Source organism: Ascaphus truei, chromosome 9 (assembly GCF_040206685.1).
Source record: "Ascaphus truei isolate aAscTru1 chromosome 9, aAscTru1.hap1, whole genome shotgun sequence".
NCBI lineage: Eukaryota > Metazoa > Chordata > Amphibia > Anura > Ascaphidae > Ascaphus > Ascaphus truei.
In genome coordinates, this window is record NC_134491.1 from 22,320,995 (window position 1) to 22,381,942 (window position 60,948).

General features: G+C 53.0%; 2 protein-coding genes across 4 annotated transcripts in view; both read left to right on the forward strand.

Moving 5' to 3' along the window:
• The window catches only part of CDK18 (cyclin dependent kinase 18), a 49,957-nt gene extending 36,171 nt beyond the window's left edge, over window positions 1-13,786 (forward strand). For all 3 annotated transcript variants that reach the window (XM_075613766.1, XM_075613767.1, XM_075613768.1), the window contains 2 exons: window positions 9,128-9,205; window positions 9,832-13,786. In XM_075613766.1, coding sequence (XP_075469881.1) covers window positions 9,128-9,205; window positions 9,832-9,866 — 113 coding nt within the window. In that variant the 3' untranslated portion in view covers window positions 9,867-13,786. The remainder of the gene's footprint in view (window positions 1-9,127; window positions 9,206-9,831) is intronic.
• Window positions 13,787-20,021: 6,235 nt separating this feature from the next.
• On the forward strand, window positions 20,022-60,180 carry SLC60A1 (solute carrier family 60 member 1). Its single transcript, XM_075613769.1, has 10 exons — window positions 20,022-20,730; window positions 28,048-28,246; window positions 29,158-29,397; window positions 29,885-30,050; window positions 50,039-50,154; window positions 50,562-50,735; window positions 54,849-54,996; window positions 55,547-55,617; window positions 56,537-56,657; window positions 58,492-60,180. Exons 1-10 carry the CDS (start codon window positions 20,501-20,503, stop codon window positions 58,545-58,547), a joined length of 1,521 nt encoding a protein of 506 aa, XP_075469884.1. The 5' UTR covers window positions 20,022-20,500; the 3' UTR covers window positions 58,548-60,180.
• Window positions 60,181-60,948: the final 768 nt, after the last annotated feature.

Below are 60,948 nucleotides of genomic sequence, written 5' to 3' on the forward strand. Positions count from 1 at the left end.
CCTAGGGGAAATCTCATTGGTCCCTTGGGCCGCCCCCACACCTCTCATTGGCCTGAGGCGGAGTGACGACACACACACACGCACACGCACACACACACACTCTGTTGCTTGGCCTCACTCTCCCCCGTCAGTTGGACCGCAGCTCACCTTCCACACCCCCCCCCCCCTCCTCTCCCGGTGCCCCTCCTCTCCCGGTGCCCCTCACTCTCTCCCCCCTCCCCACCTCACCCAAATCCCCACGCTCTGCAACATCCCTAGCCGCACCATCACCCTCACCGTGCGCCGCTCCCGGAGAGGGGAAGCGCGGCCCTCCTGCTCAGCAGCAAACTCCAGGCTCCTCCCCCCTCGCTCACAACGAGGAAAAGCGCGGCGCGGCCCGGGCCTCCTGCACTCCCCCTCACGTGCGCCGGCTCCCGGGCGGAGGGAAAGCGCGGCGCGGGCCTCCTCCTCACGTGCACCGGCTCCCAGACGGAGGCTAAGTGCGGCGCGGGCCTCCTGCCACTCTTGCCCCCCCCGCCAGCTTCCCGAACTCACCTCCTGCCCCAGCCAGATGCCACGGGGTCAAGGTAAGTCACCCACCGTCTCCCACCCACGCACTGTCACCCAGTCACCCACACACCCACCCAGTCACCCACACACCCACCCAGTCACTTTCACCCAGTCACCCACTCACCCACCCACCCACTCACCCACCCACTCAGTCACCCACCCACCCACTCACTTAGTCACCCACCCACTCACCCACCCACTCACTTAGTCACCCACTCACTCAGTCACCCACCCACTCACTCAGTCACCCACACACCCAGTCACCCACACACCCACCCAGTCACCCAGTCACTTTCACCCAGTCACGCACTCACTCAGTCACCCACCCACTCAGTCACCCACCCAGTCACCCACCAATTCAGTCAGTCACCCAGTCACCCACCCATTCAGTCACCCACCCATTCAGTCAGTCACCCAGTCACCCACCCATTCAGTCAGTCACCCAGTCACCCGGGGGAAGCCCAACCCTGTCGTCCGCCCCCCCAAAATTACATCCCGGGCAACGCCGGGTCTTTCAGCTAGTTTGAAATAAATTATCAAAATACAGATTACTTGGGTTCAACAAAGACCTTCAACTTTGGAAAGGCAGATTTTAATAAACTGAGGTCTAATCTAGTAGTAATACAGTGGGATGATGTTTTTGGAGGGAAAAATGTAGAAGATAAATGGGCAGTCTTTAAAACATTGTTAGAAAAGCACACTTATCAGTGTATACCTCTGGGTAATAAGTACAAAAGAAATAAGTCAAAACCAATGTGGCTAAACAAACAGGTAGGGGAGGAAATGGACAAGAAGAGGAAGGCGTTTAGATTCTTTAAGTCAGAAGGGACGGAGACATCGTATCAGAATTATAAGGAATGTAACAAAAATTGCAAAAGGGCAATTAAATTAGCAAAAATGGATAATGAAAAAAGGATTGCAATAGAAATTAAGATCAACTCTAAAAAATTCTTTAAGTACCTTAATAACAAAAAAATGAGAAAAGAAAATATAGGACCCTTTCAGTGTGAGATGAGTAGGCAGATTATTGGAGATAAGGAAAAAACTGAGGTATTAAATAAATTCTTTGCCTCTGTGTTTACCAGGGAAGAATCAAGTTCAAAAGTAGTGCCGCAGGAGGAAGCCACAACCTCCATATTAATGAACAATTGGTTAACTGAGGAAGAAGTTCATAAGCGGCTTGAAAAAATTAAAGTAAATAAGGCACCTGGCCCCGATGGCATACATCCAAGAGTTCTCAAGGAGTTAAGCTCAGTAATAGCAAAACCATTATATTTAATATTCAAGGACTCCATTTCCACAGGCTCAGTACCACAAGATTGGCGTAAAGCAGATGTGGTGCCTATATTTAAGAAGGGAGCTAGATCACAACCGGGAAATTACAGACCTGTAAGCCTGACTTCAATAGTAGGGAAACTACTTGAAGGTTTAATACGGGATAATATTCAGGAATACCTAATGGAAAACAAAATTATTAGTAATAGTCAGCATGGATTTATGAAGGATAGATCTTGCCAAACTAACCTTATTTGTTTCTTTGAGGAGGTAAGTAGGAATTTAGACCAGGGTAATGCAGTTGATGTGGTCTACTTAGATTTTGCAAATTTTTTTTGATACCGTTTCACACAAGAGGTTGGTGTACAAAATAAAGAAAGTTGGACTCAGTAATAATATATGCACCTGGATTGAAAACTGGTTAAAGGACAGACAACAGAGGGTTGTCATAAATGGAACTTTTTCAGCTTGGGCTAAAGTCGTGAGTGGAGTACCTCAGGGATTGGTACTGGGACCCCTGCTTTTTAACTTGTTTATTAATGACCTTGAGGTTGGGATCGAGAGCAAAGTCTCCATCTTTGCTGATGATACTAAATTGTGTAAGGTAATAGAATCAGAGAAGGATGTCATTTCTCTTCAGAAGGACTTGGAGAGACTGTAAACGTGGGCAGTTAAATGGCAGATGAGGTTTAATACAGATAAATGTAAGGTTATGCATTTGGGATACAAGAATAAAAAGGCGACTTACAAATTAAATGGAGATATATTGGGGGAATTCTTGATGGAGAAGGATTTAGGAGAGCTTGTAGACAGCAGGTTTAGCAATAGTGCCCAATGTCATGCAGTAGCTGCAAAGGCAAACAAGATCTTATCTTGCATCAAACGGGCAATGGATGGAAGGGAAGTAAACATAATTATGCCCCTTTACAAAGCATTAGTAAGACCACACCTTGAATATGGAGTACAATTTTGGGCACCAATCCTAAGAAAAGACATTGTGGAACTAGAGAGAGTGCAGAGAAGAGCCACCAAATTAATAAAGGGGATGGGCAATCTATCTTATGAGGAGAGACTAGCTATATTAGATTTATTTACATTAGAAAAGAGGCATCTAAGAGGGGATATGATAACTATATACAAATATATTCAGGGACAATACAAGGAGCTTTCAAAAGAACTATTCATCCCACGGGCAGTACGAAGGACTCGGGGCCATCCCTTAAGGTTGGAGGAAAGGAGATTTCACCAGCAACAAAGGAAAGGGTTCTTAACAGTAAGGGCAGTTCAAATGTGGAATTCATTACCCATGGAGACTGTGATGGCAGATACAATAGATTTGTTCAAAAAAAGGTTGGACATCTTTTTAGATGGGAAAGGTATACAGGGATATACCAAATAAGTATACATGGGAAGGATGTTGATCCAGGGATTAATCCGATTGCCAATTCTTGGAGTCAGGAAGGAATTAATTTTTCCCCTTAATGGGGTTTTTTGTTTGCCTTCCTCTGGATCAATAAGTATAGATATAGGATAAAGTATCTGTTGTCTAAATTAAGCATAGGTTGAACTTGATGGACAGAAGTCTTCTTTCAACCTCATCTACTATGTAACTATGTAACTATAACACACACAGCTATCTCTCACTATAACACACACAGCTATCTCTCACTATAACACACAGCTATCTCTCACTATAACACACAGCTATCTCTCACTATAACACACGGCTATCTCTCACTATAACACACGGCTATCTCTCACTATAACACACGGCTATCTCTCACTATAACACACGGCTATCTCTCACTATAACACACGGCTATCTCTCACTATAACACGCAGCTATCTCTCACTATAACACGCAGCTATCTCTCACTATAACACACAGCTATCTCTCACTATAACACACGGCTATCTCTCACTATAACACACAGCTATCTCTCACTATAACACACAGCTATCTCTCACTATAACACACAGCTATCTCTCACTATAACACACAGCTATCTCTCACTATAACACACGGCTATCTCTCACTATAACACGCAGCTATCTCTCACTATAACACGCAGCTATCTCTCACTATAACACGGCTATCTCTCACTATAACACGGCTATCTCTCACTATAACACACGGCTATCTCTCACTATAACACACGGCTATCTCTCACTATAACACACGGCTATCTCTCACTATAACACACGGCTATCTCTCACTATAACACACGGCTATCTCTCACTATAACACACGGCTATCTCTCACTATAACACGCAGCTATCTCTCACTATAACACGCAGCTATCTCTCACTATAACACGCAGATATCTCTCACTATAACACGCAGCTATCTCTCACTATAACACGCAGCTATCTCTCACTATAACACACGGCTATCTCTCACTATAACACACGGATATCTCTATAACACACGGCTATCTCTCACTATAACACACGGCTATCTCTCACTATAACACACGGCTATCTCTCACTATAACACACGGCTATCTCTCACTATAACACACAGCTATCTCTCACTATAACACGCAGCTATCTCTCACTATAACACGCAGCTATCTCTCACTATAACACACGGCTATCTCTCACTATAACACACGGCTATCTCTCACTATAACACACAGCTATCTCTCACTATAACACACAGCTATCTCTCACTATAACACACAGCTATCTCTCACTATAACACACGGCTATCTCTCACTATAACACGCAGCTATCTCTCACTATAACACACAGCTATCTCTCACTATAACACGCAGATATCTCTCACTATAACACGCAGCTATCTCTCACTATAACACGGCTATCTCTCACTATAACACGGCTATCTCTCACTATAACACACGGCTATCTCTCACTATAACACACGGCTATCTCTCACTATAACACACGGCTATCTCTCACTATAACACACGGCTATCTCTCACTATAACACGCAGCTATCTCTCACTATAACACGCAGCTATCTCTCACTATAACACGCAGATATCTCTCACTATAACACGCAGCTATCTCTCACTATAACACGCAGCTATCTCTCACTATAACACACGGCTATCTCTCACTATAACACACGGATATCTCTCACTATAACACACGGCTATCTCTCACTATAACACACGGCTATCTCTCACTATAACACACAGCTATCTCTCACTATAACACGCAGCTATCTCTCACTATAACACACAGCTATCTCTCACTATAACACACGGCTATCTCTCACTATAACACACGGCTATCTCTCACTATAACACACAGCTATCTCTCACTATAACAAACAGCTATCTCTCACTATAACACACAGCTATCTCTCACTATAACACGCAGCTATCTCTCACTATAACACGCAGCTATCTCTCACTATAACACGCAGCTATCTCTCACTATAACACGCAGCTATCTCTCACTATAACACGCAGCTATCTCTCACTATAACACGCAGCTATCTCTCACTATAACACGCAGCTATCTCTCACTATAACACACAGCTATCTCTCACTATAACACACGGCTATCTCTCACTATAACACGCGGCTATCTCACTATAACACGCGGCTATCTCTCACTATAACACACAGCTATCTCTCACTATAACACACAGCTATCTCTCACTATAACACGCAGCTATCTCTCACTATAACACACAGCTATCTCTCACTATAACACATGGCTATCTCTCACTATAACACACGGCTATCTCTCACTATAACACACAGCTATCCCTCACTCTGCTCCTCTCCCATTAAAACACACAAAGCTATCTGCCACTGTGACACACACAGCTATCTGCCACTGTGTCGGTATAACGCGCGCGTCTATCTCTGTCGGTATAAGGCACGCGGCTATCTCTGTCGGTATAACGCATGCGGCTATCTGTCGGTATAACGCACGCGGCTACCTCTACCGGTATAAGGCGCGCGGCTACCTCTGTCGGTATACCGCACGCGGCTACTCTGCCCCTATAACGCACGCGGCTATCTCTTGGTATAACGCACGCGGCTATCTCTTGGTATAAGGCACGCGGCTATCTCTGCCGGTATAAGGCACGCGGTTATCTCTGTCGGTATAAGCCACGCGGCTATCTCTGTCGGTATAAGGCACGCGGTTATCTCTGTCGGTATAAGGCACGCGGCTATCTCTGTCGGTATACCACACGCGGCTATCTCTGTCGGTATAACGCGCGCGGCTATCTCTGCCGGTATAAGGCACGCAGCTATCTCTGTCGGTATAAGGCACGCGGTTATCTCTGTCGGTATAAGGCACGCGGCTATCTCTGTCGGTATAAGGCACGCGGTTATCTCTGTCGGTATAAGGCACGCGGCTATCTCTGTCGGTATACCACACGCGGCTATCTCTGTCGGTATAACGCAAGCGGCTATCTCTGTCGGTATAACGCACGCGGCTATCTCTGTCGGTATACCGCACGCGGCTATCTGTCGGTATACCGCACGCGGCTATCTCTTTCGGTATACTGCACGCGGCTATCTCTGCCGGTATACCGCACGCGGCTATCTCTGCCGGTATACCGCACGCGGCTATCTCTGCCGGTATAACGCGCGCGGCTATCTCTGCCGGTGTAACGCGTGCGGCTATCTCTGCCGGTATAACGCGCGCGGCTAGCTCTGCCGGTATAACGCGCGCGGCTAGCTCTGCCGGTATAACGCGCGCGGCTATCTCTGCCGGTGTAACGCGCGCGGCTATCTCTGCCGGTATAACGCGCGCGGCTATCTCTGCCGGTGTAACGCGTGCGGCTATCTCTGCCGGTATAACGCGTGCGGCTATCTCTGCCGGTATAACGCGCGCGGCTAGCTCTGCCGGTATAACGCGCGCGGCTAGCTCTGCCGGTATAACGCGCGCGGCTAGCTCTGCCGGTATAACGCGCGCGGCTAGCTCTGCCGGTATAACGCGTGCGGCTAGCTCTGCCGGTATAACGCGCGCGGCTATCTCTGCCGGTGTAACGCGTGCGGCTATCTCTGCCGGTATAACGCGTGCGGCTATCTCTGCCGGTATAACGCGCGCGGCTATCTCTGCCGGTGTAATGCGTGCGGCTATCTCTGCCGGTATAACGCGCGCGGCTAGCTCTGCCGGTATAACGCACACGGCTATCTCTGCCGGTGTAACGCGTGCGGCTATCTCTGCCGGTATAACGCACACGGCTATCTCTGCCGGTATAACGCGTGCGGCTATCTCTGCCGGTATAACGCGCGCGGCTAGCTCTGCCGGTATAACACGCGCGGCTATCTCTGCCGGTGTAACGCACACGGCTATCTCTGCTGGTATAACGTGCGCGGCTATCTCTGCCGGTGTAACGCACGCGGCTAGCTCTGCCGGTATAACGCGCGCGGCTAGCTCTGCCGGTATAACGCGCGCGGCTATCTCTGCCGGTGTAACGCGTGCGGCTATCTCTGCCGGTATAACGTGCGCGGCTATCTCTGCCGGTGTAACGCGTGCGGCTATCTCTGCCGGTATAACGCGTGCGGCTATCTCTGCCGGTATAACGCGCGCGGCTAGCTCTGCCGGTATAACGCGCGCGGCTAGCTCTGCCGGTATAACGCACACGGCTATCTCTGCCGGTATAACGCGTGCGGCTATCTCTGCCGGTATAACGCACACGGCTATCTCTGCCGGTATAACGCGTGCGGCTATCTCTGCCGGTATAACGCGTGCGGCTATCTCTGCCGGTATAACGCGCGCGGCTAGCTCTGCCGGTATAACACGCGCGGCTATCTCTGCCGGTGTAACGCACACGGCTATCTCTGCTGGTATAACGTGCGCGGCTATCTCTGCCGGTGTAACGCACGCGGCTAGCTCTGCCGGTATAACGCGCGCGGCTAGCTCTGCCGGTATAACGCGCGCGGCTATCTCTGCCGGTGTAACGCGTGCGGCTATCTCTGCCGGTATAACGTGCGCGGCTATCTCTGCCGGTGTAACGCGTGCGGCTATCTCTGCCGGTATAACGCGTGCGGCTATCTCTGCCGGTATAACGCGCGCGGCTAGCTCTGCCGGTATAACGCGCGCGGCTAGCTCTGCCGGTATAACGCGCGCGGCTATCTCTGCCGGTGTAACGCGTGTGGCTATCTCTGCCGGTATAACGCGTGCGGCTATCTCTGCCGGTATAACGCGCGCGGCTATCTCTGCCGGTGTAACGCGTGCGGCTATCTCTGCCGGTATAACGCGCGCGGCTAGCTCTGCCGGTATAACGCACACGGCTATCTCTGCTGGTATAACGCGTGCGGCTATCTCTGCCGGTATAACGCACACGGCTATCTCTGCCGGTATAACGCGTGCGGCTATCTCTGCCGGTATAACGCGTGCGGCTATCTCTGCCGGTATAACACGCGCGGCTATCTCTGCCGGTGTAACGCACACGGCTATCTCTGCCGGTATAACGCGTGCGGCTATCTCTGCCGGTATAATGCGCGCGGCTATCTCTGCCGGTATAACGCGTGCGGCTAGCTCTGCCGGTATAACACGCGCGGCTATCTCTGCCGGTGTAACGCACACGGCTATCTCTGCCGGTATAACACGCGCGGCTATCTCTGCCGGTATAACGCACACGGCTAGCTCTGCCGGTATAATGCGCGCGGCTATCTCTGCCGGTGTAACGCACACGGCTATCTCTGCCGGTATAACACGCGCGGCTATCTCTGCCGGTGTAACGCACACGGCTATCTCTGCCGGTATAACACGCGCGGCTATCTCTGCCGGTGTAACGCACACGGCTATCTCTGCCGGTATAACGCGCGCGGCTAGCTCTGCCGGTATAACGCACACGGCTATCTCTGCTGGTATAACGCGTGCGGCTATCTCTGCCGGTATAACGCACACGGCTATCTCTGCCGGTATAACGCGTGCGGCTATCTCTGCCGGTATAACGCGCGCGGCTAGCTCTGCCGGTATAACACGCGCGGCTATCTCTGCCGGTGTAACGCACACGGCTATCTCTGCCGGTATAACGCGTGCGGCTATCTCTGCCGGTATAATGCGCGCGGCTATCTCTGCCGGTGTAACGCGTGCGGCTAGCTCTGCCGGTATAACACGCGCGGCTATCTCTGCCGGTGTAACGCACACGGCTAGCTCTGCCGGTATAATGCGCGCGGCTATCTCTGCCGGTGTAACGCACACGGCTATCTCTGCCGGTGTAACGCACACGGCTATCTCTGCCGGTGTAACGCGCGCGGCTATCTCTGCCGGTGTAACGCACACGGCTATCTCTGCCGGTATAACACGCGCGGCTATCTCTGCCGGTGTAACGCACACGGCTATCTCTCACTATCTGCAGACACCTCAATCTTCACTCTCAGTGAGATCCAGCTTCAGACGGATCCCGGACACCGCGGCTCCATTTTCCACCACACAGGTAAGAAACTAGGATCCCCCCAGACAGGGGGTACCCCTCTCCCCCCCAGACAGGGGGTACCCCTCTCCCCCCCAGACAGGAGGTACCCCTCTCCCCCCCAGACAGGGGGTACCCCTCTCCCCCCCAGACAAGGGGTACCCCTCTCCCCCCCAGACAAGGGGTACCCCTCTCCCCCCCAGACAGGGGGTACCCCTCTCCCCCCCAGACAGGGGGTACCCCTCTCCCCCCCAGACAGGGGGTAAATCTGGGGCCTAAATTGTTCGGGCAGGAAAACAGCATCTCATGTCTTTCATGGCTAAGAACATACTCCGCATCATTATATAGAGCAGTACATCCAATTTCACAAAGCTGGTATTGTATATAGATCCTCAACCTCGTTATATAGCTCAGCATGTTCATTATCATAGGGCTTCGAGTGCATGGATACTCAGCATCATTATACAGTGCAACATGTGTCCAAAGCAGAAGATTCTTAGGGGTTTATCCATTAAACTGAGTTAGTGCCGATGGGAGAACTATTGCACCAAAACGATCAATGTGCCCCGATCAGCACTATCTCAGATTAAGGATTAACCCCTTTAGTATCATTAGCGAAGTAACTGCATTTTCTCACCCTCTCTCCGCAGCTCGTGGGAAGACCAGGAGACAGAGTATATTTTAGAGGTGACATTGGACGTACCCCCCTACCCCTGGGGTGGGGTTACAGCCCTCTCGAGGAGTCCCCCTCCCCCCATCGTATGGCAGACTGCCCCCTGCAGTCATAGAAAGCTGGGAGTATTAATCTTACCAGACTCTCGGGAGTCTTGTGCCAAATGTACTGTTATATGGGCATCCGGGGGCAGGTTCAGGAGACGAGGCTTGTGCATAACAGTGGGGTGTCTCCCTCCGACCCCCCAAAAAAAGCCTTTTGTATGAGTAGGGTGACCACCTAACTCAAACCAACCTCCTACACCAGGCCTGGTCAACTCCAGTCCTCAAGGGACACCCACAGGCCAAGTTTTAAGAATATCCCTGCTTCAGCACAGGTGGCTCAGACTAAGCCACTGATTGAGCCACCTGTGCTGAAGCAGGGATATAAAATACCTGGCCTGTTGGTGTCCCTTGAGGACTGGAGTTGGCCACCCCTGCGCTACACGCAATGCATTGTGGGACTTGCAGGACAGCACTGTAAATGCGTTGCAGAGCACTCTACGAGCGAAGGGGATATAGCATATTACAGAAGTCACTGCCCACCACTCTTTTATGTAGTTCTCTGAAATCACTTGTTCATACGCCCAATAATATATATATACCATTGTCATCATCATCATCAGTGTTCGACAAACCTATACATTTGTACGCCCCGGGCGAGTGGATGTAACATTGTGGCGAGCTCCTATTGGCCCAAGCAGCACACATGTGGTACTAGGTGGCGAGTAGATTTTTTTGTTCGGCGAGTAGATTTTTTGGTGATTTGTCGACCACTGATCATCATCATCATCATATTCAGCCCGTGTCTCCCCACTGCTGGATGAAGCCTCCCCAATGGTCTCCCAGGTCCTGCGATTACAGCCTCTTCTCCACGCTGCTCCAACATATTTCTGAGTTCATCCTCCCATCTTACTTTTAGTTATCTTGGTCTTTTAATTTCTTTGGAATCCAGTCAAATAACATCTTTGTCCAACGATGGTCATTTATTCTAGCGATAATATATATATATATATATATATATATATATATATATATATATATATATATATATATATATATATATAGACATGTGGTAACCAGGCGGCCCTGTGTTCACAATACACACTTTTTGGATTATTACTGCGGTGTGCTGTCTTTTGTCATCAGGATCCCCCTGGTTACCACATGTCTATATGCTTCATATGAGACAAGCATCTGCTTTCTAACAAACGTGAGTGCAAACCTCCATACCAATGACTATATATATATATATATATATAATATATATATATATATATATATATATATATATATATATATATAAAAAATAGACAGGGCAGCTGGCACTCCAAATACCAAGAAAATTGCGGTGCATGTCCTATACCAATAGACAGAGAAAAAAAGCAATCCACCCCAGCAGGAGCGGACACAGGACAGCACTCAAAGGTAAGTAAGAAAACTTGTATTGCAAGTAAAACACAGCACAAACATGACCAACGTTTCGGTCCTCGTGGGACCTTTCTCAGCACCACCTACGAGGACCGAAACTTTGAGTGCTGTCCTGTGTCCGCTTCTGCTGGGGTGGATATATATATATATATATATATATACACCGAGATATCGGCACCCCATAACGGGGCCTGTATCTCGGGAAGCAGGGGGTCCCCGGACCTCAAATCAACGAGGTTCTGCTCTGGAGACCCCCTGCTACAATACACTAGTATTAAAACCCAAATAAAAAATTGAACAAATTCGTTAACGTAGCGGCTATCTGCTATGGTAATGAAGCTGCTCTAATGTAAATTGTTTATTAATAGTGTGCGGAAGCAAGGGGTCTCCTGAGATGAACCGCATTGATTTCAGCCTCCGGGACCACCTGCTTCCCGAGTTACAGGCCCTGGTATGGGGTGCCGGTATCTCCTCCAGTATTTAAATCCCACGGTCACGTGACGCGGAAGATTTAAAAATGGCGGCGATGCCGGCACCCGATGCCCCTTCCCGGGGCCTGTAACTCGGGAAGCAGGGTTAGCCACTAAGGTAAAGAAGTTGCCTGTAAATGCATTTTTATTGCATGGGATTCATGCGGGGGGTCTGCGGTGCTGATATTAATGGGTATCAGCTCCGGAGACCCCCGGCATCAATCCCATGCAGGAAAAAGGCATTATTTTATTTTTTTCGAAGTCCCATCTCGTTGCGTATCGACAGCTTCTCACCACCTTCCTGCCAATATTTCCTGGCGGGAGGATTTTGAGAGGAAATCTCTATTCTAGAGACGTGATAGGCTAATCGGGGCTACTAGAATTGCACGAGTTTGAAAACCTGCCGATAAGTGGCTTCTCGTCGCTCGTTTGGCGTTTTTTTTTCCTCAGAAATTTTTTTTTGCCGAAAAGGGCTTTTATTGCAGACTTATCGGGGCTTACTGAATCGCAGTAGGCTTTTTTTTAGCGAAAAGGCCTCAATAAAGTGGATTATCGGCACTTAGTGCATAGGCCCCATAACTTCTATCCTTCCAGAGGAGACTGTTACACTTTGCTTAGCAATACACTGCAGGCCTCTCTGGCAGCAAAGTAGTTAAATCCTTATAAATATAATCATGCTTCTCTCAGGTACTTTGTTAAGCTGCCCAGAGGCTGAACTGTCATTAAAAATGATTGACAGCACCTTGAAACCATACCCCTCCTCCCCCTCCCCCCCCCCACACACCCTCCGTCCCACACACACACACACACCCTCCGTCCCACACACACACACACCCTCCGTCCCACACCCCCTCCCTCCCCCACACAGCCCCTCCCCCCACACACCCCTCCCCCACACACACCCCTCCCCCACACACACCCCTCCCCCCCACACCACTCCCCCCACACACCCCTCCCACACACACACACCCCCTCCCCCCCACACCCCTCTCCTCCCCCCCACACCCCTCTCCTCCCCCCCACACACACCCCTCCCCCCACACACACCCCCCCCTACACACCCCTCCTCCCCCCCAACCCCCTCCTTACACCCCCCTTCAAACCCCCCACACCTCCCCTCACACCCCTCTCCTCATCTGCTATGAAACCTCAACGCCTATTGGATGTTTTGGTTTCCTTTATACTTAGGGTTAGGATGGCATGTGTCTATCCCAGGCAGTTTTTGAGCTCCCTACTTGTATTAGCCTCTACCACCCCTGCTGGGAGGTTGTTCCATGAATCCACCACCCCGTTAAGTGAAGTACTTCTACCCTCCCATCCTCCAGCTTCAGATCATGACCTCTTCTCTCTGTCTGAAACATGCTTCCCTCCAGTACCTTAATACGCACACACACACACACACACACACACACACACACACCTTTCTTTTTCTCCTGGTTTGAAATGGTTAATTCTACCTGCCGTCAGTGATATCTGATTTTCTTAAAACACAAATAGGATGTGGAAGTTTAGGAGTGAATTTTTTTTTTGAAATGGTGATACTTAGTACCGCTGACTGCGTACAAGAGTGGGGTATAGAGAAAGACTTAATTGCCCCCTCCCCAATCTGTGCCTGAAGGGTATATGTGCTGCCTAGAATGAAGTTTTAAAAAGCTTGACCGTAACTAAGTAGCAAGGTACAATTGTGAATTGTGTGTGGGGTTAAAAATATATAAAGATGTATAAATATATATATATATATTTAAAGTTTTATTATTAAAGAAATTTAATAATTTAAAAATAACGATTTTAGAATTCCGAAGTGAAAATGTTGTGTTTAAGGAAAAATCTTCTATTGAAAAGACGCGGCAGAGTGTTCTGGGAACCCTTTCGTCTAAATGTTTTCTAAAGATGTTTAGATTTTTGTGTGACATTTTGTGTGACCCTTTAACATGTTGCAGACAAATAATTTGTGTACTGTGGATGTTACAGAATAAAATTATAATAAACTTTATTGAGAATTCTTTCCAAAACGGTTTGTTTTGCTGTGTGTGTGTGTGTGTGTGTGTGTGTGTGTGTGTGTGTGTGTGTGTGTGTGTGTGTGTGTGTGTGTGTGTGTGTGTGTGTGTGTGTGTGTGTGTGTGTGTGTGTGTGTGTGTGTGTGTGTGTGTGTGTGTGTGTAACACTGACAGACAGAGGGAGCCCCTCTCCGTGTGTGTGTGTGTGTGTGTGTGAGAGAGACAATGGCACACTGAGGGAACCCCTCTCCTGTGTGTGTGTGACACTGACACACTGAGGGAGCCCCTCTCCGTGTGTGTGTGTGTGTGTGTGTGTGTGTGTGACACTGACACACTGAGGGAGCCCCTCCTGTGTGTGTGACACGGACACACTGAGGGAGCCCCTCTCCGTGTGTGTGTGTGACACTGACACACTGAGGGAGCCCCTCTCCTGTGTGTGTGACACTGACACACTGAGGGAGCCCCTCTCCTGTGGGTGTGTGTGTGTGACATTGACACACTGAAGGAGCCCCTCTCCTTTGTGTGTGTGACACTGACACACTGAGGGAGCCTCTCTCTTGTGTGTGTGACACTGACAGACTGAGGGAGCCCCTCTCCTTTGTGTGCGTGACACTGACACACTGAGGGAGCCCCTCGTGTGTGTGTGTGTGTGTGTGTGTGTGTGTGTGTGTGTGACATTGACACACTGAGGGAGCCCCTCTCCTGTGTGTGTGTGACACTGACACACTGAGGGAGTGTAGAGGGAGAGGGGGATTGGCCCGGTATTAAAGGGGTTGCACCCCATATGGCCACCCCCTGACCTCACCAGGGAGGCAAGTGGTTAACTGGACTGCGGTCCAAGAATGTGGTTTTTCCCCTTCTGCAACATCCAACTGTGCCTTCCCCTGTAATAATGTATTGTCACCATTCCAGTGTCTGCACCACACACACACTGGGATCCGTTCGGGAGGAGAAGGGTTAAAAGTTAGGAAGTGATTATAGCCCTTGGTTCCATGTTCCTGCCTTTTCAGGCTCCATTTTGCAGTTTCCCATAGGCCACCATTGCAGCTCCATTCAATCCTATGGCGAATCCGGCGGTTTGGGCCCGTTTCCATAGAAGACCAGCAGATGGTGTCCGAGAGGAGGAGCGGCGGTTCCCCATTGTAAGTCAATGGAGCCATTAATTTCAATGGGGATTCCTCGACGCCGACCTCCAGGAACGGGTCATCCAAACCGCAGAAGCGGGTACAATGTCTGAAAAAGAGCTTTTATCACACTAGTTCACGGTCAAACACAATTGGCGTGGGAACCTTAGGTTCTAGGGCACCCAGAAATAAAATAATTTTTGCCCCTAGAACCTAGGAACCCCCACATTCGACCACCACCGGGTCCGAGGATTAAGGACCCCCGTAAAGGGTCGCGCTCGCCAAGAGGGTCGCGCCATTGACTCCAATGGCGGAGGGAAGAGCAGTGCGAGAAAACGGCTAAGTCCGAAAGAGTAAAATGTGTAAGCCCATATCTCCAGTTCTGTGAGGACCAGAGGGCTGGGATTTGGGTCACATGTAGTCACTGTTCCGGCATGACTGCATGGCAATTTCCAGCCCTCTCCGACCAACCAGACGGAGTATGGGCAACTGTAAAGAATTGTGGTTTCCCTATAGACTTCAATGGCGGAGTTGCCCCATTGAAAGACTATAGCGGCGGAGCCCATTGACTTCAACGGCGGAGTTGCTCTATTAAAAGCCTGTAGCGGCAGAGTCCGTTGATTTCAATGGGAGAAGTGAAAAGCAGAGATTTATTTTTAGAGCGGAGAATCTTGCATTAAAGTAATAAGGGTTTTAAATTGTATTTGTGTATCTCCGGCCCGGAAGGTCGCAGCGAGCTGAAACTTGGCCACCATGGAAAGTCACCTCCGGCATGAGGGACTGGCAAGTTTCAGCCCGCTCGGCCCAACCGAACGAATTATTTTAATATGTGGTTGATATTAAAAACTATATTGTATTTCGAAGCGGGGATAAAAGCCCGCGAAGGTTTCTGAATCTGGTTAATGTAAATGCTCAGGGGGGCGACCCATTGTCTACAACAGACCCCCTGATCAAAGGCTCAGCCACTCTGGCTGTATACATTAGGGCGGAGAATACGCAGGGTTTGAGTGGTCTGTAAGTGCTATAATTCACACCTACAGACAAAGGGTTTCCTGACCAGATCCAGGTCTGGTAGACATGTAGGCGCCCTGACTTTTGTGTGGGGTTAAAGAAATGAGACCCCCAGGGCCAGAAGTACGCATGTGCCAACTAGTTGGGGGGCATGGGTTATCAATGTTCCCACGTTAGAGATTGGGTGCAGGTCATTGTTCTCCAATGACCTGCACTCAATGATAAGGTATAGGACTGGAATTACATATAAACCAGTGTCAGTCCTATACTCTTTGTCTTCATTTTACCAACTACTTAATGCCTGATTGCTGTTGAATTGCTAATCCTGTTTCCTGATTACCTCATCATTCCAATACCTAAGTAAGTGTTATTTCTTGTCTGTTATTTGTGCCATCCTGTGTGTTCACCTTCTTTAAGGAATAAATTATCTTTATTATATCTAAGTCGTGTTCAGTTCAACCCAGTCATTTGGTGTATATTATATCCTATCACAGGTTACCGTGACAGGGAGCCCCTCTCCTGTGTGTGTGTGTGACGCTGACACACTGAGGGAGGCCCTCTCCTGTGTGCGTGACACTGACACACTGAGGGAGCCCCTCTCCTGTGTGTGTGACACTGACACACTGAGGGAGCCCCTCTCCTGTGTGCGTGACACTGACACACTGAGGGAGCCCCTCTCCTGTGTGTGTGACACTGACACACTGAGCGAGCCCCTCTCCTGTGTGTGACACTGACACACTGAGGGAGCCCCTCTCCTGTGTGCGTGACACTGACACACTGAGGGAGCCCCTCTCCTGTGTGTGTGACACTGACACACTGAGGGAGCCCCTCTCCTATGTGTGTGACACTGACACACTGAGGGAGCCCCTCTCCTGTGTGTGTGTGACACTGACACACGACCATGACGTCGCGGAGCTGGTTCGCCCTCATTGAGCGAACCGCTCACGTGACGCGCCAGCGAGCAGCAAATCAAATTGATTTGTCTCGCCAAGCAGCTGAGCGGAGTACGCTCACTGGCACGCACGCTAATGCTGGACAAACATTGTAGCAATGTCTTTGATCGCACTGAGCGTGAGTGCGCACACCCGCTCAGCGTCGCCCTGGCCGCAACCTTATCATCACTACTGCATTCCACCGGCAGTTCATCCGATGGTGCTTAGATACCAGGTGCAGTACATGTGATCTATATTATATGGGTCAGTACGGCTCCGGTAGGATTACTGCAGTAATTTAACAGTGCAGTGCAATAGAAAAGTTATTTCCGAGTGCATGTGTCTCCATGCCCTGGTTAGACTGCACCATATACTCGGTCACTTACTCCCTTGAGGTATTGATCAGTAGTATTGGTTGGCATCAGTTGATATCAGTACTGCTCTTGCATTCTGCAATTCTCAATAGGCTATTGGCATTTTGCTTATTCCCCGTGTCCCCTTATCTATGGGGATACCAAGCTTTTTCACATGCTTGGATTATTAGGGGGGACTCGTACAGGTATCACAGCTGCGTCCTTATTGTGTTTTTTAATACCCAATATTTTAACATTCCTTGTTGACATTAAATTTGTTTTAAATCATACATTAATCACCCAGATTGTCGGGAGATGCTCCAACTGGGTTCTTTTCTTGTTCTAGTGCATATACTTACCTACCTAGCCAGCACCACCGACTGTAGCTACCAAATCAGCTGTAGCGGGGGTATTCGGTTAGTTTATACAGTTTACAGTGACCCCAAAACATTACTCATCACAAGGATTCAATGAAGAATGAATACACTGAGACTGCTGTAACTTAATAAGACAGTAACAAAGACACGGGTTATGAAGGAGGGGGAGAGAAGTTAGGGGTTTGTGTTAATAGAGATACTGTATACAGAACCCATCAGACAGTCTCTGCTCTCCCCTCACCCTGCAGCCTGTACCCTCTTCCCTCACCCTGCAGCCTGTGCCCTCTCCCCTCACCCTGTGCCCTCTCACCTCACCCTGCAGCCTGTGCCCTCTCACCTCACCCTGCAGCCTGTACCCTTTCACCTCACCCTGCAGCCTGTACCTTCTCACCTCACCCTGCAGCCTGTGCCCTCTCACCTCACCCTGCAGCCTGTGCCCTCTCCCCTCACCCTGCAGCCTTTACCCTCTCCCCTCACCCTGCAGCATGTGCCCTCTCACCTCACCCTGCAGCCTGTGCCCTCTCACCTCACCCTGTAGCCTGTGCCCTCTCACCTCACCCTTCAACCTGTGCCCTCTCCCCTCACCCTGCAGCCTGTGCCCTCTCACCTCACCCTGCAGCCTGTGCCCTCTCACCTCACCCTGCAGCCTGTGCCCTCTCACCTCACCGTTCAACCTGTGCCCTCTCACCTCACCCTGCAGCCTGTGCCCTCTCACCTCACCCTGCAGCCTGTGCCCTCTCGCCTCACCCTGCAGTCTGTGCCCTCTCACCTCACCCTGCAGCCTGTGCCCTCTCACCTCACCCTGCAGCCTGTGCCCTCTCACCTCACCCTTCAACCGGTGCCCTATCCCCTCAACCTGCAGCCTGTGCCCTCACCCTGCAGCCTATACCCTCTCCCCTCACCCTGCAGCCTGTGCCCACTCCCCTCACACTGCAGCCTGTGCTCTCACCCTGCAGCCTGTGCCCTTACCCTCACCCTGCAGCCTGTGCCCTCTCCCCTCACCCTGCAGCCCGTACCCCACTCTCCTCCCCTGCAGTCTGTGCCCTCTCCCCTCATCCTGCAGTCTGTGCCCTCTCCCCTCACCCTGTCTTCTCCCCTCACCCTGCAGCCTGTGCCCTCTCCCCTCACCCTGCAGCCTGTGCCCTCTCCCCTCACCCTGCATCCTCTCCCTCACCCTGCAGCCTGTGCCCTCTCCCCTCACCATGTGCCCTCTCCCCTCACCCTGTGCCCCCTCACCCTTCAGCCTGTGTCCTCTCCCCTCACACTGCAGCCTGTACCCTCTCCCCTCACCGTGCAGCCTGTACCCTCACCCTACAGGCTGTGCCCTCTCCCCTCACCCTGCAGCCTGTGCCCTCTTTCCTCCCCTCACCCTGCAGCCTGTGCCCTCTCCCCTCACCCTGCAGCCTGTTCCCTCTCCCCTCACCTTGCAGCCTTTGACTCTCCCCTCACCCTGAAGCCTGTGCCCTCTCCCCTCACCCTGCAGCCTGTGCCCTCTCCCCTCACCCTGCAGCCTGTGCCCTCTCCCCTCACCCTGCAGCCTTTGACTCTCCCCTCACCCTGAAGTCTGTGCCCTCTCCCCTCACTCCCCCCTCCCCCCTCACCCTGCAACCAGTCCTCTCCCCTCACCCTGCAGCCGGTACCCTCTCCCATTTTCCCTCTCCCCTCACCCTGCAGCCTGTACCCTTTCCCCTCACCCTGCGCCCTCTTTCCTCTCCCCTCACCCTGTGCCCTCTCCCCTCACCCTGCAGCCTGTGCCCTCTCCCCTTACCCTGCAGCCCGTACCCCTCTCTCCTCCCCTGCAGCCTGTGCCCTCTCCCCTCACCCTGCAGCCTGTACCCTCTCCCCTCACCCTGCAGCCTGTGCCCTCTCCCCTCACTCTGCAGCCTGTGCCCTCTCCCCTCACCCTGCACCCTCTCCCCTCACCCTGCACCCTCTCCCCTCACCCTGCAGCCTGTGCCCTCTCCCCTCACCCTGCAGCCTGTGCCCTCTCTCCTCACCCTGCAGCCTGTGCCCTCTCCCCTCACCCTGTCTTCTCCCCTCACCCGGCAGCCTGTGCCCTCTCCTCTCACCCTGCAACCAGTCCTCTCCCCTCACCTTGCAGCCTGTACCCTCTCCCCTCGCCCTGTGCCCTCCCTGCAGCCTGTACCCTCTCCCCTCGCCCTGTGCCCTCTCCCTACAGCCTGTGCCCTCTCCCTACAGCCTGTGCCCTCTCCCTACAGCCTGTCCCCTCACTTTGCAGCCTGTGCCCTCACCCTGCAGCATGTGCCCTCATCCTGCAGCATGTGCCCTCTTTCTTCTCCCCTCACCCTGCACCCTCTCCCCTCAGCCTGCACCCTCTCCCCTCACCCTGCAGGCTGTGCCCCCTCTCCTCACCCTGCGCCCTCTCCCCTGGCAGTGTTTGGGCGGGTCCTCTTCCTCTCTCACACCTCCTGTAAGTGACTGCACCTCCCACACCCTGCAGCCCGCGTCCTCTCCTCTCACCCTGCAGCAAGTAACGGAGGACTCGGGGAGAGAGGGAATGTCAGAAAGTGCAGAACAAAGTGAGAGTGAGAGAGTGAGAGAGTGAGAGAGAGAGAGTGAGAGAAGGGGGGAAAGTAACAGGGAGAGAAGGAAGAGGGGAAAATACAAGCAAGGGAGAGGAACAGGCAACACAAGAAAGGAGGGATCGAAACAAGGACAGAGAGGAGAGAAACAGCGAGACCCCCTCCCCTATCCCACACCACAGGACTCCTGCCCCCACCCAACCCATTTGACTCTCTGTATCCCGTTCTCCTCTCCTGGTGTCCTCAGTAGCCCCCACCCCTCCTGGTGTCCTCTCCCCAGTTCTGGGTGTCTCTGCTAGTCTCCCCCCTCTGCAGCCCTTGCTAGCCCCCTGGCTCCTGCCCCTGGCTGGGCTGTGGGGGGTAGATCAGGATGTGGTGGGATGAGCGGCTCCTTGGACTCTTCAGGACACACCTGCAGCCCACCCTGACCTACTGGAGTGTGTTCTTCAGCTTTGGGCTCTGCATGGCCTTCCTGGGGCCCACCCTGCTGGACCTGAGGTGCCAGACACACAGCAGTCTGCAGGACATCACCTGGGTCTTCTTCTCCCAGCAGTTCTGCCTGCTGCTGGGGAGCTCCCTGGGGGGGCTCTTCAAGAGGACGTGAGTAGTCATAGGGGCCCAACACCCCTCCCCCCCCACTTTGTGACACAAGCCCCTTCCCCCTATTCTCTCCCCCACTTTGTGACAAGAGGACCTTCAGCCACCTGTGACAAGACCCCTCTCCTGCATTTCTAGGGATGGGGAAGGGGGGGGGGGGGGGTATGAGGGATTACAGAATTAAGGGGTCAGTCGCTCCCAGGAGAAAAGTGTACTAGAGGCAGTGACATGTTTAAGGGGTCACTGTGTGTTCAGCAAGAGTTTGTACAGGCAGAGCCCCCCTCTCTTTTCCCTTATCTCCATTGGATCACTTGCTTAAGGCTGCGCTTATAGTGCCGGCGACAGTGAAGCGAAGTCGCGCCAAAACAAATGCATTGCTGCCGTCGCGTGCGCTTATAGTAAGCGCGACGGATGGGTCGCAATTGCTGGAAGTCCTCTCAATTTGATTTTTCCAGCGACGTCGCTGGCACTATAAGCGCAGCCTAACTAACACTATCCCATTCAGAGGCTCCCCAAAAAATGCAACTTGTTACATATTTATTTATTTATTTATAAAATGTTTTACTAGGAAGTAATACATTGAGAGTTACCTCTCGTTTTCATGTATGTCCTGGGCACAGAGTTATGATGACAAATACATGGTTACAAGTACATAGTTACATAAGTGAACAGGGTTATACATTATATACAAGACATTGCGCGCACAGTAAGATATAATATATTATAGGGTATGTAACAGTTACAGACCAGATTAAAATGTGAGACAGCTTTAGCTTTGAAAGAACTTAGACTGGTGGTAGCTGTGAGAGTCTCCGGCAGACTGTTCCAGTTTTGGGGGGCACGGTAAGAGAAGGAGGAGCGGTACTTTGCTGTACTTTGGGACCATGAACAGTCTTTTGCAGTCAGATGATAAGGGCTGCGTGTGGTAGGGGTGAGGAGCTTGTTCAGATAGATGGGGATAGTTCACATAGTAGATGAGGTTGAAAAAAGACTTACGTCCATCAAGTTCAACTTATGCTAAATTTAGACGACAGATACTTTATCCTATATCCGTACTTACAGTATATTGTATACTATATTGTATCTTGTAATTATTATGTTTTAAGGAACCTAGCGAGGTATTTGCTTTTAGTGCAGTTAGATTAGTTGAGGAAAGCTAATTAGATATTTACATTCTTTACCAAAGGTTATTTTCTGGCTACAGGAGACGGCACCTTAAATAAAACAGCAGCATTCCTGTGCCGAATAAATGTCCTGTAACCAGTTCTCTATGCGCCGGAGGGAGGCGCGTGAGAGGGCGTTTGTTTTTATTGCAGTAATAAGTCCTTTTTTGTAGTTCTCTTGGAAAGGGAAACATCGGCGGTGAGGAGAAGGGATGGGGCCTGACGGTGAGCTAAAGCAGGAACACCCTTAGCGCCCGCCTTTTCCTGCCTTCCACCGTGAATCCGTCTTTCCCATTGTTACACTGTACCCCTTGTTCGTTTCAAGTCGTCCCCTGCTAAGTGGTGATTTCAGCCCCATTAAATTTCCTCCGTGTCTTAAAACATTCACATGGAAAAAGTTCTTCTTTAATGCTATTTACAGTGGGACTCTTTATTTGAATTATTCACCCCCTCCCGCTGGGCCTGTCTTTCATTGCTAGGAGGAAATTGCTTTGGGGCAGGGGTTCTTAACATGGGTGATTTCACCCCCAGGGGGTGATTGAAGGGGGTTAAGCGAGTGATTGAGAAGGTGCTGGGCTTTATTTGTAACATTGTATTACTTTTATTCTGTTACAATAACACGTGGCTGATACATCGTGTGAAAGCTTCCTTATCTCCCGCCACATAAATGGGTGGGGCGATAGGGATATCCCCCCATTATTTTCCGTCTCTCTGTTTGTTACACGTACTTGCTAAAAAGAGAGGGACCTAAGCTAAACGTTTCAGTCGAGCTACTGACGCGTTTGTACCGGTACGTCATATATAAAGTGATTGGTATGGGGCGATTGGCGACCTTGTTGGTCCCTTAGGGGTGATTAAGGTACAAACGGTTAAGGGCGTTCTTAGGGCAAAAGGAAGCACAGCTCTGCAGCTACTAACCCAGGGGCGGCAATCTCCAGTCCTCAAAAGCTACCAACAGGTCAGGTTTTCAGGATATCCCTGCTTCAGCACAGGTGGCTCCAGCAGTGGCTCAGTCGAAGACTGCACCACCTGTGCTGAAGCAGGGATATCCTGAAAACCTGACCTGTTGGTAGCTCTTGAGGACTGGAGTTACCAACCCCTGTACTTACTCTTCCATTGCTGTCACCAGGTATGGATTTCAATGCTTTGCGGGCTGGAAAAGAGATTAAAAAAAGGGAGGACAAACACCTAAATGAATTGAACCTCCCGTGGTATTTGCCAGTTGGCTTTTAAACGCACATATAAAACAAACAGTATAAAGGGCAGAGGCAGCGTTGTGTGGGTGAGTGCTCTCAGCCTGCAGTGGAGTCGCTAATCCTGTCTCTCTGCTGTTCTGTGTTTGTTCCAACGCTGACGTGTTAAACACTTAGACCCAGAACCACCAACCGCCACCAAGTCACTTAACGCGGCTTTCAACTAACGCCGCGGCAAGACTACCAGCGCGTCTTCAAAGGACAATACCGCCACGTCGCGCCAGGTTTAGCGGTAACTGTAACGGGCGTTGGTGATAACGACATGCAAATGAGGTGTTATTCAAATATTGCGTCTTGGCTAAATTCCGTTAAGGTTACTTTGGGGGGTTATGTTACCGTCCAGATGCTGAAATAGGGCTTTTACAGAGTGGGTGTAACACCACAGCTAGGAATGAGTAAATAACATAGGCCCAGATTCACTAAACGATGGTAAGCTTTGGCACACCTAAGCTCCTAAGCATTTGAATGGGAGTTGTTGTGCTGAAGCTTTGCCCTTTTAGTGAGTCTGGGCCATGGCGCCCTTCCCAACGTTATTTCCCTCTCCTCTCTCAACTTGAGCTAAAGCCCTGTTTCAGGATCTGGATAGGAGAAACGCCAAGACTGCCCCCGCTCGTCTCCTGCGCTCTACCAATAACTGCCTCCACTCCACCCCTTTCACCTCTACTGCTCTCTCTCGCCTTAAACCCTTCACCCTCACTGCCCCTTACCTGTGGGACTCCCTCACAATCAGTACACGCTGAGCACCCTCTCTCCCCACCTTCAAGGGGAACCTTAAAACTCACCTCTTAAATGAAGCATCCCAATAGCCTGGACTCATGGCTACTGTCCCACACCCACAGTCACTCCTACTGCTATCAACAGCACTTATTCCCTCACCTGCTGTCTCTGCAAATCTCCCAACATACCATCTGCCTCATGCAGAGAGCAGCGCTATTTAAAATTGGAGAGGGGAATAAAAAGTAGCTTTAATGGAGAGTTTTTTTTCTCCATATGCAGAAAGGTCCGAAAACTGCATTTAGAATCCTGTCTGCATATGGAGAGTTTCAACCGGCGATATGCGCGCTGTTGAAACTTGTGGGAAAAAAATCGCGTTTTTTTTTTCTCCCCCACCGGCCGCCGAGCTCCAGCTTCTTGCCAAATTTTTTTGGAGAAGCAAAATGTTGAAAATCGCGCCATTTTTTTGCGCGAACAGCCGCTAGATGGCGATCGCGCCTCTCTGAATACGGCAGTTTTCAACACTGGAGAGATTTAGGTTCTCTCCAGCCGCGCGGCGAAATTTGCAAATAAAAAAAAAATGGCGCTTTTTTTAAAACTCGCCAGTACCTGCCTTTCTACAGGCATTTTTCTCCAAAAAATGCCGCTATTCACCTTACCGCTGCTCTCTGCATGAGGCCCCTTAGAATCTAAGAATCTTAGAATCTCAGTCATACTGAGCCACTAATTGAGCCAGCTGTGCTGCAGTAGGGATATCCTGAAAACCTGGCCTGTTTGCGGCCCTCGAGGACTGGAGTTGAGCAGGCCTGACTTCGATTGTAAGCTCTGCAGGGCAGGGATTTCCTTTCTAATTGTCTGACTTTGCTGCACTTACTGTATATTATTATTATAATTCCCTGTGCTGTCTCTTTGTACAGCGCCGAGTACACTGTGAGTGCTGTATAAATAAAGACATGCGTAAGTACATACATACATACATACACACTGGCACAACGTCACATTCCTGGAAGATAACACAACGTTGTGCTACACTAACGAGATGTCAAGCTTTAGCCTATGCTCACGAGATGTGGTTCTGATGTCGTTTTCAGGATATCCCAGGTTCAGCACAGGTGGCTCAATACGTGGCTCAATACGTGGCTCAGTCGAAGAAGCAGGGACTGATTGCAGGGACTAATTGAGCCACGGGTGTTGAAGCAGGGACTGATTGCAGGGACTAATTGAGCCACAGGTGTTGAAGCAGGGACTGATTGAGCCACCTGTGCTGAAGCAGAGATATCCTGAAAACCTGACCTGTTGGTGGCCCTTGAGGACTTGAGTTGAGCCCCCCGGGTTTAGGACACTGCGAAGTTACTAGAAACAACTTTACACAGAATGAATACACGTCACTCACAATATATCGTGTGCTCCGTCTTCCAGGGAGAACACCCGTTGGGAGAGGCACGGAGCACACCCCCTAGGGTGTCCTCTCTGTCCCTCACCCCTCTCTGCCAGCGTCCCATCTGCTCCTCCCGAGAGGGACCGGCCCTGTTCTCCTCGTTAGGGAGGATTCCCGGGGGTGCGGGGGTTAAGTGTCTCCTCTGAGAGCGACGATGACGGATATTGGGAGGGGGGTGCACTGTGCGAGAACGGAGCTGAAAGGGACATACGTTTAATAACCTCCATACCTTCGGTAATGACATCCTGGAGCCTCCCTGCGAACAAACACACACACCTGGGAAGCGGGTATGTTTTTTGTATAACAAAAGACAAAGTGTTACCGTGTTGCAGCCAATCTGACGCATTATAGTGTTATATACTTACCTGTTTTCCTTTTTATAAGGGAGGGTCATTTAGTGAAATTCTTTGGCCAACGCATTTTAAGTTTCCAAACCCCGCCACGGTACCCCCTGTTTTGCAAGTGCTAACACTAGCTGGAGAATCTCTCCTAGCCTCTCTAATGGAGGGAGAACTGTTTTAATACACAGGTCATTCACAGGTGCCTAACAAGACCTGACATTTAAATGTGGGAAGAGTGATCTTAAAACCAGAGAAGAGGGGTCACACACCTCCAAACAGATGATTACCAACACACACACACACATTCATTCTCACACATTCTCACAAACACACACATTCATTCTCACACATTCTCACAAACACATTCATTGTCACACATTCTCTCAAACACACACACACACACACACACACACACATTCATTCTCACACATTCTCACAAACACACACACACATTCATTCTCACACATTCTCACAAACACACACACACATTCATTCTCACACATTCTCACAAACACACACACATTCACATATTATATATACACACACATACACATTCTCACACATACACACACATTCATTCTCACACATTCTCACAAACACACACTCACATATTATATACACACACACACACACACACATTCCCACACATACACACACACACACATTCATTCTCACACATTCTCACAAACACACACTCACATATTATATATACACACACACACATTCCCACACATACACACACACTCGCTCACACACACATTATCAGTGGAAATTGACAGTTGAAAAGAACTTGCGGAAAGGAAATAGCGTGTCGGGTTATCACAGTGCGTGGGGGTGATAAGCAGAGGTCTTAATCTTTGACACTTGGCCAAATATATACTTTTCATACTTCGCAAATCCGCGTTACGTTTCAGAGTAGGATATTGGTCATTTTTCACAAAACCGAAAAAAGCCTTTTTTTTTTTTTGGGTGCCAAAATGTTCATTACCAGGGTGGAAAAAGCAGTGTGGTCAGTGGTATAGTGGGGGGATAACCTCTGCTTGTGTATATAATGCAATGGGCAGATACATCTCATACACAGAAATGTGTTTAGCGCACACAGGAAGGTGAAACTCACGATAAAAATGAACAGGCAGCAAAGTTATTTGGAAGGACATAGCAAGGTCAAAGATAGAAGCCCGAAATATGTATTTATTACTAGGTGATAAGGTTTACCAGCAGGACTCAACAGTCTCCCTGCTGGCTGGAGGGAGAGAAAAAGGAGAGGGGGTTATGTTTACCAGGGGTGGGCAACTTCAGTCCTCAAGGGCCACCAACAGGTCAGGTTTTTAGGATATCCATGCGTCGGCACAGGTGGCTCAGTCTTTGACTGAGCCACTGATTGAGCCACCTGTGCTGAAGCAGGGATATCCTGAAAACCTGACCTGTTGGTGGCCCTTGAGGACTGGAGTTGGCCACTCCTGGTTTAAACCCCTTAGGCAGTGAAGGGGTTAAACTCCACAGTCCGGGAGAGATCAGGCTTCTTCTTATCGCCTCCGTTACCAGCCAGTGTTTAATTAATTACGTGACGCTCGTTAGACTCACGGGTTATCAGCAGCGCCCGTGGCTGTATTTCCGAGGTGACCCTCTAATCCAAACACCAGGAGGGGGAGGAAACTTTCCCTGCAATCACATCAAAAGACATGTTGCAGTATACAGCAGTGAGGGGTATGACACAGCCCTCAAAGGGAAATTGCTGATGTCGGCTAGTGTAAGGCCAACAGACAAGGTGGCAGTCTTGGCTAGGGTTGTTGAGTCTTCTGTAATTACATTGATACTTAGTATCATTATATAATTAATCCGCGTAGGGGGGGCGTAGACGTTTCTAAGGATAGAAGCATTTTCTAGTAGCTCTCTTTTGCGTCTGCATGTTTAGTTACTCGGCACTACTGTATACTGCAGCACAAGATGCTGACCAGAATTTCGGTTTATATTTCCTGCAGAAGATGCTAAACCCATTTTCACTAGAATTGACCTGCACAGGGTGACTGTGGGAATCCGGATCCGTGGTTCTGGTTCCGTCCCACAAAATCATTCTTATTCGTTGTCCCTATAATGTTCCCAATTCCCAGTGCAAGTCAGCGAGATGGAGTATCTCAGTGGTAATGATACTGCCTCTGAAGTGGGAGCGCCTGGTTCATCTCCCAGTGTCAGGTCTTCTTATAACCTTGGGCAAGTCACTTTATCTTATGTGCCTCAGTTAGATTGTAAGCTCTGTGGGGCAGGACCTCAGTACGCCTGCAGAATTGTATGGGCTGCGCTCCAGACACTGTGAGCGCTATATGAAATAAATATTATAGTTCTATGAAATATGTCACGTGAAATTGGTCAGTTTATGCCCCAAAGATAACGCTCAGTATCGCCCCCCGCAGGGTGACGCAGTCCCTGCTCATCCTCTTCCTGTCCTCGCTGGTCATCTCCGTGGTGTTTGCCATCATCCCGTTCTGCGGTCACATTGGGATCCTGGCCTTGGTGATGGCGATAGCCGGGCTGGCCATGGGCTGCATAGAGACCGTCTCCAACATACAGCTGGTGAAGACTTACCAGCAGGACTCAGCGGTCTTCCTGCAGGTGAGAGAGGGGCCCATACACCGTGAGAGAGAGAGAGAGGCCCATACAGAGAGAGAGAGAGAGAGGCCCATACACAGAGCGAGAGAGAGAGAGGCCCATACAGAGACAGAGGCCCATACAGAGAGAGAAAGAGGCCCATACAGAGAAAGAGAGGCCGAGAGAGACCAAGAGAGAGACAGAGAGAGAGACCCATACACCCTGAGGGAGAGAGACCATACACCCTGAGAGAGAGAGAGAGAGAGAGAGAGAGAGAGGCCCATCCACTTGAGAGAGGCCCATACACCCTGAGAGAGACCCATACACTTGAGAGAGGCCCATACACCCTGAGAGAGGCCCATAGAGAGAGACAGAGAGAGAGAGAAGAGACAGAGATACACCCTGAGAGTGGAAGAGGGTATTAAAGAGAGATGAGAGAGAGGGGCTATGATAAAGATGAGAGACAGGAGAGGGACAGTCACATGTAGTGGGTTGAATAATGTTGCAGTGTAACTGGCTCCTTGGGAAGATTGCATGTCCCTAAAGTAACTGTCTGACTTATTTGCATCCGGTGACAAGTGAGTGTTTGCAGCATACAGTATCTGGTACTTCTGTCTGACTAACGGCGGCTTCATAATTACTTTGCAAACAAAGAACACAACAAAAAGAACAATTTCCCTCAAGTTTTGAGAACTGACAAACAGTCTCATCGCCAAAGCTCCCTTTTAACCTCCTGGACGCTTAATATTTCATATATCTCCTGAGCAAAGCGTTCGATTTAAAAATGAAAACAGCGTTGGGAAGGGCGAGAAGAGATCTGCTAAGTAACATAACATTGAATGTAATAGCCCCTTGGCTGCAAAGCAATGCCTTGCAGTCCCTCGGACAGCTCCCTTTGGTCCTAGGAGGGACTGAGCCTCTTTTCTTTGGTTTAGGTCCTTTACTTCTTTCTTGGTGTCGGGGCCCTGCTAAGCCCCCTCATCGCTGACCCTTTCCTCTCTGACACCAACTGCATCCAGTCCAATCTGACCCAGAACGGCAGCCAGGACCTGGAACACATCAGGAACTCCCTGATCCCCCATCACCCAGGAAACCTATCCGGCTTCGAGCTCCCCCTCCACGGCCCGGCAGTGACACGCATATCCTACGCTTTCTGGATCATCGCTGTTATCAACGTGAGTGACACGCCCCCCATCTAGGGGCGGGAGGGGGAGAGTGATAGCTCAGTTGCCTAATCCAGGGGGGCTCAACTTCAGTCTTCAAAAAACCCCAACAGGTCAGGTTTTAAGGATATCCCTGCTTCAGCACAGGTGGCTCAATTAGTGGCTCAGTCTTCATCATTGAGACTTCGGTGTCTCTCAGATCCCCTCCTCTTAGCTGCACCTTCTGTGAGACGTATTCTGCGTTCGGACAGTAGGACAGTGCTTTGGGGTAGGCATTCAAAATATTTTTGGAGCCCTCTATGAATATTTTGTAGGGTTCTCTCCTGTACTTGGGTAGTATTTTGGGGGTTGTGTGCAGGATTGGCAGCTTTCCACCTCTCAGGGTGACCCCAGGATGGGAAATGTCCTTTCAGAGACCCTTTTTTGGGGGGTGGATGGGTGTTTGCGGGTGTGGGGTGCCCCTCACATGTGACTGATTCGTGATTCTGTCTTCCACTAGCTTCCAGTGCCCATTGCTGTGTTCCTGCTGCTGTATAAGCAGGGCATGGTGCCGGGCTGTGCCAAGCAACTGGGGTCCCTGCTGTCTGCCGACGAACTGGCCATGGAGACTCAGAAAAAGGGCGAGGGAAGTGACCATAATGAGGCAGAACCGCATGAGGAGAAGGGTGAGGAGGGTAACTAGTACCTATGTAGAGAGACCCCATCCTGAGAACACTCACCACCCACCCAGGACTGACCCTGAGCACACCCAGTACCCACCCTGCACCCACTATGAGCACACCAAGTACCCACCCTGCACCCGCTATGAGCACACCAAGTACCCACCCTGCACCCACTATGAGCACACCCAGTACCCACCCTGCGCCCGCTATGAGCACACCAAGTACCCACCCTGCACCCGCTATGAGCACACCAAGTACCCACCCAGGACTGACCCTGAGCACACCAAGTACCCACCCTGCACCCACTATGAGCACACCCAGTACCCACCCTGTACCCACTATGAGCACACCCAGTACCCACCCTGCACCCACTATGAGCACACCCAGTACCCACCCTGCACCCACTATGAGCACACCACTACCCACCCTGCACCCACTATGAGCACACCCAGTATCCACCCTGCACCCACTATGAGCACACCAAGTACCCACCCTGCACCCACTATGAGCACACCCAGTACCCACCCTGCACCCACTATGAGCACACCCACTACCCACCCTGCACCCACTATGAGCACACCCAGTACCCACCCTGCACCCACTATGAGCACACCCAGTACCCACCCTGCACCCACTATGAGCACACCCACTACCCACCCTGCACCCACTATGAGCACACCCACTACCCACCCTGCACCCACTATGAGCACACCCAGTACCCACCCTGCACCCACTATGAGCACACCCAGTATCCACCCTGCACCCACTATGAGCACACCAAGTACCCACCCTGCACCCACTATGAGCACACCAAGTACCCACCCTGCACCCACTATGAGCACACTAAGCACCCACCCTGCACCCACTATGAGCACACCAAGTACCCACCCTGCACCCACTATGAGCACACCCAGTACCCACCCTGCACCCACTATGAGCACACCCAGTACCACCCTGCACCCACTATGAGCACACCCAGTACCCACCCTGCACCCACTATGAGCACACCCAGTACCCACCCTGCACCCACTATGAGCACACCAAGTACCCACCCTGCACCCACTATGAGCACACCCAGTACCCACCCTGCACCCACTATGAGCACACCCAGTACCCACCCTGCGCCCACTATGAGCACACCCAGTACCCACCCTGCGCCCACTATGAGCACACCCAGTACCCACCCTGCGCCCACTATGAGCACACCCACTACCCACCCTGCACCCACTATGAGCACACCAAGTACCACCCTGCACCCACTATGAGCACACCCAGTACCCACCCTGCACCCACTATGAGCACACTAAGTACCCACCCTGCACCCACTATGAGCACACCCAGTACCCACCCTGCACCCACTATGAGCACACCAAGCACCCACCCTGCACCCACTATGAGCACACCAAGTACCACCCTGCACCCACTATGAGCACACCAAGTACCACCCTGCACCCACTATGAGCACACCCAGTACCCACCCTACACCCACTATGAGCACACCCAGTACCCACCCTGCACCCACTATGAGCACACCCAGTACCCACCCTGCACCCACTATGAGCACACCCAGTACCCACCCTGCACCCACTATGAGCACACCCAGTACCCACCCTGCACCCGCTATGAGCACACCCAGTACCCACCCTGCACCCACTATGAGCACACCAAGTACCCACCCTGCACCCGCTATGAGCACACCCAGTACCCACCCTGCGCCCACTATGAGCACACCAAGTACCCACCCTGCACCCACTATGAGCACACCCAGTACCCACCCTGCGCCCACTATGAGCACACCAAGTACCCACCCTGCACCCATCATGAGCACACCAAGTACCCACCCTGCACCCACTATGAGCACACCAAGTACCCACCCTGCACCCACTATGAGCACACCCACTACCCACCCTGCACCCACTATGAGCACACCCAGTACCCACCCTGCACCCACTATGAGGACACCCAGTACCCACCCTGCACCCACTATGAGCACACCCAGTACCCACCCTGCACCCACTATGAGCACACCCACTACCCACCCAGCACCCACTATGAGCACACCAAGTACCACCCTGCACCCACTATGAGCACACCAAGTACCCACCCTGCACCCACTATGAGCACACCCAGTACCCACCCTGCACCCACTATGAGCACACCCACTACCCACCCAGCAGCCACTATGAGCCCACCAAGTACCACCCTGCACCCACTATGAGCACACCAAGTACCCACCCTGCACCCACTATGAGCACACCCAGTACCCACCCTGCACCCACTATGAGCACACCCAGTACCCACCCTGCACCCACTATGAGCACACCAAGTACCACCCTGCACCCACTATGAGCACACCAAGTACCCACCCTGCACCCACTATGAGCACACCCAGTACCCACCCTGCACCCACTATGAGCACACCAAGTACCCACCCTGCACCCACTATGAGCACACCCAGTACCCACCCTGCACCCACTATGAGCACACCAAGTACCACCCTGCACCCACTATGAGCACACCAAGTACCCACCCTGCACCCACTATGAGCACACCCAGTACCCACCCTGCACCCACTATGAGCACACCAAGTACCACCCTGCACCCACTATGAGCACACTAAGTACCCACCCTGCACCCACTATGAGCACACCCAGTACCCACCCTGCACCCACTATGAGCACACCAAGCACCACCCTGCACCCACTATGAGCACACCAAGTACCACCCTGCACCCACTATGAGCACACTAAGTACCCACCCTGCACCCACTATGAGCACACCCAGTACCCACCCTGCACCCACTATGAGCACACCAAGCACCACCCTGCACCCACTATGAGCACACCAAGTACCCACCCTGCACCCACTATGAGCACACCCAGTACCCACCCTGCACCCACTATGAGCACACCCAGTACCACCCTGCACCCACTATGAGCACACCAAGAACCCACCCTGCACCCACTATGAGCACACCAAGTACCCACCCTGCACCCACTATGAGCACACCCAGTACCCACCCTGCACCCACTATGAGCACACCCAGTACCACCCTGCACCCACTATGAGCACACCCAGTACCACCCTGCGCCCACTATGAGCACACCAAGTACCCACCCTGCACCCGCTATGAGCACACCCAGTACCACCCTGCGCCCACTATGAGCACACCCAGTACCACCCTGCACCCACTATGAGCACACCAAGCACCACCCTGCACCCACTATGAGCACACCCAGTACCCACCCTGCACCCACTATGAGCACACCCAGTACCACCCTGCACCCACTATGAGCACACCAAGAACCCACCCTGCACCCACTATGAGCACACCAAGTACCCACCCTGCACCCACTATGAGCACACCCAGTACCCACCCTGCACCCACTATGAGCACACCCAGTACCACCCTGCACCCACTATGAGCACACCCAGTACCACCCTGCGCCCACTATGAGCACACCAAGTACCCACCCTGCACACGCTATGAGCACACCAAGTACCCACCCTGCACCCACTATGAGCACACCCAGTACCACCCTGCACCCACTATGAGCACACCCAGTACCACCCTGCGCCCACTATGAGCACACCCAGTACCCACCCTGCACCCACTATGAGCACACCAAGTACCCACCCTGCACCCACTATGAGCACACCCAGTACCCACCCTGCACCCACTATGAGCACACCCAGTACCCACCCTGCGCCCATCATGAGCACACCAAGTACCCACCCTGCACCCACTATGAGCACACCAAGTACCCACCCTGCACCCACTATGAGCACACCCAGTACCCACCCTGCACCCACTATGAGCACACCCAGTACCACCCTGCACCCACTATGAGCACACCAAGTACCCACCCTGCACCCACTATGAGCACACCCAGTACCCACCCTGCACCCACTATGAGCACACCCAGTACCACCCTGCACCCACTATGAGCACACCCAGTACCACCCTGCACCCGCTATGAGCACACCCAGTACCCACCCTGCACCCACTATGAGCACACCAAGTACCCACCCTGCACCCGCTATGAGCACACCAAGTACCCACCCTGCACCCACTATGAGCACACCCAGTACCCACCCTGCGCCCACTATGAGCACACCAAGTACCACCCTGCACCCACTATGAGCACACCCAGTACCCACCCTGCACCCACTATGAGCACACCCAGTACCCACCCTGCACCCACTATGAGCACACCCAGTACCCACCCTGCACCCACTATGAGCACACCCAGTACCCACCCTGCACCCACTATGAGCACACCCAGTACCCACCCTGCACCCACTATGAGCACACCCACTACCCACCCTGCACCCACTATGAGCACACCAAGTACCCACCCTGCACCCATCATGAGCACACCAAGTACCCACCCTGCACCCACTATGAGCACACCCAGTACCCACCCTGCACCCACTATGAGCACACCCAGTACCCACCCTGCACCCACTATGAGCACACCAAGTACCCACCCTGCACCCACTATGAGCACACCCAGTACCCACCCTGCGCCCACTATGAGCACACCCAGTACCCACCCTGCACCCACTATGAGCACACCCACTACCCACCCTGCACCCACTATGAGCACACCAAGTACCCACCCTGCACCCATCATGAGCACACCCAGTACCCACCCTGCACCCACTATGAGCACAACTAGTGCCCACCCTGCACCCACTATGAGCACACCCAATACCCACCCTGCACCCACTATGAGCACACCAAGTACCCACCCTGCACCCACTATGAGCACACCCAGTACCCACCCTGCACCCACTATGAGCACACCCACTACCCACCCTGCGCCCACTATGAGCACACCCAGTACCCACCCTGCGCCCACTATGAGCACACCCACTACCCACCCTGCACCCACTATGAGCACACCCAGTACCCACCCTGCACCCACTATGAGCACACCCAGTACCCACCCTGCGCCCACTATGAGCACACCCAGTACCCACCCTGCGCCCACTATGAGCACACCCAGTACCCACCCTGCGCCCACTATGAGCACACCCACTACCCACCCTGCACCCACTATGAGCACACCAAGTACCACCCTGCACCCACTATGAGCACACCCAGTACCCACCCTGTACCCACTATGAGCACACTAAGTACCCACCCTGCACCCACTATGAGCACACCCAGTACCCACCCTGCACCCACTATGAGGACACCCAGTACCCACCCTGCACCCACTATGAGCACACCCAGTACCCACCCTGCACCCACTATGAGCACACCCACTACCCACCCAGCACCCACTATGAGCACACCAAGTACCACCCTGCACCCACTATGAGCACACCAAGTACCCACCCTGCACCCACTATGAGCACACCCAGTACCCACCCTGCACCCACTATGAGCACACCAAGTACCACCCTGCACCCACTATGAGCACACCAAGTACCCACCCTGCACCCACTATGAGCACACCCAGTACCCACCCTGCACCCACTATGAGCACACCAAGTACCCACCCTGCACCCACTATGAGCACACTAAGTACCCACCCTGCACCCACTATGAGCACACCCAGTACCCACCCTGCACCCACTATGAGCACACCAAGCACCACCCTGCACCCACTATGAGCACACCAAGTACCACCCTGCACCCACTATGAGCACACTAAGTACCCACCCTGCACCCACTATGAGCACACCCAGTACCCACCCTGCACCCACTATGAGCACACCAAGCACCACCCTGCACCCACTATGAGCACACCAAGTACCCACCCTGCACCCACTATGAGCACACCCAGTACCCACCCTGCACCCACTATGAGCACACCCAGTACCACCCTGCACCCACTATGAGCACACCAAGAACCCACCCTGCACCCACTATGAGCACACCAAGTACCCACCCTGCACCCACTATGAGCACACCCAGTACCCACCCTGCACCCACTATGAGCACACCCAGTACCACCCTGCACCCACTATGAGCACACCCAGTACCACCCTGCGCCCACTATGAGCACACCAAGTACCCACCCTGCACCCGCTATGAGCACACCCAGTACCACCCTGCGCCCACTATGAGCACACCCAGTACCACCCTGCACCCACTATGAGCACACCAAGCACCACCCTGCACCCACTATGAGCACACCAAGCACCACCCTGCACCCACTATGAGCACACCAAGTACCCACCCTGCACCCACTATGAGCACACCCAGTACCCACCCTGCACCCACTATGAGCACACCCAGTACCACCCTGCACCCACTATGAGCACACCAAGAACCCACCCTGCACCCACTATGAGCACACCAAGTACCCACCCTGCACCCACTATGAGCACACCCAGTACCCACCCTGCACCCACTATGAGCACACCCAGTACCACCCTGCACCCACTATGAGCACACCCAGTACCACCCTGCGCCCACTATGAGCACACCAAGTACCCACCCTGCACACGCTATGAGCACACCAAGTACCCACCCTGCACCCACTATGAGCACACCCAGTACCACCCTGCACCCACTATGAGCACACCCAGTACCACCCTGCGCCCACTATGAGCACACCCAGTACCCACCCTGCACCCACTATGAGCACACCCAGTACCCACCCTGCACCCACTATGAGCACACCCAGTACCCACCCTGCACCCACTATGAGCACACCCAGTACCCACCCTGCGCCCATCATGAGCATACCAAGTACCCACCCTGCACCCACTATGAGCACACCAAGTACCCACCCTGCACCCACTATGAGCACACCACTACCCACCCTGCACCCACTATGAGCACACCCAGTACCACCCTGCACCCACTATGAGCACACCAAGTACCCACCCTGCACCCACTATGAGCACACCCAGTACCACCCTGCACCCGCTATGAGCACACCCAGTACCCACCCTGCACCCACTATGAGCACACCAAGTACCCACCCTGCACCCGCTATGAGCACACCAAGTACCCACCCTGCACCCACTATGAGCACACCCAGTACCCACCCTGCGCCCACTATGAGCACACCAAGTACCACCCTGCACCCACTATGAGCACACCCAGTACCCACCCTGCACCCACTATGAGCACACCCAGTACCCACCCTGCACCCACTATGAGCACACCCAGTACCCACCCTGCACCCACTATGAGCACACCCACTACCCACCCTGCACCCACTATGAGCACACCAAGTACCCACCCTGCACCCATCATGAGCACACCAAGTACCCACCCTGCACCCACTATGAGCACACCCAGTACCCACCCTGCACCCACTATGAGCACACCCAGTACCCACCCTGCACCCACTATGAGCACACCAAGTACCCACCCTGCACCCACTATGAGCACACCCAGTACCCACCCTGCGCCCACTATGAGCACACCCAGTACCCACCCTGCACCCACTATGAGCACACCCACTACCCACCCTGCACCCACTATGAGCACACCAAGTACCCACCCTGCACCCATCATGAGCACACCCAGTACCCACCCTGCACCCACTATGAGCACAACTAGTGCCCACCCTGCACCCACTATGAGCACACCCAATACCCACCCTGCACCCACTATGAGCACACCAAGTACCCACCCTGCACCCACTATGAGCACACCCAGTACCCACCCTGCACCCACTATGAGCACACCCAGTACCCACCCTGCACCCACTATGAGCACACCCAGTACCCACCCTGCACCCACTATGAGCACACCAAGTACCCACCCTGCACCCACTATGAGCACACCCAGTACCCACCCTGCGCCCACTATGAGCACACCCAGTACCCACCCTGCACCCACTATGAGCACACCCACTACCCACCCTGCACCCACTATGAGCACACCAAATACCCACCCTGCACCCATCATGAGCACACCCAGTACCCACCCTGCACCCACTATGAGCACAACTAGTGCCCACCCTGCACCCACTATGAGCACACCCAATACCCACCCTGCACCCACTATGAGCACACCAAGTACCCACCCTGCACCCACTATGAGCACACCCAGTACCCACCCTGCACCCACTATGAGCACACCCACTACCCACCCTGCACCCACTATGAGCACACCAAGTACCCACCCTGCACCCATCATGAGCACACCAAGTACCCACCCTGCACCCACTATGAGCACACCCAGTACCCACCCTGCACCCACTATGAGCACACCCAGTACCCACCCTGCACCCACTATGAGCACACCAAGTACCCACCCTGCACCCACTATGAGCACACCCAGTACCCACCCTGCGCCCACTATGAGCACACCCAGTACCCACCCTGCACCCACTATGAGCACACCCACTACCCACCCTGCACCCACTATGAGCACACCAAGTACCCACCCTGCACCCATCATGAGCACACCCAGTACCCACCCTGCATCCACTATGAGCACAACTAGTGCCCACCCTGCACCCACTATGAGCACACCCAATACCCACCCTGCACCCACTATGAGCACACCAAGTACCCACCCTGCACCCACTATGAGCACACCCAGTACCCACCCTACACCCACTATGAGCACACCCAGTACCCACCCTGCACCCACTATGAGCACACCCAGTACCACCCTGCACCCACTATGAGCACAACCAGTACCACCCTGCGCCCACTATGAGCACACCAAGTACCCACCCTGCACCCGCTATGAGCACACCCAGTACCACCCTGCGCCCACTATGAGCACACCCAGTACCACCCTGCACCCACTATGAGCACACCAAGCACCACCCTGCACCCACTATGAGCACACCAAGCACCACCCTGCACCCACTATGAGCACACCAAGTACCCACCCTGCACCCACTATGAGCACACCCAGTACCCACCCTGCACTCACTATAAGCACACCCAGTACCACCCTGCACCCACTATGAGCACACCAAGAACCCACCCTGCACCCACTATGAGCACACCAAGTACCCACCCTGCACACGCTATGAGCACACCAAGTACCCACCCTGCACCCACTATGAGCACACCCAGTACCACCCTGCACCCACTATGAGCACACCCAGTACCACCCTGCGCCCACTATGAGCACACCCAGTACCCACCCTGCACACGCTATGAGCACACCAAGTACCCACCCTGCACCCACTATGAGCACACCCAGTACCCACCCTGCACCCACTATGAGCACACCCAGTACCACCCTGCGCCCACTATGAGCACACCCAGTACCCACCCTGCACCCACTATGAGCACACCAAGTACCCACCCTGCACCCACTATGAGCACACCAAGTACCCACCCTGCACCCACTATGAGCACACCACTACCCACCCTGCACCCACTATGAGCACACCCAGTACCCACCCTGCGCCCATCATGAGCACCCCAAGTACCCACCCTGCACCCACTATGAGCACACCAAGTACCCACCCTGCACCCACTATGAGCACACCACTACCCACCCTGCACCCACTATGAGCACACCCAGTACCACCCTGCACCCACTATGAGCACACCAAGTACCCACCCTGCACCCACTATGAGCACACCCAGTACCACCCTGCACCCGCTATGAGCACACCCAGTACCCACCCTGCACCCACTATGAGCACACCAAGTACCCACCCTGCACCCGCTATGAGCACACCAAGTACCCACCCTGCACCCACTATGAGCACACCCAGTACCCACCCTGCGCCCACTATGAGCACACCAAGTACCACCCTGCACCCACTATGAGCACACCCAGTACCCACCCTGCACCCACTATGAGCACACCCAGTACCCACCCTGCACCCATCATGAGCACACCAAGTACCCACCCTGCACCCACTATGAGCACACCCAGTACCCACCCTGCGCCCACTATGAGCACACCAAGTACCACCCTGCACCCACTATGAGCACACCCAGTACCCACCCTGCACCCACTATGAGCACACCCAGTACCCACCCTGCACCCACTATGAGCACACCCAGTACCCACCCTGCACCCACTATGAGCACACCCAGTACCCACCCTGCACCCACTATGAGCACACCCACTACCCACCCTGCACCCACTATGAGCACACCAAGTACCCACCCTGCACCCATCATGAGCACACCAAGTACCCACCCTGCACCCACTATGAGCACACCCAGTACCCACCCTGCACCCACTATGAGCACACCCAGTACCCACCCTGCACCCACTATGAGCACACCAAGTACCCACCCTGCACCCACTATGAGCACACCCAGTACCCACCCTGCGCCCACTATGAGCACACCCAGTACCCACCCTGCACCCACTATGAGCACACCCACTACCCACCCTGCACCCACTATGAGCACACCAAGTACCCACCCTGCACCCATCATGAGCACACCCAGTACCCACCCTGCACCCACTATGAGCACAACTAGTGCCCACCCTGCACCCACTATGAGCACACCCAATACCCACCCTGCACCCACTATGAGCACACCAAGTACCCACCCTGCACCCACTATGAGCACACCCAGTACCCACCCTGCACCCACTATGAGCACACCCACTACCCACCCTGCGCCCACTATGAGCACACCCAGTACCCACCCTGCGCCCACTATGAGCACACCCACTACCCACCCTGCACCCACTATGAGCACACCCAGTACCCACCCTGCACCCACTATGAGCACACCCAGTACCCACCCTGCGCCCACTATGAGCACACCCAGTACCCACCCTGCGCCCACTATGAGCACACCCAGTACCCACCCTGCGCCCACTATGAGCACACCCACTACCCACCCTGCACCCACTATGAGCACACCAAGTACCACCCTGCACCCACTATGAGCACACCCAGTACCCACCCTGCACCCACTATGAGCACACTAAGTACCCACCCTGCACCCACTATGAGCACACCCAGTACCCACCCTGCACCCACTATGAGGACACCCAGTACCCACCCTGCACCCACTATGAGCACACCCAGTACCCACCCTGCACCCACTATGAGCACACCCACTACCCACCCAGCACCCACTATGAGCACACCAAGTACCACCCTGCACCCACTATGAGCACACCAAGTACCCACCCTGCACCCACTATGAGCACACCCAGTACCCACCCTGCACCCACTATGAGCACACCAAGTACCACCCTGCACCCACTATGAGCACACCAAGTACCCACCCTGCACCCACTATGAGCACACCCAGTACCCACCCTGCACCCACTATGAGCACACCAAGTACCCACCCTGCACCCACTATGAGCACACTAAGTACCCACCCTGCACCCACTATGAGCACACCCAGTACCCACCCTGCACCCACTATGAGCACACCAAGCACCACCCTGCACCCACTATGAGCACACCAAGTACCACCCTGCACCCACTATGAGCACACTAAGTACCCACCCTGCACCCACTATGAGCACACCCAGTACCCACCCTGCACCCACTATGAGCACACCAAGCACCACCCTGCACCCACTATGAGCACACCAAGTACCCACCCTGCACCCACTATGAGCACACCCAGTACCCACCCTGCACCCACTATGAGCACACCCAGTACCACCCTGCACCCACTATGAGCACACCAAGAACCCACCCTGCACCCACTATGAGCACACCAAGTACCCACCCTGCACCCACTATGAGCACACCCAGTACCCACCCTGCACCCACTATGAGCACACCAAGCACCACCCTGCACCCACTATGAGCACACCAAGTACCCACCCTGCACCCACTATGAGCACACCCAGTACCCACCCTGCACCCACTATGAGCACACCAAGCACCACCCTGCACCCACTATGAGCACACCAAGTACCCACCCTGCACCCACTATGAGCACACCAAGTACCCACCCTGCACCCGCTATGAGCACACCCAGTACCACCCTGCGCCCACTATGAGCACACCCAGTACCACCCTGCGCCCACTATGAGCACACCCAGTACCACCCTGCACCCACTATGAGCACACCAAGTACCCACCCTGCACCCACTATGAGCACACCCAGTACCACCCTGCACCCACTATGAGCACACCAAGCACTACCCTGCACCCACTATGAGCACACCAAGCACCACCCTGCACCCACTATGAGCACACCAAGTACCCACCCTGCACCCACTATGAGCACACCCAGTACCCACCCTGCACCCACTATGAGCACACCCAGTACCACCCTGCACCCACTATGAGCACACCAAGAACCCACCCTGCACCCACTATGAGCACACCCAGTACCCACCCTGCACCCACTATGAGCACACCCAGTACCACCCTGCACCCACTATGAGCACACCCAGTACCACCCTGCGCCCACTATGAGCACACCAAGTACCCACCCTGCACACGCTATGAGCACACCAAGTACCCACCCTGCACCCACTATGAGCACACCCAGTACCACCCTGCACCCACTATGAGCACACCCAGTACCACCCTGCGCCCACTATGAGCACACCCAGTACCCACCCTGCACCCACTATGAGCACACCAAGTACCCACCCTGCACCCACTATGAGCACACCCAGTACCCACCCTGCACCCACTATGAGCACACCCAGTACCCACCCTGCGCCCATCATGAGCACACCCAGTACCCACCCTGCACACGCTATGAGCACACCCAGTACCCACCCTGCACCCACTATGAGCACACCAAGTACCCACCCTGCACCCACTATGAGCACACCACTACCCACCCTGCACCCACTATGAGCACACCCAGTACCCACCCTGCACACGCTATGAGCACACCAAGTACCCACCCTGCACCCACTATGAGCACACCCAGTACCCACCCTGCACACGCTATGAGCACACCCAGTACCCACCCTGCACCCACTATGAGCACACCAAGTACCCACCCTGCACCCACTATGAGCACACCACTACCCACCCTGCACCCACTATGAGCACACCCAGTACCACCCTGCACCCACTATGAGCACACCAAGTACCCACCCTGCACCCACTATGAGCACACCCAGTACCACCCTGCACCCGCTATGAGCACACCCACTACCCACCCTGCACCCACTATGAGCACACCAAGTACCCACCCTGCACCCGCTATGAGCACACCAAGTACCCACCCTGCACCCGCTATGAGCACACCCACTACCCACCCTGCACCCACTATGAGCACACCCAGTACCCACCCTGCACCCACTATGAGCACACCAAGTACCCACCCTGCACCCGCTATGAGCACACCAAGTACCCACCCTGCACCCACTATGAGCACACCCAGTACCCACCCTGCGCCCACTATGAGCACACCAAGTACCACCCTGCACCCACTATGAGCACACCCACTACCCACCCTGCACCCATCATGAGCACACCAAGTACCCACCCTGCACCTCTATGAGCACACCCAGTACCCACCCTGCACCCACTATGAGCACACCCAGTACCCACCCTGCACCCACTATGAGCACACCAAGTACCCACCCTGCACCCACTATGAGCACACCCAGTACCCACGCTGCGCCCACTATGAGCACACCCAGTACCCACCCTGCACCCACTATGAGCACACCCACTACCCACCCTGCACCCACTATGAGCACACCAAGTACCCACCCTGCACCCATCATGAGCACACCCAGTACCCACCCTGCACCCACTATGAGCACAACTAGTGCCCACCCTGCACCCACTATGAGCACACCCAATACCCACCCTGCACCCACTATGAGCACACCAAGTACCCACCCTGCACCCACTATGAGCACACCCAGTACCCACCCTGCACCCACTATGAGCACACCCAGTACCCACCCTGCACCCACTATGAGCACACCCAGTACCCACCCTGCACCCACTATGAGCACACCAAGTACCCACCCTGCACCCACTATGAGCACACCCAGTACCCACCCTGCGCCCACTATGAGCACACCCAGTACCCACCCTGCACCCACTATGAGCACACCCACTACCCACCCTGCACCCACTATGAGCACACCAAGTACCCACCCTGCACCCATCATGAGCACACCCAGTACCCACCCTGCACCCACTATGAGCACAACTAGTGCCCACCCTGCACCCACTATGAGCACACCCAATACCCACCCTGCACCCACTATGAGCACACCAAGTACCCACCCTGCACCCATCATGAGCACACCCAGTACCCACCCTGCACCCACTATGAGCACAACTAGTGCCCACCCTGCACCCACTATGAGCACACCCAATACCCACCCTGCACCCACTATGAGCACACCCAGTACCCACCCTGCACCCACTATGAGCACACCAAGTACCCACCCTGCACCCACTATGAGCACACCCAGTACCCACCCTGCGCCCACTATGAGCACACCCAGTACCCACCCTGCACCCACTATGAGTACACCCACTACCCACCCTGCACCCACTATGAGCACACCAAGTACCCACCCTGCACCCATCATGAGCACACCCAGTACCCACCCTGCACCCACTATGAGCACAACTAGTGCCCACCCTGCACCCACTATGAGCACACCCAGTACCCACCCTGCACCCACTATGAGCACAACTAGTGCACACCCTGCACCCACTATGAGCACACCCAATACCCACCCTGCACCCACTATGAGCACACCCAGTACCCACCCTGCACCCACTATGAGCACACCAAGTACCCACCCTGCACCCACTATGAGCACACCAAGTACCACCCTGCACCCACTATGAGCACACCCAGTACCCACCCTGCACCCACTATGAGCACACCAAGTACCACCCTGCACCCACTATGAGCACACCAAGTACCCACCCTGCACCCACTATGAGCACACCCAGTACCCACCCTGCACCCACTATGAGCACACCAAGTACCCACCCTGCACCCACTATGAGCACACTAAGTACCCACCCTGCACCCACTATGAGCACACCCAGTACCCACCCTGCACCCACTATGAGCACACCAAGCACCACCCTGCACCCACTATGAGCACACCAAGTACCACCCTGCACCCACTATGAGCACACTAAGTACCCACCCTGCACCCACTATGAGCACACCCAGTACCCACCCTGCACCCACTATGAGCACACCAAGCACCACCCTGCACCCACTATGAGCACACCAAGTACCCACCCTGCACCCACTATGAGCACACCCAGTACCCACCCTGCACCCACTATGAGCACACCCACTACCCACCCTGCGCCCACTATGAGCACACCCAGTACCCACCCTGCGCCCACTATGAGCACACCCACTACCCACCCTGCACCCACTATGAGCACACCCAGTACCCACCCTGCACCCACTATGAGCACACCCAGTACCCACCCTGCGCCCACTATGAGCACACCCAGTACCCACCCTGCGCCCACTATGAGCACACCCAGTACCCACCCTGCGCCCACTATGAGCACACCCACTACCCACCCTGCACCCACTATGAGCACACCAAGTACCACCCTGCACCCACTATGAGCACACCCAGTACCCACCCTGCACCCACTATGAGCACACTAAGTACCCACCCTGCACCCACTATGAGCACACCCAGTACCCACCCTGCACCCACTATGAGGACACCCAGTACCCACCCTGCACCCACTATGAGCACACCCAGTACCCACCCTGCACCCACTATGAGCACACCCACTACCCACCCAGCACCCACTATGAGCACACCAAGTACCACCCTGCACCCACTATGAGCACACCAAGTACCCACCCTGCACCCACTATGAGCACACCCAGTACCCACCCTGCACCCACTATGAGCACACCAAGTACCACCCTGCACCCACTATGAGCACACCAAGTACCCACCCTGCACCCACTATGAGCACACCCAGTACCCACCCTGCACCCACTATGAGCACACCAAGTACCCACCCTGCACCCACTATGAGCACACTAAGTACCCACCCTGCACCCACTATGAGCACACCCAGTACCCACCCTGCACCCACTATGAGCACACCAAGCACCACCCTGCACCCACTATGAGCACACCAAGTACCACCCTGCACCCACTATGAGCACACTAAGTACCCACCCTGCACCCACTATGAGCACACCCAGTACCCACCCTGCACCCACTATGAGCACACCAAGCACCACCCTGCACCCACTATGAGCACACCAAGTACCCACCCTGCACCCACTATGAGCACACCCAGTACCCACCCTGCACCCACTATGAGCACACCCAGTACCACCCTGCACCCACTATGAGCACACCAAGAACCCACCCTGCACCCACTATGAGCACACCAAGTACCCACCCTGCACCCACTATGAGCACACCCAGTACCCACCCTGCACCCACTATGAGCACACCCAGTACCACCCTGCGCCCACTATGAGCACACCAAGTACCCACCCTGCACCCGCTATGAGCACACCCAGTACCACCCTGCGCCCACTATGAGCACACCCAGTACCACCCTGCGCCCACTATGAGCACACCCAGTACCACCCTGCACCCACTATGAGCACACCAAGTACCCACCCTGCACCCACTATGAGCACACCCAGTACCACCCTGCACCCACTATGAGCACACCAAGCACCACCCTGCACCCACTATGAGCACACCAAGCACCACCCTGCACCCACTATGAGCACACCAAGTACCCACCCTGCACCCACTATGAGCACACCCAGTACCCACCCTGCACCCACTATGAGCACACCCAGTACCACCCTGCACCCACTATGAGCACACCAAGAACCCACCCTGCACCCACTATGAGCACACCCAGTACCCACCCTGCACCCACTATGAGCACACCCAGTACCACCCTGCACCCACTATGAGCACACCCAGTACCACCCTGCGCCCACTATGAGCACACCAAGTACCCACCCTGCACACGCTATGAGCACACCAAGTACCCACCCTGCACCCACTATGAGCACACCCAGTACCACCCTGCACCCACTATGAGCACACCCAGTACCACCCTGCGCCCACTATGAGCACACCCAGTACCCACCCTGCACCCACTATGAGCACACCAAGTACCCACCCTGCACCCACTATGAGCACACCCAGTACCCACCCTGCACCCACTATGAGCACACCCAGTACCCACCCTGCGCCCATCATGAGCACACCCAGTACCCACCCTGCACACGCTATGAGCACACCCAGTACCCACCCTGCACCCACTATGAGCACACCAAGTACCCACCCTGCACCCACTATGAGCACACCACTACCCACCCTGCACCCACTATGAGCACACCCAGTACCCACCCTGCACACGCTATGAGCACACCAAGTACCCACCCTGCACCCACTATGAGCACACCCAGTACCCACCCTGCACACGCTATGAGCACACCCAGTACCCACCCTGCACCCACTATGAGCACACCAAGTACCCACCCTGCACCCACTATGAGCACACCACTACCCACCCTGCACCCACTATGAGCACACCCAGTACCACCCTGCACCCACTATGAGCACACCAAGTACCCACCCTGCACCCACTATGAGCACACCCAGTACCACCCTGCACCCGCTATGAGCACACCCACTACCCACCCTGCACCCACTATGAGCACACCAAGTACCCACCCTGCACCCGCTATGAGCACACCAAGTACCCACCCTGCACCCGCTATGAGCACACCCACTACCCACCCTGCACCCACTATGAGCACACCCAGTACCCACCCTGCACCCACTATGAGCACACCAAGTACCCACCCTGCACCCGCTATGAGCACACCAAGTACCCACCCTGCACCCACTATGAGCACACCCAGTACCCACCCTGCGCCCACTATGAGCACACCAAGTACCACCCTGCACCCACTATGAGCACACCCACTACCCACCCTGCACCCATCATGAGCACACCAAGTACCCACCCTGCACCTCTATGAGCACACCCAGTACCCACCCTGCACCCACTATGAGCACACCCAGTACCCACCCTGCACCCACTATGAGCACACCAAGTACCCACCCTGCACCCACTATGAGCACACCCAGTACCCACCCTGCGCCCACTATGAGCACACCCAGTACCCACCCTGCACCCACTATGAGCACACCCACTACCCACCCTGCACCCACTATGAGCACACCAAGTACCCACCCTGCACCCATCATGAGCACACCCAGTACCCACCCTGCACCCACTATGAGCACAACTAGTGCCCACCCTGCACCCACTATGAGCACACCCAATACCCACCCTGCACCCACTATGAGCACACCAAGTACCCACCCTGCACCCACTATGAGCACACCCAGTACCCACCCTGCACCCACTATGAGCACACCCAGTACCCACCCTGCACCCACTATGAGCACACCCAGTACCCACCCTGCACCCACTATGAGCACACCAAGTACCCACCCTGCACCCACTATGAGCACACCCAGTACCCACCCTGCGCCCACTATGAGCACACCCAGTACCCACCCTGCACCCACTATGAGCACACCCACTACCCACCCTGCACCCACTATGAGCACACCAAGTACCCACCCTGCACCCATCATGAGCACACCCAGTACCCACCCTGCACCCACTATGAGCACAACTAGTGCCCACCCTGCACCCACTATGAGCACACCCAATACCCACCCTGCACCCACTATGAGCACACCAAGTACCCACCCTGCACCCATCATGAGCACACCCAGTACCCACCCTGCACCCACTATGAGCACAACTAGTGCCCACCCTGCACCCACTATGAGCACACCCAATACCCACCCTGCACCCACTATGAGCACACCCAGTACCCACCCTGCACCCACTATGAGCACACCAAGTACCCACCCTGCACCCACTATGAGCACACCCAGTACCCACCCTGCGCCCACTATGAGCACACCCAGTACCCACCCTGCACCCACTATGAGTACACCCACTACCCACCCTGCACCCACTATGAGCACACCAAGTACCCACCCTGCACCCATCATGAGCACACCCAGTACCCACCCTGCACCCACTATGAGCACAACTAGTGCCCACTCTGCACCCACTATGAGCACACCCAGTACCCACCCTGCACCCACTATGAGCACAACTAGTGCACACCCTGCGCACTGTCATATCTCACCAAGCACGACCCTGAGCAGGCCCAGTGCCCACCCTGAGCAGAACCAGTGCCCACCCTGAGCAGAACCAGTGCCCACCCTGAGCAGAACCAGTGCCCACCCTGAGCAGGCCCAGTGCCCACCCTGAGCAGAACCAGTGCCCACCCTGAGCAGGCCCAGTGCCCACCCTGAGCAGAACCAGTGCCCACCCTGAGCAGAACCAGTGCCCACCCTGAGCAGAACCAGTGCCCACCCTGAGCAGAACCAGTGCCCACCCTGAGCAGGCCCAGTGCCCACCCTGAGCAGAACCAGTGCCCACCCTGAGCAGAACCAGTGCCCACCCTGAGCAGAACCAGTGCCCACCCTGAGCAGGCCCAGTGCCCACCCTGAGCAGAACCAGTGCCCACCCTGAGCAGGCCCAGAGCCCACCCTGAGCAGAACCAGTGCCCACCCTGAGCAGAACCAGTGCCCACCCTGAGCAGGCCCAGAGCCCACCCTGAGCAGAACCAGTGCCCACCCTGAGCAGGCCCAGTGCCCACCCTGAGCAGGCCCAGAGCCCACCCTGAGCAGAACCAGTGCCCACCCTGAGCAGAACCAGTGCCCACCCTGAGCAGGCCCAGAGCCCACCCTGAGCAGGCCCAGAGCCCACCCTGCACTCAGCAAATAAAACCTTATGGGAAGAAATTGGATTCATTTTTTTGACAAATCTGGCCCTGCTTTCTTCCCCGTGGGGAACTTGAATAAGTCCTGCAGCAATTCTATACAAATAATAATAATAATAATATATATATATATATATACACATATATACACACTGTATATATATTCTTGAATTAGCGTAATTGCTGTATACAGCGCAATACATTATAAAGCAGATCAGGTGATGCCAGATTCAGCTCACAATTGGCGCTGGCATTTAAAACCTCCCACTTTAAAGACTAGCACCTTTACCTCCAAGGCTCTCCCTATATTTCAGGTCATGGGGTACCTGTGATCTGCTGCCAGAGTAAGAATTTCCGTGGGGCCTCCTTCCCGTTCTTCGCCATTCACGCCTGTGCCGCTGTGACCCTGTTCATGAGCGATGGGATAGTGGTGAGTTGTATTAACCCTTTATGTGCCCCCTGGCCCTGGGGTATGTGGTGGGTGAGGGGCGAGAGGCGGGCAGGGAGAGGGAGGGGGGGGGGGGTGGAAGAGTTACAGGGGGGAGGGAGGTGGCTGTGATATGTACAGAAGAGATAGTGGGGCATCGGACAGATAGAGAGCTGGCAGAGAGGAACGAGAGATCGCGGTGTCAGCTGTCAGAATGATAAGATAACAGTGCTGAGTGAGAGATAGCTGTGTGAGATCACGGTGAGAGATAGCTGTGTGAGATCACGGTGAGAGATAGCTGTGTGTGAAGCAGCAGAGTGAGCGATAGCGGTGTGTAAAGCAGCAGAGTGAGAGATAGCTGTGTGTGAAGGTCACCCCTTGACGGTGTGTAATGAGGGTATCTCCCGCAGGGGGAATACTCTGGCTTCGTATACAGCTATGCGGTGGAGCAGCCCCTGTCTCTTGCCCATAAGACCGCCGGGTACCTGCCCAGCCTCTTCTGGGGCTTCATCACCCTAGGAAGACTCATCTCTATCCCTGTGTCCTACAAAGTGACCCCTCGCTCCATGCTCCTCATCAACCTGGTAAGACAGCCTCACGCCGGGGGGCTTGGAGAAGCTACCCGAGGCTGAAACGTAGTGAGAGAAAGAGGGGAGGCCAGGGAGAAGCAGGAGGGACCCCCGTCAGTGCCAGGGCCCCTAGAACAGGGGTGGGCAACGCCAGTCCTCTGGGGCCACCAACAGATCAGGTTGTAAGGATATCCCTGCTTCAGCACAGGTGGCTCAATCAGTGGCTCGGTCGAAGAATTAGCTGATTGAGCCACCTGTGCTGAAGCAGGGATATCCTGTAAAAATTGACCTGTTGGTGGCCCTAGAGGACTGGAGTTGGCCACTTCTGTCCTAGAACATCTCTTGCCCCTAGACTGGGTTAAGATGTATACAACGCTTTGCTTAGACTTGTTCTGCGCCCTTCCGGTCCCAAACCTCCTCCTCTTTGCATTAGGGAGACGGTCTTAGCAATGGTAACTTCCTGCCGGAACCAAAACATGCTCGTTCGTGGATGTGCAGTAAATGTCACTTGGACACAACTTCACTGCCCACCCTGAGAAGAGCCAGCAAACGCCACGAGCACCCAGCGTCCTCCCAGTAACCCACCTTTAAGACCCACCTTAAAACACACCTCTTTAACGAAGCACATGGGTAGCTCCGTGGCTGATACTATACACCTCATACAATCGACCTTGGCCCCCTGCAGACGCACTTACCAGAACACCCTCCTACTGTCTCTGTACATTCTTCCTACTTACCTTATTAGATTGTAAGCTCTTTGGGGCAGGGACTCCTTTTCCTAGTGTTACTTTTATGTCTTAAAGCGCTTGTTCCCACTGTGTGTTATATTATTATGTTGTGTATTACTGCTGTGATGCGCTGTGTACATGGATGGGGTGATATAAATAAAGATATACATACAGTACATACACACACCCATTGGTGACCTAGCACCCACAGCTTCGGTGCGAGAGTGACTTTGCTTTAACACTTAACCTGGACCTGGGTTCAGTATGTCCTGATGGACATAATCCGGTTTCTCAATCCGTGTGACTGATCCCTTCAAGTTTCACGATTCACACGCAGGTGCAGGTCACACCTATGGCAACGTATTCACTGCTAAGTGTGTTGGGAGTCTCGGAATCACTTTATGGTGCAACGCGTTCATTTTCAGGTATCTAGAACAGCGCAGGAAAACCGTTCTATCTATGGCGCTTGGCCAATATGGAATATAAAAGAAAAATATTTTATACAAGCAGATAAGAGGTGGTATCCACTCGAACTCTCCTCGTGAAGACTATAAATCATGTAAAAGAAATAAAAGCAAACATAGTGTAATACAATCACTAAACAAACACACAACACTACTCACAAATAATAGACAAACAGTAGCTGAGACAATACGAATGACTGATATATAAAAATAACATTTAATACAATAGCTAATTAAAAATAAATAATATCACTACAACAAAGGGTCACAAGTGCACTCCAACCGTGGTTAGACTGGCCGCTTACCAGACACTAAAGAGTAGGACAGAATATGTAATTTACATGTTGATCTGTGGTTGTCAAAGGAAATATGTGGGCCTCACGACACGTATGTTCAAAATGAGACTATTAGAACATATGCGAAATATTCTTAATAAAGATCAGACACACCCTGTATCAAAACACTTTAGTATATGCCAAGATGGGTCTCTCAGTAATTTCAAATGTGTAGCTATTGAACATATTTCGATACACTATAGAGGCGGTGACAGAACCAATACCGCAGAGAGGCCCACTGGATTTTTACACTTGATACATTAATTCCAAAAGGGTTGAACACGGAGTGGGACCTTAAATACTTCCTTTGAGACAATGTTAAATAAACCACAGTCAGATTGCAGAATTGAAATTAAATTAACTATATGGTTGAAGTCTGTTCTATTGTATTTATCTTTTGAACATTCCATACTAATACCATTATGTTTATTATGATTTTAGAACACTACACTACTGTTATTTTAATAGAGACAATAATGAACCTGAATATTACTCTAGCTTATGTTCTCTATGTCATTGGTTAAATATGCTGATCTTTGGTTATGATTTTCTAGTCGGTATACAGATATAGGTTTTATTATGTCATGCGCCCCCCCCCCCCTTTTCAAATCTGTTTTAAACCATTATAGTTGGGAAAATGACTATGCCACTATATGGTTAAAGTTTCGTCAATCAATGTAATGATTATCTGTTTCAGCTGTATGTTAATTGCATAGAAGGGGCTATATATTTGAGATCTGTTCTCAGTCCCCATTATCCCCCTTGAGAAAGGGCTCTCAGGAGCCTGAAACGCGTAGGGTGTTGCATGTATTAGTTTTTTGTTTGTCCTTTTTTTCTTTTTTATGTAGTCCAAATAAACTCTTTTAAGCCCTTGCAGTTGGTGAGCTGATGGTGCATTTTTTTGGATTCAGCGATTCGTTTTTCCAGTCTTTCTCACCTTACTAAAGAGTAGAAGGCAGTGGCTAAATCTGAGAGTATCCCCTCTCGTGGTGGTGAAAATCAGTGTCCAAGCGTCTCAGACGATCAGCAGGAGCTTCAGAGGGGAACCCTCCCTGCCTTCCACCCCACAGACCTCCGCAGGGCAGACGCACAGGGCCGCGTGTCGCAGGAGAAGGCGTCGTCACGTGCGCCACAAGAGCGCAAGATCCAGGCAGACAGCAGCAGCCCAGCGGTGTCATCAATGTCCTGTTCGGTGCAGCGGCCGCCGTAGACAGGAACAATGGCCGGGATAAGTCCATGGATGGGTATAGCAAGTGTGGAAACGCGTAGGGTGGTCTATGCGCGCACAGCTGATACTACAACATCTACCACACTTGCTATACCCATCCACGGACTTATCCCGGCCATTGTTCCTGTCTACGGCGGCCGCTGCACCGAACAGGACATTGATGACACCGCTGGGCTGCTGCTGTCGGCGTGGATCTTGCGCTCTTGTGGCGCACGTGACGACGCCTTCTCCTGCGACACGCGGTCCTGTGCGTCTGCCCTGCGGAGGTCTGTGGGGTGGAAGGCAGGGAGGGTTCCCCTCCGAAGCTCCTGCTGATCGTCTGAGACGCTTGGACATTGATTTTCACCACCACGAGAGGGGATACTCTCAGATTTAGCCACTGCCTTCAATTCTATAGTGTCTGGTAAGCGGCCAGTCCAACCCCGGTTGGAGTGCACATGTGACCCTTTGTTGTAGTGATATTATTTATTTTTAATTAGCTATTGTATTAAATGTTATTTTTATATATCAGTCATTCGTTTTGTCTCAGCTACTGTTTGTCTATTATTTGTGAATAGTGTTGTGTGTTTGTTTAGTGATTGTATTACACTATGTTTGCTTTTATTTCTTTTACATGATTTATCGTCTTCACGAGGAGAGTTCGAGTGGATATCACCTCTTATCTGCTTGTATAAAATATTTTTCTTTTATATTCCATATTGGCCAAGCGCCATAGATAGAACGTTTTTTCTTCTATCTATATGTGACCTGGGGGGTCAGAGTTATATCCCAAGCTGCTGGCCAGTTTTTCATTAGCACTGCCTTTTTCTTTTTTGTTTAGAACAGTGCAGGGATACTTCACATCATTATACAGCTCAGCATGTTCCTTGAGTTGTACTTGAATATAGAGAGAATATTTATCTTGATGTAGTGCAGCATGTTCCAGAGAGATTGAAATATCGCAGAGATACTCAGCATCATTGCAGAGTGCAGCATGTTCCAGAGAGATTGAAATATCGCAGAGATACTCAGCATCATTGCAGAGTGCAGCATGTTCCAGAGAGATTGAAATAGCACAGAGATACTCAACATCATTGCAGAGTGCAGCATGTTCGAGATTGAAATAGTACAGAGATACTCAGCATCATTAAAGAGTGCAGCATGTTCCAGAGAGATTGAAATAGCACAGAGATACTCTGCATCATTACAGAGTGCAGCATGTTCCAGAGAGATTGAAATAGCACAGAGATACTCAGCATCATTACAGAGTGCAGCATGTTCCATTTTCAGGGAGTCTGCAATTGTGGAGTGATCCTTGGTATGTTCTTACATAGAGGTAACGTATAGTTATACAGAGTACAGGCACAGTTCCGCGATGTCCCCTCTCCCCACAGATCGGAGTGGAAGTGACCTTCCTGTTCCTGCTGCTGTCACAATACAGCACACCCGGTCTCTTCGTTGGGACGGCTTTTCTTGGCCTCTTCCTCAGCAGCGTCTTTCCCAGCATGGTGGCCTACACAGAGGACATCCTAAACTACAAGGGTGCGGGCAGACTTCCCATCCAAAACCTTATAGGAGCAGAGAACAACAGAATATCTTTGCTGTAGTCTGTCATACCTTTTAACAAGAAAGTTCTTCGTAGATGTAACAGTGTGTACAGCACGTTCCAAACCTCACAGGTCTCTCCTTTACGTGTACAGAGCTTTCCAAACCTCACAGGTCTCTGCTTCACGTGTACAGAGCTTTCCAAATCTCACAGGTCCCTTCTTCACATGTACAGCGCTTTCCAAACCTCACAGGTCTCTTCTTCACATGGCATAAACAGACGCCTGTGAGTTTTGGAAAGCTTTGTATTAACTTGTTGGCCTATTAAAATGTATCACAGCTTAAAACAAATGTCCACTTCTCCAGGCCTAATATGACCATTACGTCTCTGTTATAGAGCCACCTGTTTTCCAGGGATTTTACCCTTGTATTTACTCCCTCAACTAATGGAGAATAAGACAGGGCCCAGTTCCCGCTTCCTAGCTCCATGCACATTGGTGAGCACGTAATGTGCTGCTCTCTGTACTCATTCCTATGTCCCCCTCAGGGTGTGCCACCACGGTGCTCGTTACAGGAGCTGCGATGGGCGAGATGATCCTACAGATTCTGGTGGGAATGGTAAGAAAGAGTAACACCCCTAAAATAGCTCTGAAATATATCAGCCCCGCCCAGTGCCTTAGGGGTCAGTGAGGTTCCAGGTGCTCTGTCACCGTCCCCTTCCCTGTGTGCCGTCTCCGTCACCGTCCCCTTCCCTGTGTGCCGCGTCCCTGTCACCGTCCCCTTCCCTGTGTGCCGTCTCCCTGTCACTGTCCCCTTCCCTGTGTGCCGTGTCCCTGTCACTGTCCCCTTCTCTGTGTGCCGTGTCCCTGTCACTGTCCCCTTCCCTTTGTGCCGTGTCCCTATCACCGTCCCCTTCCCCGTGTGCCGAGTCCCTGTCACCATTCCCTTCCCTGTGTGTCGTCTCCCTGTCACCGTCCCCTTCCCTGTGTGCCGTGTCCGTCACCGTCCCCTTCCCTGTGTGCCGTGTCCCTGTCCCCTTCCCTGTGTGCCGTCTCCCTGTTACCATCCCCTTCCCCGTGTGCTGTGTCCCTGTCACCGTCCCCTTCCCTGTGTGCCGTCACCCTGTCCCCTTCCCTGTGTGCCGTCTCCGTCACCGTCCCCTTCCCTGTGTGCCGCGTCCCTGTCACCGTCCCCTTCCCTGTGTGCCGTCTCCCTGTCACCGTCCCCTTCCCTGTGTGCTGTGTCCCTGTCACCGTCCCCTTCTGTGTGCCGTGTCCGTCACCGTCCCCTTCCCTTTGTGCCGTGTCCCTATCACCGTCCCCTTCCCTGTGTGCCGTCACCCTGTCCCCTTCCCTGTGTGCCGTCTCCCTGTCACCATCCCCTTCCCTGTGTGCCGTGTCCCTGTCACGTCCCCTTCCCTGTGTGCCATCACCCTGTCCCCTTCCCTGTGTCCCTGTCACCGTCCCCTTCCCTGTGTCCCTGTCACCGTCCCCTTCTAGCTCCTCCATACACTGTTGTATTTTGCCTTATACCGCAGGTCATTCAGACTCAGGGCAGTTACAGTTTCCTGGTGTGTGGGGTCAGTCTCGCCTCTCTGGCTCTCACACTGTACCTTGCGCTCATGGTATTCGATAACATACACTCCAGGGCGGTGGAAGGTAAGGGAGACTCCTTCCTAAATCTCCTTGTTGCCCTAATTTCCCCCACTGCCCATGGGTTGGGAAACTGTAGTCATGCTGAGTACTGCTTTATGTTGCAGAATGTCCATTGTTGGGGCTGGTAGAGAACCCATCTCAGACATGTTATACTAACATGAAAAGCCGAGTTCTGCGGTAACATTACTGAAGTGGGTGAACCCAGTTTGAGTCCCCAATGTCAGCGCTCTGCGTGACCTTGCACACGTGCTCCCCTGTGCCTCAGACACCGCAGTTAGAGTGTAAGCTCTTCACACGGATAAATGGAACATTCTAAAGAGCTGGTTCTACATGCAAGCGACAGGCACTCAGTGTATTTGCTGGCCTCTGAAGTGGAAGTCGCCAGTTCCCATTCAGTATGTCCTCAGGGAAGTCAGCATCTCTCCACACCTTGGAGACGGTTAAAGACTTGTTTGCAACTTTAGCGGCGTAGCACTGCACATGTGCACCGTGCGCCCGGGAAGTCATATGGAAGATTCATCCATTACGGTTAATGAAGGGTTAAGCACGGGCAGTGCTGGAGGAGAGTTCAGCTCCATTCAAACGAGTGGAAATAAAACATTCTCTATTCATCAACGGCCTGTTTCAGGGTCAGTTTGGGAAAGGGCGAGGGTAAGGGAAAAATAAGGCGGAGGTAAAGAGAAAATGCCCCCAGCCCAGCAGGTTACAATATTTACAAACATTTTCATGATAAACAAAAAAACACACAAACAATTTTTTAATATATATATATACACACACACACACACACACACACACACACACACACACACACACACACACACACACACACACACACACACACACACACACACACACACACACACACACACACACACCTCAACAAATTGGAAAATATGTCACTCGCTCCCCTCCTCCAAACGTAACCCTCCTCCCGCTGTTGAGTGCTTACCGGAGGCGGGGTGTGGTGGGGCGTCACCCAAAATTCTCCTGCCACGTCCGTGTCTCCCCCTCCGACTCCAGTGAAAATGGATTTGACGCCGCGTTGCCGTGACATACGCCTATCAATCACTTCGTTTTAATCTATTAAGCACATCCCTGACATCGTTATCATTAAGCACACGGAACCTGGAACCGCTAGATCTCCCCCCAGTCTGTACTCGCGCTTGTAGGCAGAAGTAGTCGGCAGTAGTGCAGGGGTTAAAGACCCGTTTTTTTCAGGAGGAATACAAGGAAATGCCACTGTGCTGCCTTTCGCTTCCTTTCCTGCGTACAGCTCACGCCTGCGGCTAATGCGTCCATAGAAGCACCGACAGCGCTCCTCCTACCTGACGCTGAGGCTCGCCTGCTCAATCAGGAGCGATTGTATGGACTTGCAGACGAGCCAGCGTGCGCGATCGGGGGGCGGAGCACTGACGTCATGGGGCCAATAGCCAGCGAAGCGCCGTCAAGGCGGCGACGTCGTGACGCTGCTTCGCTCCGATTGGGTGTTTCAGCCGACAGCGCGCTCACATACAATCTCTTATGGTGGCTGAAAATCACTGCGCCACAGCACGCCTGCGGACGCTCGCGTGAGCCTCCTCTCAAGCCATCCTCATTGAGGCTTACGGGGCTCATCGCAGAGCGTCCGCACGGCTCAGCGCTGTCGGTCCTTCTATGGACTCATCCTTAATACAGAGCCTGCGGTTTGTAAAGGCTCTGCCGAGAGCAGAACCATCCCCCAGAAATCAATCACTCCGATCCCCCCTCCCCCATCTCTCTCACTTAATGCTGCATGAAAGATGCCCACATGCGCCATCATTTTACTAAACGCTGCGCACAATTCTTCTCTCCGCAGAACCTTCCTGCAGGACCCCACCACTCGGAAGAGAAGCTGATCCGTATCAGAGGTAGAGAAGGATGAAGCCGATGGGGAAGGAGCGTCTGCATTTGTGATTCGCCCGCCTTAACCCGGTCACTGCCTGACAGCGAAAGGGTTAATAAAAACCCACAGAGAGACGGCAACATCGCGTGCCAGTTTTTCAGATGCCTGTCCTGTGCCGTGAAGAACGTGTGCCGGCTTGGCACACCGGCTTCCAGAAGTTTTGACCAATCTCCCAAGATTTTGCTGCCTTTGTAGACGTTTGGAGACCAATTTAGAACCCCATCTGCCTGGAGGTAGCCCATCTCCTGCGGTGCATCCCAGCTGGGGTGAAAAAGAGTTTTGGGGCATGATGGAGCAGAAACGGTCTTGTTTAGAAGGAATTCGTAAAACGTGCAGTCGGAAGGGATTTTAAGGAAATGTTGTGTTTGACCTTTAAGATGCATAAAAGTGGGGTCAGGCTATTTACAGCCGCTATGGGGAGGCTGGGAGCTTGGATGTAATAAATTGCAGAATCCGTAGCCTTGCGGGCAAATGCTTTAAAACTGTGATTCCCAACAGGGGGTGCAGGAACCCCTAGGGGTTCATGATGTCTCCAAGAGGTTCGTAACCAAAAAAAATGTGAATGGCGGCTGCCAGGCAGTATGGCGGGTTCCTGAGCCCGTATGGGGACTGCGCGCTTAGTCCTCAAAGTGCATCTTAGCGTGGGTACTTCGAGAGAGCTTCCAAAGTTGCTGCCCACAATGCTTTGCATCCACAGCTGCAGGGTATTGTGGGACGTAACTTTGGAAGCTCCCGCAGTGAGAGGTGACAGCTATACCCCCCCCCCCCACCCATGCTGGCTGCACACACTGTGGGGCAGTTTGGGGTGTTATGAAGCACAGGTCACTATACTGCCTGGATTCAGTCACACAGGTTTGTTAACGATAATCTCATGAGTAGGTAATAAAATGCATTAATTAGTGGTTCCTGGAACAAATATTTCTAGCATGGGGAGCACAGGGTAAAAAAGGTTAGGAGCGGCTGCTTTTAAATAGAATTTGCAGAATCTCACAGGCATAAGGAGGTGAAATCCTGCAAAATTGGGGATTTTACTCTATCAAAATGCATTGAAGAGCTACCTAAACCATAATGCACAGCACTACGTCACTTGGCTCTCCAATTAAGTTTTGTCACCTAATTAAGCTATCATTTGTACCCTGAATGTGTTCATTTAGATTTTCCCTACAGGGGAGGAAAACACAGGCAACTGAACCAACAAGTATCTCAGGGCCCAGGCGGTCCTCGAAGCAAACATCAGCGCAGTTCTGCTCCAGAGACGCCCATTTCCAACGCTGTTAAAAAAAACTTGTGGGTAAGAACGGCCAGGCAGGATAGCGGCTTTAAATAGAGTTCTTGCACATTGAGCCCATGGAAGCAATTCTGGTTCGGACGTCCTTGCCTGACAAACGGTGACCGGAAGTACAGGTGTGAAACGGTGCGCTCTGCGGTGAGGACCGGAACAGCAGAGCAAGGGCAGCGGGAAAATAAACACGGTCAGGATGCTCGTGGGCGCTTCATTTCTGCTTCATTCACTGCCAGGGTCCAGCAGTGCGCCATTGAACGCGTCCCGCGCACAGCTGTGCAAAGCGCGAATGGTAAAATAAAGATATAACGGAGCATGTATATATATGTAGCCATGTTTAAAAATGGTATACAGTTCTCTCTCATGCTGGCAGTAAACCTGGTAAGTATTACTTACAAAACACAGAACCCCAGTAAGCTCTTTTTGGGAACCCCTGAGCCCCCACAAAATATATATATATGTATATGTGTCAAAATGGAGTGCTATTGAGCGTGGCATATGTATACAACAGACGACAGAGAAGCCCAATGCTACATCCAACATGACAGAAATACACAGTAAAATACTTATATATTCTCTTGAAATAGGGTCATTTAGTTTAACCCTTTGGCCAAAGCGTTGTAAGCTTGCGAGCCACGTCAAGGCAGACACCTGTTCGCAAGTCCTAACACTACCAGATAAAATACTAATATACCTCTATTAGGATTAAAATTCTCATTTACCTCTATTAGGAGGGAGAAAGACCACAGTGGGTCTATATCCAGCAGAATGAGGAACTTGCAAAGTGGGGAGGGGCGGGCTTAAAACCTGGGAAGGAGGAGCCACTAACCTCCACCAGCTGGAACAGCTGAGAATGGGTTAACAAAACACAGAACCCCAGCAAGCTCTTTTTGGGAACCCCTGAGCCCCCACAAAATATATAAATATGTATATGTGTCAAAAATAAAGATATAACGGAGCATGTATATATATGTAGCCATGTTTAAAAATGGTATACAGTTCTCTCTCATGCTGGCAGTAAACCTGGTAAGTATTACTTACACTCACGCCTTGATAAAGCCTCTCGCGAAACGCGCGCGTCGGCGGCT

Coding starts and splice junctions, on each gene's coding strand:
- SLC60A1 (XM_075613769.1), top strand. CDS start 20,501: ATGTGGTGGGATGAGCGGCTCCTTGGACTCTTCAGGACACACCTGCAG. Junction 29,398..29,884: donor GGATCATCGCTGTTATCAAC/GTGAGTGACACG, acceptor GTCTTCCACTAG/CTTCCAGTGCCCATTGCTGT. Junction 55,618..56,536: donor TACAGATTCTGGTGGGAATG/GTAAGAAAGAGT, acceptor CTTATACCGCAG/GTCATTCAGACTCAGGGCAG.